Source organism: Rhinolophus sinicus, linkage group LG06 (genome assembly GCF_036562045.2).
Source record: "Rhinolophus sinicus isolate RSC01 linkage group LG06, ASM3656204v1, whole genome shotgun sequence".
NCBI lineage: Eukaryota > Metazoa > Chordata > Mammalia > Chiroptera > Rhinolophidae > Rhinolophus > Rhinolophus sinicus.
Window position 1 is genome coordinate 77139495 of NC_133756.1, and position 72089 is coordinate 77211583.

The 72089-nt window shown below is 39.1% G+C and overlaps 1 long non-coding RNA gene and 1 pseudogene across 1 annotated transcript; one reads left to right on the forward strand and one right to left on the reverse strand.

The window, feature by feature from the left end:
• Positions 1-1612: 1612 nt before the first annotated feature.
• On the reverse strand, positions 1613-2399 carry LOC109458570 (small ribosomal subunit protein uS5; annotated as a pseudogene).
• A 24898-nt stretch (positions 2400-27297) lies between these two features.
• Positions 27298-35836, forward strand: LOC141572416 (uncharacterized). The gene is made up of 3 exons (XR_012497775.1): positions 27298-27353; positions 34070-34156; positions 35687-35836. It is a non-coding gene; the product is annotated as an uncharacterized LOC141572416 (long non-coding RNA).
• The last annotated feature ends 36253 nt before the right edge of the window (positions 35837-72089 follow it).

The window sequence follows — 72089 nt, forward strand, 5'->3', positions numbered from 1 at the left end:
TTCACTTCCTTAATGGTACCTTTTGAAAAGCAAAAGTTATTAACTTTTGCATAGTCCAACTTATCAAAACAATTTTTTTATTGTACTTTTAATGTCATGTTTAAATAATCTTTGTCTAAGTCCAGGTCACAAAGAGTTCCTTCTATGTTGTCTTCTGGAAGTTTTATAGTTTTAATTTTTGCATTTAGGTCAACGATCCATTTGAGTTGGCTTTTGTGCACAGTGTGAGGTAAGGGTTTAATATCATTCTTTTGCATTTGTATATCTGATTGTCCCAACATCATTTGTTGTAAAACAATGAATGCTTTGTCTGGAGATGTAAAGATTTATTTCTTGACTTTATAATCTATTTCATTGATCTATGTGAGTCTTTTACATAATTCCACACTGCTTTGATCACTGTGGCTTTAATCTACATTTTGAAATCAGACAGAGGCTCTGTTTGATGACACACATTCATCCATGCCCCTTGGCCCATGCTGTGGAACTGTGAGGCTAGCTACAGGTTACTTATGCACTTACTTTCTTCAAGCTTAAATCTATTTATTAGAATAAAAAATCTTATATTAAAGTCATATGTGGAAGAAGAAACTTGCCAGGAAAAAATGACAAGGACCTTCCAAAGCCTGTCTCTTAGTCACTTCTGTTGGCATCAATGTTCACCATAGTTCCACTTACAAAGAGTAGCATAGTCCAGACCTGACTCTTGTGTGGTATAATAGTATAAATAAACAGGACCCAAGAGACTCATCCCTCAATTCTCTACTAGCTTAGGGTCTTCTCTGATTACCTACTTGGAACGCTGTGGGTCATCTGCTTGAAATATATACATATTGACTTGATGCAGTGCCTAAATTTCACCATTACAAATTATATCCTGTGCTATTTCCTCATGTAAATATGATCTCCTTCACTAAGTTGCAATCTCTGTACCTCCTACTTTTAATGTTCTATGGAGCAACCATCTCAAACTTGGCATATAGTAGGTATTAAGTAGATTAGTGCCAGCTGATGGGTGAATTCATTCGTAATAGCTATTGCACTCCGATTCTCTTCAGAAAAAAAAAAGTGATAGGTCTGCATTTAGTCCTTAAAACCTTAGCTGCAATACATTTAAAATCAATTTTCTTTACTTCCTTTATCACTTATTTATTACTGAAAAAAACCAAATTAGGTAGCTTAAAATAATAACCATTTATTTACCTACAATTGTGCAATATGGTCCTGACTCAACTGGGCAGTGCTTCTCCTGGTCTCGCCTGGGGTCATTCATGAAGTAGAGTCATCCGAAGTCTTGAGCAGACTGAACAACCCAGGTTAGCCTCACCTTGGTGGAGCCTCTGATGGGACAGATGGAATGGCTTGGGGGCTGGCTGAGCCTCTGTCTCTTTATGTGGTCTCTCCCGCAGCATTGCTAGACTTCACACGATAGCTCAGGACTCCAAGAGAGCAAGATTTCTGAAAGTCTAGGCTCCAGAACTCACACACCATTTCTGCTACATCCTGTTGGTCATAAGAAGTTTATAAAGCCATATGCCAGAGTATGGGAAATAGACTCCACTTCTTTTTTATTTTTAACAGACTCAATTCACTTTATTTTTCTTGTATAAAATTATGTGGTGGTTGCAGTTGGAGCCCGGGTCCTCTGCACAGAAACTGTAGTGTGGGTCTTTACAAGATGGTCAGTGAATTCCTGACAGGGAGACTTGGTAAACATGGTTGCTTTCCAGCAAGTCTTAGAGATGGCATCAAAGTGGCCTTGGCAAAGTTTCCCAGGGTGGCAGTGCTGAGGTGTGGCAGTCCTGGATCCCAGCCCTCAGCAGCAGCTTCCTGGGCACAGGAGCTGAGACAATTGCAGTTCCCCTGGGGGCCGGGATGAGGCGCATCAGCACGGAGCCACCGCGGCCTTGCGAGGGACGGTCTGGGGCTTGCAGATCTCCTTCCCCCCAGTCGTCTCACCATGCAGGGACAATGGAGAGCTTAGCCATGATGATGGCCCCGCGAATGGCAGAGGCTACCTCCTTGGATCACTTAATACCCAAACTCACATGTACACTGCAATCCCCAATGGCGACAAATGCCTTGAACGGGGTCCTCTGGTCAGCGCGGGTCTGCTTTTGCACCGGCACAATCTTCAAAATCTCGCCCTTGAGGGATGAGCCCAGGAAAAAGTCAACGATCTCAGACTCCTGGATGGGCAGGGAGAAGACATGGACCTCCTCCAGGGACTTGGTCTTCATGTCCTTGACCAGGCGGCCCAGCGTGGTGATGGCGATCCACTCCTTGTCCTCGGCCTTGCCTCCGCCAGCTCCGTGGCCACAATCTCCGCCAGGACACCGCCGTGGCCTCCCATTCCAGGCCCCCAGGCCCCTGGACCCCCTCCCACAGCACCTTGTCATCTGCTATTGGTGTTTTCTCAGAGAAGAAGCCAGACTCCTCCTCTTGATGGGAGAGGTGGCATATGCGTTCACAGGTAGGAAGACTTGGGGCCACTCCCTTTGCAGACACTCTACCACACTTCCCGACTTGAGAGACGGGTGGCGTTTGATACGTACCCGCTCTGTAAGATGTTTGGCACAGAGTAAATGCTCAAAAATAATAATTGACTGGTTATATAGGTGATTCCTGAAGGTGAGAATACTACAGAGCAGAAGGGGACATTCACGTTGGAAGTTAAACTTCACAATTTTGTCAAGAGATTAGTCCCAAGTCCCATGATGTTAAGGTCATGACTTTGCCAGTCACAATATAATCTTTCACTGGAGCACAGTCTCAAACCAATGCTTTTAGTCCATCTTATTACAGAAGAAAATTAAACTAAAATCCCATTTCTCCTTTTGTGAAATCTCTGCTCCCTATATGAGGCAGTTTCAGTCCATCCTATTTTATTGGCCATCAAGTTCTGTTGATTCTGCGTAGGATATATCCCTGAACTCTGCCCACTTCTCTCCACCCGCATTGGTCATCCTCTCCTGCCTGGCCTATGGGGGGACTTCCTCACTAACCTTGCAGACTCCAGTATTACTCCTCTTCCACATGACAGCAGAATGATTGTTCTAAAATGCCTGTCCAACATGGCACTCTCATGTCCATAGGATAAATTCCAAACTCCTCAGCAGAGTGTTCAACGCTTTTCATGATCTGGTCCCTGCCTACCTCCTGGCATATCTACCTCTGCTCTCTACTTGCATTCTTTACTCCAGGCATGCTCAATTATAGTTCTTGAAATTCCCTGAGTATGCTTCATTGTTTTAAGTCTCTTTGCCTTTACACACACACTGTCCTCTGGGCCTAGAATGTTTCGCTCTCTAAACCTGTAACATCTATCTGATGAAAATTTCTTCTTAAAGCACACATCAACTTCTTGAAGCTCTATTATACACCACTCAATGCAATTACATGAAAAATTTTAGAAGATTTTTATTAAAATATAACTAATGTGCAATATTATATTAGTTTCAGGTATATACCATAGTTATTCAACATTTATATACCTAAAGAAGTGAGCACCATGATAAGTCCTGCAAACCATCTGTATTATTGACTATATTCCCTATGCTGTACATTACACACCCATGACTTACTTGCTTTTTTAAAAAATTCTTTTTAGTAAGTGTACAGAATCATGCAGTCATCACTACAGTTCAATTTTAAAACATTTCCATCATTCCAAAAATATCCCTTGGGCTCATTCATGCCTTATTTCTTTAAAAATCCTCATTCCTTCGTCCTGTGACAGCACATTCTTTTTTCTTTTCTAATTTATTGGGGTGACAATTGTTAGTGAAATTACATAGATTTCAGGTGTACAATTCTGTATTGCATCATCTATAAATCCCATTGTGTGTTCATCACCCAGAGTCAGTTCTCCTTCTGTCACCATATATTTGATCCCCCTTACCCTCATCTCCCACCCCCCAACCCGCTTACCCTCTGGTAACCACTAAATTATTGTCTGTGTCTATGAGTTTTTGTTTCTCATTTATTTGTCTTGTTCTTTTGCTGTGTTTGGTTTATATACCACATATCAGTAAAATCACATGGTTCTCTGCTTTTTCTGTCTGACTTATTTCGCTCAGCATTACACTCTCAAGATCCATCCATGTTGTCACAAATGTTCCTATATCATCTTTTCTTACTGCCGAATAGTATTCCATTGTGTATATATACCACAACTTCTTGATTCATTCATCTATCAAAGGACATTTTGGTTGTTTCCATGTCTTGGCCACCGTAAACAAAGCTGCAATGAACATTGGAGCACACGTGTCTTTATGGATAAATGTTTTCAGAATTTTTGGGTAGATACCCAGGAGAGGGATTGCTGGGTCATATGGTAATTCTATTTCTAATTTTTTGAGGAACCTCCACACTGCCTTCCATAACGGCTTCACCAGTCTGCATTCCCACCAACAGTGTATGAGGGTTCCTTTTTCTCCACGACCTCTCCAACACTTGTTACTATTTGTCTTGTTGATGATAGCCATTCTGACTGGGGTGAGGTGATATCTCGTTGTGGTGTTCATTTGCATTTCTTTGATGATTAGTGATGTTGAGCATTTTTTCATATGTCTATTTGCCATTTGTATGTCCTCTTTGGAGAAATGTCCTTTTCAGGCCATCTGACCATTTTTCAATTGGTTTGTTTGTTTTTTGTTGTTGAGTTTCATGAGTTCCTTGTATATTTTGGATATCAGCCACTTATCGGAGGCACTGTTTGCAAAAATCTTCTCCCATTCAGTTGGTTGCCTCTTTATTTTGTTGATGGTTTCTTTTGTTGTGCAGAAGCTTTTGAGTTTCATATAGTCCCATTCGTTTATTTTAGCTTTTACTTCCATTGCCTTTGGAGTCAAATTCATAAAATGCTCTTTGAACCCAACGTCCATAACTTTAGTATCTATGTTTTCTTCTATGCAGTTTATTGCGTCAGGTCTTATGCTTAAGTCTTTGATCCATTTTGAATTAACTTTGGTACATGGTGACAAATAGCAGTCCAGTTTCATTCTTTTGCACGTGGTTATCCAATTCTCCCAGCACCATTTATGGAAGAGGCTGTCTTTCCTCCATTGTACGTTTTTAGCTTCTTTGTCAAAAATTATCTGTCCATATTTATGTGGTTTTATTTCTGAGTTCTCAATTCTATTCCATTGGTCTATGTGTCTGTTTTTCTGCCAATACCATGCTGTTTTGATTATTGTAGCCCTGTAGTACAAGCTAAAGTCAGGGAGTGTGATACCTCCAGTATTGTTCTTTTTTCTTAAGATTGCTTTGGCTATTCAGGGTCTTTTGTGGTTTCAAACAAATCTGATGATTTTTTGTTCTATTTCTTTAAAAAATGCCATTGGGATTTTGATGGGGATTGCATTGAATCCGTATATTGCTTTGGGTAATATGGCCATTTTAACTATGTTGATTCTTGCAATCCATGAGCATGGAATGTCTTTCCATTTCTTTGTGTCTTCTTTAATTTCTTTCAAAAATGTCATAGTTTTCACCATATAGGTCCTTCACATCCTTGTTTAAGTTTATTCCTAGGTATTTTATTATTTTTGCTGCAATTGCAAAATGAATTGTTTTCTGTATTTCTTTTTCTGAGATTTCATTGTTAGTATATAGGAAGGCAATAGACTTTTGTACATTGATTTTGTAGCCAGCAACTTTACTGTATTCGTTGATTGTTTCTAATAGCTTTTTGGTGGAGTCTTCAGGGTTTTCTATATATAGCATCATGTCATCTGCAAAGAGTGATAATTTAACTTCTTCATTCCCAATTTAGATGCCTTTTATTTCTTTCTCTTGCCTGATTGCTCTGGCAAGGACTTCCAACACTATGTTGAAAAGCAGAGGTGATAGGGGACAGCCCTGTCGTGTTCCTGAACGTAGAGCAAAGGGCTTCAGTTTTTCACCATTAATTATGAGATTAGCTGAGGGCTTGTCATATATGCCCTTTATTATGTTAAGGTATTTTCCTTCTATACCTATTTTATTAAGTGTTTTAATCATAAATGGATGTTGTATCTTGTCAAATGCTTTTTCTGCATCAATTGATATCATCATATGATTTTTGTCCTTTATTTTGTTTATGTGATGTATCACATTGATGGATTTGTGGATGTTGAACCATCCTTGTGCCCCGGGATGAACCCCACTTGGTCGTGATGAATAATCTTTTTAATGCATTGTTGTATTCAATTTGCTAGAATTTTGTTTAGGATTTTTGCATCTGTATTCATCAGAGATATTGGTCTGTAGTTTTCTTTTTTGTGTTGTCCTTACCAGGTTTTGGTATCAGGGTAATGTTGGCCTCATAAAATGAGTTAGGGAGTACTGTCTCTTCTTCAATTTTTTGGAAGAGTTTGAGCAGGATTGGTATTAGATCCTCTTTGAAGGTTTGGTAGAATTCACTAGTGAAGCCATCTGGTCCCGGACTTTTGCTTTTGGGAAGGTTTTGGATGACTGATTCAATTTCGTTACTGGTGATCGGTCTGTTTAGATTTTCCAGTTCTTCATGGTTCAGCCTTGGAGGCTATATGTTTCTAAGAACTTGTCCATTTCTTCTAGGTTATTGAATTTGGTGGCATATAGTCCTTCATAGTATTCTTGGATGATCCTTTGTATTTCTGTGGTGTCCGTGATAACTTCCCCTTTTTCATTTCTGATTTTGTTAATCAGTGTCTTCTCTCTTTTTATCTTAGTGAGTCTAGCCAAGGGTTTGTCAATTTTGTTAATCTTTTCAAAGAACCAGCTCTTTGTCACATTAATATTTTCTATTGTCTTTTTGTTCTCTATTTCATTTAGTTCTGCTCGATTTTTGTTATTTCCTTTCTTCTGCTGAACTTGGGTTTCACTTGTTCTTCTTTTTCTAGTTCTTTAAGGTGTAACATGAGGTTATTTATTTGGGATTTTTCTTGTTTCTTGAGATAGACCTGTAATGATATAAATGTCCCTCTTAAAACTGCTTTCACTGCATCCGAAAAATTTTGGCAGGATGTATTTTCATTGTCATTTATTTCTATGTATCTTTTGATCTCTCCTCTAATTTCTTCTTTGATCCAGTCATTCTTTAAAAGTATGTTGTTTAATCTCCATGTATTTGTGATTTTCCTGCTTTCTTTTTGTAGTTGATATCCAGTTTCAAAACCTTGTGATCAGAGAATATGCTTAGTAAGATTTCAATCTTCTTAAATTTGCTGAGGCTGATTTTGTGTCCAATATATGGTCTATCCTTGAGAATGTTCCGTGTACACTAGAAAAGAATGTATAGTCTGATGTTTTAGGATGAAGTGCTCTATATATGTCAATTATGTCCATTTCATCTAATGTGTCCTTTAGGGCTGCTATTTCGTTTATTTTCTGTTTGGATGATCTATCCATAGCTGTCAATGATGTATTTAAGTCCCCTAATATAATTGTGTTTTGGTCAATTTCCCCCTTTAGTTCTGTTAGTAGTTGCTTGGTGTATTTCGGTGCTCCCTGATAGGGGGCATAAATATTGATGACTATTATGTCTTCTTGTTGTATAGTGCCCTTTATCATTATGAAATGTCCATCTTTGTCTCTTGTTATCTTTATCACCCTGAATTCTGTTTCATCTGATATCATTATGGCTACACCTGGTTTTCCCTGGGTACCATTTGCTTGGAGTGTTAATTTCCACCCTTTCACTTTGAGTCTATGCTTGTCCTTGTAGCTGAGATGTGTCTCTTGGAGACAGCATATGGTTGGGTTTAGTTTTTTGATCCAATCTGCTACTCTGTGCCTTTTTATTGGTGAGTTCAGTCCATTTACATTTAGGGTGATTATTGATATGTGAGGATTTCCTGTCATTCTATCTTTAGTTTTCTGGTAAGGCTGTGTCTCCATTGTTTCTTTGCCTTTTTGTTGTTGTCTATTATTTCTGTGTGGTGGTATTCTATGATGTTTCCCTCTGTTTCTTCTTTTATTACAGTATATATTTCAGTTCTGGATTTTTTTTGAGTGGTTACCCTTAAGTTTATGTAAAAGAAAGTTTGATATTTAGAGTATTCCATTTTCTTCAGCACGCTTACTTTCTCCATTCCCATATTCCAGTTCAGGCCTTTACTCTCCCACTTTTTATGTTTTGGTTGCCACAAATTGTCCCTGTTGATGGTGGTCGAATAGCCTCCTTTAGTATTTCTTGTAGTGCAGGTCATGTATTAGAAAATTCCCTCAGCTTCTGTATGTCTGGAAAGGTCTTTATTCCTCCTTCATATCTAAAGGATATCTTTGCTGGATATATTATTCTTGGCTCATAATTTCTCTCTTTCAATAGTTTGAATATTTGGTTCCACTCCCTCCTGGCTTGTAGAGTTTCTGCTGAAAAATCTGATGATAATCTAATGGGCTTTCCTTTGTAGGTTACCGTCTTCTTTTCCCTGGCTGCCTTGAGGATTCTTTCTTTGTCGTTGATTTTAGACAGCTTCAATACAATGTGCCTTGGAGAAGGCCTGTTGGGATTGAGGTAATTAGGTGTTCTTATTGCTTCTTGGATTCGAGGATCCAGTTCTGTCCACAAGTTTGGGAAGTTCTCATCGACAATTTGTTTGAATATATTCTCTGTTCCCTTCTCTCTTTCTTCTCCTTCTGGTATGCCCATTATTCTTATATTGCTCTTTCTGATGGAGTCAGAAAGTTCTTGTAGAGTTCTTTCATTTCTTTTAAGTCTCAAGTCTCTTTCTTCTTCCATCTGTGTAATTTCCAGGTGTCTATCTTCGATGTCACTGATTCTTTCCTCCATCTGGTCAACTCTCCTACCTAAGCTGGTTATTTCATTCTTAATTTCTTCTGTTGAGTTCTTAATCTCCAGAAATACTATTTGGTTCGTTTTTAAAATTTCAATCTCTTTCGTAAAATGCTTATGTTGTTCTTTGATTGAGTTTCTGAGTTCTTTAAAGTGCCTTTCTGTGTTTTCTTGCGTCTCATTGAGTTTTTTCAGAACTGCAATCTTGAATTCTCTGTCATTTAAGTCACATATTTCCATATCTTTAAGTTCCTTTTCTGGAGACTTTTCACTTTCTTTCTGAGCTGTCTTGTTGCCTTGGTTATTCATGGCAATTACTGATTTATTATTTCTCTTCCTAGACATCTACAGGAGTTGCTTCTGCAGCAGGTTGATAGGAAGAGGTCTTTCTTTTTTTTTCCCAGTACTTGTTGGTAGAATGTTTTATTTTCTCTCCGACTGCAGCCTTTTTTTTTCTCTCTCTCACAGTAGTACTATGTTTCCTCTGCACTATTCCAGCTTCTCCCACAATGGGGGGATTCCCTGGGAGACGGGCTTCTCCTCTGTTAATAGTTCGCTGGGTCACAGGGCACAGTGTCTGTGTAGGTATGCGGAGAGCTTTTGAAGTTCCAAAGCTCTTCCTGCACCAGATTCAGAGCCATATGTTTCAGCTGTTCTGGTACTCCTGCAGGGATCCGCCCAGATAGGTGGGGTGAGGGGCGGGGTGAGTTGTGAGAGGTGGCCCAGAGCAATGGTGGTGACCACCACCACAGCCAGTCCTGCTTCCACAGCTCCCTCCCCTTTGCCGGAACTACTTAGGCTGCGAATCTGTGTCTGCGGTCCACAGTTCTCAGAACAGCAAATATTCTGTTCTTTTGATCTGACACTGCTACTCTTCTGCTTCTATCGCTGTGCAGGTGGGGGCGGGGCGAGTTCTGGGAGGGTAGGGAGGCTAGTCTCAGTGCCTAAGACTTATGTTCTCTGCTCGGCAGTGAGGGCTTAAATTACCGTTTTCAGCCTTCTTCCCTTAGTCTTTTCTCCGAGGTCTCTGCCGTGAGCATTGTGTTCAGCCGTGTTATATGCCCCTCAGCCGTATGGGCCATAAGTGGAGCCCTAGCCATCCAAGTTCTTTCCTCAACCACAGCTGCGGTAGTTCCGGGATGCAGTGAGCTCGTAGCACTGAGCTAGGTCTGTGTCCTGTGCCCATGTGACTCTGTCTCCGCACTTCTCTCTTCCCTCCTCCCCTGCTCATGCGATTCGCCCACCTTTAGGTGAAGTCAGTAGTGGGCCTCTTCGTCTTGCCTGTCTGCTGTGCAGGGAGTCCTTTGTGGAGTTATTGTTGATCGATTAGTTGTAAATTCCAGGGGAGCTTTACAGAGGCTCACCTCATGCCACTATTTTGATCTGGACTGTCGATTTATTTGCTTTATACCCGGAAATTTGGACCTGTTATTTCCCTTCACCTCCCCCGACCCTTTTAACTTTTACATTACAGTTGATATTCAATATTATTTTAAATTAATTTCAACTGTACAGCATATTGGTTAGAAATTCTTATAATTTAAGAAGTGATCCCCCTGACTAGTCTAGTGCCCACCTGGTACTATGCATAATTATTACCATATTATTGACCATATTCCCTATGCTCTACTTTATATCCCCGTGACTGTTTTGTAACTACCAATTGTACTTTGTAATGCCTTCACCTTTTTTACCCTACCCCCTCCCATCTGTCACCTGATAAATCTACTACCCACCTGACACCATACACTGTTATTACAATATTATTTACTATGTTCTTAATGCTATACCCTACCTACATCCCCATGACTATTTTGTAACAACCAATTTCTATATCTTAGTCCCTTCCCCCTTTTCACCTACTCCCAAACCCCCTCTCATCTGGCAACCATAAAAATGTTCTCTGTATTTATGAATTTGTTTCTGTTTTCCTTGTTTATTTTGTTCTTTAGATTCCACATACAAGCAAAATCACACTGCCTCTGTCTTTCTCTGTCTGATATACTCCACTCAGCACAATACCATCCAGGTCCATCCAGCCACTGCAAGAACCCATTCCCTTCCCTGGCAGAGCAATATGCCATTATATATATGTACCACCTCCTTTTATCCATTCATCCATTGACAGACACTCAGGCTGCCTCCACATTTTGGTCATTGTAAGCAATGCTGCAATGAACATATGGATGCACACATCCCCTCGAAATAGCATTTGGATTTCTTTGGATAAACATCCTGAAGTGGGATTACTGGGTCCTTCTTTGTCTCTTGCTATAGCGTTTGTTTTAAAGTCTATTTTGTCTGGCATAAGTATTGATACCCCAGCTTTTTTTGTTTCCTTTCTCATGAAACATTTTTTTTTCCCCATCCATTTACTTTCAATCTGTCTGTGTCTTTCTATTTGAAGTATGTCTCTGGTAGGCAGCATATGTAAGATTCTTGTTTTCTTATGCATTCAGCCACCTTATATTTTGATTGGAGTATTTAATCCATTTACATTGAAAGTAATAGTTGATAGGTATGAAGTTATTGCCATTTTCTTATACTTTTTGTTTTTATTTTTAGTCTTAATGAAGTCCCTCTAAGATTCCTTGTAATACTGATCTGGTTTTGGTGAACTCCTTTAGCTTTTTCTTGTCTGCAAAGCTCTTTATCTGTTCTTCGATTCTAAATGATAGCTTTGCTGGGTAGAGTAATCTTGGTTGTCAGTCCTTGCTTTTCATCGCTTTGAATATTTCGTGCAAATTCCTTCTGGCCTGCAGAGTTTCTGTTGAGAAATCAGTTGACAGTCTTATGGGAGCTCCTTATAGATAACTAACTGCTTTTGTTTTGCTGCTTTTAAAATTCTTTCTCTGTCTTTAACCTGTGGCATTTTCATTATGATGTGTCTTGGTGTGGGCCTCTTTGGGTTCATCTTGCTTGGGACTCTGCACTTCCTGAGTTTGTATGTCTATTTCCTTCACCAGGTTAGGGAAGTTTTCCATCATTATTTCTTCAAATAGGTTTTCAATCCCTTGCTTTCTCTCTTCTCCTGCTGGTACCCCTATGATGCAAATATTGGTATGCTTGATGTTATCCCAGAGGCCCCTTAAATCTCCTCATTGCTTTGGATTCTTTTTTCATTTTGCTGTACTGATAGGGTGTTTTCTGCTACCTTATCATCTAAATTGCTGATTGCACCATCTGCTTCATCTAATCTACTGTTGATTCTCTCTAACTCATTCTTCATTTCAGTTATTGTAATTCTTGTTTCTGACTGGTTCTTTTTCATGTTTTCTGTCACCATTTTTATGTTTCCTATCTCTTTGCTGACGTTTTCCCTGAGTTCATTGAGCATCGTTATAAACAGTGTTTTGAACTCTGTCTCTAGCCTCTTGCTTGTCTCCATTTTGTTTCATTCTTTTTCTGGAGTTTTGTTCTGTTCTTTTATTTGGGACATATTTTTGTCTCCCCATTTTGGCTGCCTCCCTGTATTTGTTTCCCTGTATTAGGTAGGACTGCTATGCTTCCCCGTCTTAGTAGAGGGGCCTTATGTAGTAGATGTGCTGTGGAGCTCAATGGCACAGTCTTCCTGGTCACATGAGCTGGGTACTCCAGATGTGTTCCTTGTGTATGTTGTGTGTGCCCTCCTGTTGTAGTCAAGCCTTGGTTTCTGTTTGTACATCAATGGGTGGGATTGGTTGTGAGGACTAGTTGTGGCTACAGTAGGGGAGCTGTGGTGCAGGGGCTGATCTTACAGAACAGGGTTTGCTTTAGCAGGTCTCTGATGCCTGCATAGTCTGCCCTTTGGGTGTTTCATCCCTGGAGGTGGCCAGGGATGCTTTGTCTGAATCTGAAGCTGACCACTGGGTATGCCAGTCTCAGGGCCTCTTGGGAGGGGCCCCACTTCAGGCCAAGTTCAGCTGCAGCCTGTGTCCTGCCCAGGGCCACTAGTCATGAGCCACAAACAATCTGAAGATTGCCACCACCCATGCTGGGGTTAGAGGTGCCTCAAGACTCCAAGTCATGAAGTGAGGCCAGCTGCTGCTAGTGCTTGGCTTGGGGCTGCTCAGCCAGAGGTACAGGACATGCTGAAGCCAGATGCTGCTTGTTTGGGTTTTGTGAACCTTTGAGATATTTTAGAAAAGCATGAACAAAGGCAGACTGTTTATATAGAAAAGCCACTGAAAGGATTGTGGGTGTGCCTGAAAGTTGGGTGGGGTGAGGTCTCGGGGAATGAGGGTGGACAAACTGAGTCAGGTTGATGGAGACTGAGATATGGAAGCCACCTTCATCTGCACGCCTGGAGAGGGGAGGGCTCAACAAAGAATGGCTTCCAACAGCTCCTATGTCCGGTAGAAGGCTGCCCTTCAGCCCTCTCTCTGAAGCCAGACAGTTCAGTTCCTTTCTACAAGTTCCTGGCACCTTTCTAGTTGCTTCCCCAGGGCTGGGGCTCAGAGTTAGTGAGTCCGACAGCAGGTAAGTCCTTGAGCAGGCCTTTTAAGAGGAGCACCTGGAACTGCAGCTGCCCTAGTCTCACTCTGCCACAATCTCCATTGGTTTTCACAGCCAGAAGTTATGGGGACTTTTCTCCCTGGCACTGGAACCCTGGGCTGGGAAATCTGTTGTGGGTCTGGGGCCCCTCGCTCCTCTGGGAGGGGGGAGGAATCTCTGCAGCTGAGATATCCCTCCCAAGTTTTAATGATTACAGGTGGGTGAGGGGCCAGTCCATTCCACAGCTCTGCTTTCCCTACCAGTTTCTAGGTAGCTTCTTCTGTATCTTTTCAGTTGTAGTGCCTCAGTTCAGCTAAACTTCAGCTGATTCTCAATGACTGTTCTGTAGTTTGTCATTTTGATGTGGTCATGAGAGAATGTAAGTACAGCATTTACCTACTCCACCATCATGACTGGACCCTACATGAAATGTTTTAAAGGTAACCTTTCAGAGCTGTTTCAGCCTGGAGCAATATTTAATGGTATCACAGAGAGTAGCAGACATGGTTGGTTCCTAATCAAAAGTTGGTCTTCCTTTTCATCCTTACCAAAATACTTTAATTTGACTCAGTTTTCCCATATTCTCTTTGCTTCTAAGGAAGTATGCCCCAGCTGAGGAAAATAATCATTGGTTTAATCATAATTTAGGCTTGTATGCAATTCTGGTCAATGAAAATTGAGTAGAAATCTGCTGAGGAGTTTATAGGAAAGATTTCTTTGCTTGTTAAAAGGAGACACAATAGGAAGAAATGATTGTTTTCTTCCTGTTGGATGTTGTCTTCTCTGCCAATGATAAACTGCAACTTAGTTTATGAAGCTCTGTCATGAAAGTTCAAAGGAAATTGGATCCTTGACATTATCATTTAGTTGCAGAGTTAACCAACTCCAAAGTTGATTTGCAGCTATACCTTTCGACGTGAGAGGATATAAGTGTCCTTGTTATGTGTTTTTAATTTTGATTTCAATTTAGATTTCTTGTTACTTGTTGGCCTAAATTGAGTCATATGCCCTGTCTGAACTATTAACATGACCAAAGATGGGAAAGTATTGATTAATTTATTCTGAAAAAAAAAAAATTATTCTGAGCTCTATGCCCCATCCATGAAGTCTAATGGGGTCAGCTTCACACAAAAATCCTTGGTGACATGAGGGTTAAAAGGAAAATCAAGCATTTTCTAAGAGAATAGTGGTGGAAAGAGTAAGGAAAGAAATCACAGTGTCTTCTATTGGTGGGGTGTGAGGAACTGGTGAGTAGAGATTATCTACTTTACACAAATGCTGATATCTTGTATTTTCATTGTCATTCACTTTAATATATTTTTAATTTCCTTGTTATTTCTACTTTGACCCATGGATTAGTTAGAAGTAGTGTTGGTTAATTTATAACTACTTTGGGATTTTGTAGCGGTCACATTCGTATTGAATTTTAACTTAATTCTCTATATGATTTCAATTCTTTGAAAGTTAATTACCAACTTGTTTTATGGCATATAGTCTATTTTGTTGAATGTTCCATTTGCAATTGAAAAAATGTGCATTCTGCAGTTGTTGGATGTAGTGTTTTATGTAATATATTACAATTAAATGAAGGTGGTTAATAGTATATTATTAAAGTTTTCTATATCCCGATTCTTGTTTTTATTTAACTTGTTGCACAAATTACTAAGAGTGGGGAGTTAAATTGTCCAACATTTTTTCACTTTACTTCTATTATTTTTACTTCAGGTATGTTGAGGATCTATTATTAGATGTTATTAGGATTATTTTTGTCTTGATAAATAAACTCTTATCATTATAAAGTTCTCCTTTCTATTTCTGGTAATACTTCTGGTCTTGATGATTACATTGTATGATATTAATATAAACACACCAGCTTTATTTTTTTTTTAGTTGAGGTATAGTTGACATAACATTATATTAGTTACAGGTATACAACATAATGATTCAATATTTGTATATATTGCAAAATGATCACCATAAGTCAAGTTAACATCTGTCACTATACAATTTTTTTGTGTGTGTGATAGGAACTTTTAAGATCTATTCTCTTAGCAACTACACCACCTTTCTTTTTTTAAATTTGTTTTTTATTGGGGAATATTGGGGAACAGTGTGTTTTTCCAGGGCCCATCAGCTCCAAGTCAAGTCGTTGTCCTTCAATCTAGTTGTGGAGGGCGTAGCTCAGCTCCAAGTCCAATCACCATTTTCAGTCTTTAGTTCAGGAGGCACAGCCCACCATCCCATGTGGGAATTGAACCTGCAACCTTGTTGCTAAGAGCTCGTGCTCTAATCAGCTGAGCCATCCGGCCACCCAACACCATCTTTCTTATGTTTAGTGTTTGTATAGTATATATTCTTTCCATTATTTTACTTTCAACCTGTTGTGTCCTTATGTTAAAAATGTGTCTCTTCTAAAGAGCATATTATTGGGACTTGCTTCTTATCCAGTCTGACAATCTCTGCTTTGTAATTGAAATGTATAGTCAATTTATATTTACTTAATTTATTGATATAGTGGAGGTTAATTCCACCACATTACTATTTGTTTTCTATCTTTACCCTGTGTTCTTTGTTGTTCCTCCTTTTTCTCCTCTTTGAGTTGTGTGTTTTTTAATATTCTATTCTGTCTTCTATATTAGCTTTGTAGCTCTTTGTATTTTGGTTATATATGGATTATGATATGAATCTTTAGCTTTTCACAATCTAGCTTCAAATAATATATATCCCTTAAAGTATAATGTAAGAACCACATAACAGCATAATTTCACTTAATCTCTTTGTGCTATAGTTGTAATATTTTTGCTGTCATATATGTTGTAAGCCACACAATTCACTATTATTATATTTACTTTAAATACTCAATTGCCATTTACAAAATGAAAGAGAAAATATAGTTTTTTATATTTACCCACATATTTATGATTTCAAATTCTTATTCTTTCCTATAGATAAATTTTTTCACCTGGTATCATTTCTCTTCAATTGAATATTCTTCTTTTATAATGTATTTCTTGTAATCTTTTACTGCTGGGAAAATTCAGCTTTTTTAATTGGAAAATATCTTTGTTTTGCCATAATTTTTGAAAAATTTTTCATGGGGCATAGAGTTTTAGAATTCATATTTTTCTTCCAGCACTTTAAAGATGTCATTCCACTTTCTTTTGGATTCCAACATTTCTGATGAGAAGTCAACAGTAACAGGTGGGTATTCTTTTCTGTCTTATGATTTTTCTCCTTATCATTAGTTTTTAACAACTTGATAATGAAGTGCTCAGGTGTGGTTTTGTTTGTATTTACCACACTTGGAATCTGCTCATATTTATCCGAGTGTTGAAGTTTTAAATAAAATTTGGAAAAATGTTGGCCAAGATGTTTCTTTTCTAAATATTTTTTTCAAATATTTTTTTCTGTCTCATTTTCTCTTTCCTCTTCTTCAGGGGCTCCATTTATGTATAGATTAAATTGTTTGATCCTATATCACATGTCATTTTGGCTCTATGCAGTGTTTTTAAAATTATTTTTGCTAGTTCTTTAGTTTGGATAATTTCTATTTAAATTATCTGTCTTCAAGGTGAATGATCTTGAAATATTCTGCATTGTGCAGAATTCTAGGAGATTTATTTATTTATTTATTTATTTATTTATTTATTTATTTATTTCTGTTATTTCTTTAACTCTTCATCTGTATATCCATCTTTTCCTGTGAATTCCTTAGTATATCTATTATTCTCTAACTTTAGGTCATTTGTGAATCAGCTTTGTTGACTATAAGTCATATTTTCCTGCTTTTTTTGTGTGTCTAGTAATTTTGATTGTATTTTGGACACTATGAATGATATGGTATAGAAATTCTAGATTGTGTTATATTCCTCTGAAAATTTAGAGTTTTATATTGGCAAGCAATTAACCCCCTATGTGATTCCCTTCTTTGTGGGATTTCTTCCCACCTTGATTTCTAGTCATTGTTGCAGTCCCAAACTATAACCTCTGACATTTTAGCCCAACACGATTGCTGCTTTTGCTTGAGCTCTATTTTCCATGTAGACTCTGGAGTGCCTAAAGAGAAAAAATTGGGTGAATGTGGATTTCACCCTGTATGTTTATTTTCTTTCAAGACTTGAATCTTCTCCCATTTCTTCCTCTTTTGTTTGCTCTCCAGTGCCTCTAAATAGTTGTTTAGAGCTTATAGCTGATGATGGCATTTGATGATGGTAGTTTATTTGCTATAAACTACTTCTCCACTTCTAGAAGCTGGAAATCTCCAAGGCTGTAAATGCATCATCTTATTTAATCTTTACCATATCTCTGTGGGGATCAGTATTAATTGACAGAAGAAAACATTGAAGCTCAAGGAGATTAAGTAACTAACCAATAGTCACACAGCTAGTCAGCAATGGAAAGGACTATAAATGGAAAATCTGATTCTAAAGACTATACTACAATCATTATGTGCATTCTATCCATGTATGTTTGAAAGCCTCTGTGGATCCAAAGCAAAGCCATTTTTCATGTGGGATGTGAGGGCATACTCATAGAGAGATGTCATCTTTGATAAGGCATAAGTGTTATTCATGAGAATACCCACAGCAGTGTACTGACAAGGTTCTTTTTCATGGCCACAAATAGATTTACAGTGCATAGCCATCAAATCAGGAACATCAAATCAGGAATCAGGAACTTGCATAGATAAGCATGATCATGGTGTTGGTACATACATTTGAGATATCTGTAAACTTCCAGAAAAATAAACTGGAGAATTTAAAGAGAATGTGTTAGGACTATAACATTATGCAGTTACACAGATGGGACACTGATATTAATAGAATATTGATATGAACAGAGAATCATTTTTAATGGACTGGTGAGATCTGGGGACATTTGAGTTTCAAAGCTTTGACAGGATATAAGTGGGAACCCAATAACCATATATAATGTTCCTTGGGAAAATGTGTCCAGGCAACTGCCAAAAATTTGACACAAAATAACCTTAGTATAATAGTAATAGGTAACATTTTATTGGGGTATATTCTGTGCCTGTGATAAATTTATCATATACTGTGATAAATTTCTTTCATCATCACATTTAATTTTTATAGAAACTCTATGTGATAGGTACTATTATTGTGAGACAGAGAGGTAACTGACTTGATCAAGGTCATACAATTAGTAAGTAATCCCATCAATACACTATACTGACTATGGGGTCAAGAAAATGATACACTAGGAGATACGCATGTATATATTTAGCTTTATAGCTACACTATATCAGGAAGATTTTTCTCTCCTAAGAATTTGGAATTGAAACTGGAGTCACTAAACAGGCTTGATTAGGATGTGAAGTGGGAGGTCATAAAATTTTGCGAACAGAGATTCAATCATCTTTTGCCCTATGCATTGAGAAACAGAAATATGGCAGAGAAAAAGAAAGAGGAGATAGGGAGAGAGAGAGAGAGAGAGAGAGAGAGAGAGAGAGAGAGAGAGAGAGAGAGAGAGAGAGAAGGACATGAGATGCCAGAGAGAAAAATGGAGAAATGGAGAAGAGCAGAAGGACTGCCCTGGTTATAAATGCCTTCCATTTTCTGGTTTTCTGGGTTTTGGGCTTCACTATACTTTTTGTCCTTGGGTTCTATGAGGTTCCCTCTATATCCTTGTGGTAACCCTCCCTTCTTAAAATAATTTTATGTTTAATGCGTTACTGTTACATGCAAGACAAAAGAAGAGGGGCATACTTAGGAGGTAATGATTTTAGCATAAAACAGGATGGCTTTGAGGTACCAGATATGGCTGTCCAGTAAGCAGCTCAGGACTAGACCTCAGAGCAGAAGAGCCTAGTCATTCATGTTTAGGAGCCAGCTTCAGGAAGAAAAGGACTTGTCTATCTTGAGCACTTAGTCCTTGACTTGGAACATGGCAGCCTTTCGAGAGTCATACATAAATGAATGAGTGAAGATTCATTTGGTACATAGCAATAGACTTTTGTCTTCATGGCTAAAGATTTTGTATACCTCGGTGATTCTGGTTCTGAGCAGTAGTTCTCTTTTTAGAATCCTGTTAATGGAGCAATAGGAGGTGCAGGAGATTATCATGGGATTGTGGAAAATTCTCTGGAAGTACAATTTTTTTTCTTGCTAATTCTCCTCTCACAATCCCCAACATTAAGTAATTTTCTTCTGATTTTTTTTTTGTCCTTTCTAAAAGTGGAAAGGGAAAAACAGTTGTATTTTAATGTTTCTTTTAAGTGTTTGATAAAAAAACCTCAATGTACTTTCACTCTGGACTATTGGAATATAATTTTTTGAGAGTTAACGTTGGTCAATAAAAACCTCACCTCTGGAATGAAGCTCATTTGAATTATTTTTTAAGCTGTTCGATGAATTTCTAAGAAGCAGCGGTTTTTCAGGTATTTTCTCTTTGAGCCTAAGGGTCTAATATGTCACTTAAAAAACAAATTAGGAGGCATGCACTTCCAATAGATTTAGTTGGGAACAGAGATTTGAGGTTTGTCTAGAAATTTAAGACCCTACAGTTACCATGAATGAAAGGCTGAGGAAGAAGATTAACGAGATCAAATTATGGAAGTGACTGATTTGAAGACTCCCATGGAAGATTGACAAACCTATTGATTGTGCTGGGGATTAAGACGCATAAGTGATTTGGGCCATTTTATTCAGTTTGAAAACCACACAAAACCATAGTTCCTCCATTTTACTGAGGGCTTAGAACCTCCATGTACAAAATAAATTCAAACAGGTATGTTTAATTTCAAATGTTCTCCCCAAAGACCACATCTGTGCCTCCATGGGGTAAAGTGACACAGGGTAAAGTGGAAAATGGGGTTCCTTATGTGATTACTCATATATGTGTACATATATATATATATATATATATATATATATGATTTTCCCCCAGAGAGGAATGGTCAAAACTTATCAATGTGGCCTCAATGATCTTGCTGGGTTTCATAAAAATTGAGATGCAAAATTGAGATGCAAAATTAAACTTAGAAATCCAAAGATTTCAATGTACTCCAGGAAAGAAGAGGTGGGAGAGATAGGGAAAGGACAGAATGTTCGAGGGAGAAGATCTGCTTGAAAATCTCTGAATTTTGTCTGTTTAACTTGGTATTTTACTTTTCTAATTGTCTATTGGAGTCCTTTCTAATGAGGGTTGGACATGTCATTTGTCTCACTGTCAGGTGCTGGTTGTAACTAATACACACACACACACATGACCATGAGCACCACCACCACCACCTCCACCACCACCACCATCACTACCACCACTATCAAAAGCATCACCACCACCATCATCATCACCACCACCACCACCACCATCACCACCACCACCATCACCATCACCACCACCACAGTATCACCACCACTACCACCACATTTTCTCTACCACCACCATCACCACCACCACATTTTCTCCACCACTACCATCACCATCGTCACCACCACATTATCACCTTCACCACCATCACCTTCACCACTACCACATTATCACCACCACTACCATCACCACCACCACCACCACCACCACCACCACCACCACCACCACATCATCACCACGACCATCACCATATTATCATTGTCATCATCACCATCACCACCAACACCTCCACCACCACCATCACCATCACTACTACCACTACCACCACCACCATCACCTCTACCACCACTACTATCACCTCCACCACCACCACCATCATCACCACCACCATCATCACCACCACCGTCACCACCACCACAACCACACCATCCTTAATGCTTAAGGCAGACACCCCAGGCTAAAAGCAAGGACAGAATGTTAGCATATGCAAATCAGTCTACTTTGGACTTGTATTTATGAAGCGTAAAAGGATTAAAATCCTAATTTAATATCCATCTGTTACAAACTTCTTCCAAATCAGGTCTCCTATGTCAGAAATTATGCATTAAAGTCAGATTATTTGGCATTTTAATCCACAGTTCAATCAAGTCCTTCCTTAAGGAATTAACTTTTGTCAAGTCTGTATCTCACTGATGTTTCTTATATTTTTACCTAACTTTATTCTTTGTATTTACTTTGGCTGATGCATTATTGCATAGTTAGAGGAAAGGAAATGGCGCTGTGTTTTTTTAAATTGCTAACACCAAGGGGAGCACTTAATCTTTTGAGCGTTTTAAGGGAAATCCAACTTGAAGACACGTGCAAGCAAACACACGGATTCTTTGTGCTGAAATTTTCAGGGATCATGACTAATGTCCAGTGCAAAGCACATTTAAGGACTAGAAATCACATGTCAGAGTTATTCCAACTTGTTTCACCATTTGAAAATCATCATTTGCTACTATTTTCAGAGATTCTCATGCCATTTGAGAAATGTGTTTCCTTTTTCTTCTTGGTTACTATGATAATGGGGATAATATTTATTTAAGTGCAGAGTTTATCAGTTGACTCTTGATATAGGTATTCTGCCAAGCAATTTTAGATTTAGAAACTCATGTAATTATTCAAGAAAATTGTGAGGTGAGCACTTTGCATAGTGCCTGACACATAGATAGTGCTGAAGAAACATGAGTTATGATTTTAACTACTATAATGCTCTGACCCAGAAGAGTTAAATCACGTACTCCTAGTCTCACAGCTAAGAGTTTATGTCCAGGTCTATGTAATTCTGAAGCTCACTTTTCCATCTCATCAGGAATGTTCTGTGACAGCAGATGACACACTTACATGGTGAGAGAACATTCCATAACTTTGGAAGAAAACCACATTAGCATCAAGGGACTGAACTTGGAATCTTGGATTAGTCAAAGAAAACCACTATCTATCTGGAGCCAACTCTAGGGAAAACAGGTGACTGGTAACTCCCTCCTCAGCAATTCCCTCCCTCCCTTATGCCCCTTCCCCCCCACACACACACACAGACAGACACAGACACATGCACACACTCTCACACCCACATCCCCATCCATTCATCTCCAGGTCTCACCTTTCTCTTCTCCCAGCTGCCCGAGACCTAGTCTCCATGACTCCCACCAACACTAGGATTGGTAGGTAGAAAGTTCTTACTTCCAGTAGGAAGACTCTGGACCAGCTCAGAGAGGATATTGCTGACCTGCAGTGGCAGAGGAGTTGATGCAGCTTTCCATGAAGAGTAAGCTCTCCTCTGAAGTCCTGGAGAAGATGTCACTTCTTCATGACATAGTCCTTGACTCAGAGGTTACTGATATACTTTATAGATTCTTAATTAGCCAATTAGCTTCTAGATTTTTCTTAGAATTTTTATTTTATTTTGAAATAATTATAGACTCAGAGTAAGTTGCAAAAATCATAAAGAGAGTCCTAGTACCCAGTCCTAGTACCTCCCATCTTCTCCAATAGGACTATCTTATGAAATTTTAGTATGATATCAAAGCCAGAAATTGACATTAACTGGACTGCAGACCTTAAGCTGATATCATGTTTTTACCTGTACTCATTTGTGTGTGTGAGTGTGGATACTTCTGTGCATTTTTATCCCAGGTATAGAGTCATGTAACTACTGCCACAAGCAAAATCTGAACTGTCTTACTCCCACAAAGTAGCTCGCTCACCCTACATCTTTGTATCTCCTTCTAGTCACATCTTGCTGCATACCTTCCCCATGCCTTTTCCCTAGAAACCACTATATTTTTCTCCATCTTTTTAATTCTGCCATTTTATAATGTTATATCAATAGAATCATGCAGTATGTAGTGTAATCTCCCAAGATTAGCTGTTTTCACTCAGCCTAAAGCCCGAGACGATCCAAGAAGCTACTGCATGTATCAGTTCGTTTCTTTTATTGTTGAGTAGTATTCCATCATATAGAGATACTACAGTTAAACCATTTACCTGTCAAAGGACATTTGGGTTGTTTCTAGATTTTGGTTATTACAAATAAAGCTGCTATTAACATTTGTGTGCAGATTTTTGTGTGGACATGTTTCCATTTCTCTGGGATAAATGCCGAAGGGGGCAATTGTTGCACCTTATGGTAAGTGTATGTTTTATTTTACAAGAAATTGCTAAATTATTTTCCAGGGTGGCTATGCTATTCTATATTCCCACCAGAAATGTCCGAGAGATCCAGTATCTCTGTCTCCTTGTCAGTATTTTGTATTGTCACTATATATTTTTTTATTTTAGCTGTTCTAATCAGCATACATTGTCATCTAAAATATCTCATTGTGGTTTTAATTTACATTTCCCTAATGACTAATGATGTTAAATAACTTTTCGTGTGCTTATTTGTCATCCATATATCTCCTTTAGGGGAAGTGTCTGTTCAAGTCTTTCCTATTTTCTAATTGAATTGTTTATTTACTGTTCAGTTTTGAGGAGGTCTTCCTTCAGAATTTTTTTTTTTAAATGATCACATCACCACAGTAAATCTAGTTAACATCCATCACCATACATAGCTACATTTTTCTTGTGATAAGAAATTTGAATATCTACTTTCTTAGAAACTTTCAAATGTGCAACACAACATTATTAACTATAGTCACCATGCTATATATTACAGCCCCAGGACTTATTTATTTTTTAGCACTCGATGTTTCTACTGCTTGACCCTTTCACTCATTTCACTCACCACCTCCACCCCCTGCCTCTGCCAACCACCAGCCAGTTCTCTGTATCTATGAGCTTAAAAAAAAAAAATTATATATATATATATATATATATATATATATACACACACATACACATATATACATATATACATATATATACATATATATGTGTGTATATATAATTTGCCAATCTCTGTCTGACTTATTTCACTTATTTTACTTCAGAAATTTAATTAGACCAACACACATGAAAATACTCCTACCTCCTAACTACCCTCACTTCCTATTCACTTTGGACTTTGTTCTTTTTCTAGTTCCTCTAGTTGTGAGGTTAGGCTGTTTGTTGGAGATTTTTTGTGTTTCTTGAGGTAGGCCTGTATTGCTATGAATTTCCCTCTTAGAACTACTTTGGCTGTGTCCCATATATTTGGGGTCATTATGTTTTCATTATCATTTATCTCAAGGTATTTTTTGTTTCTTCCTTAATCTCTGGTTTACTCATTCATTGTTTAGTTGCCTGTTATTTAACCTCCATGGGTTTGTATGTTTTTCAGTTTTCTTCATGTAATTGATATCTAGTTCAAAGAAGATACTTGGTATGATTTTAGTCTTCCTAAATTTATTGAGGCTTGGTTTGTGGCCTAACATGTAATCTGTCCTGGAAAATGTTCCATGTGTGCTTGAAAAGAATATAATTCTGCTGCTCTAGGGTGATATTTCCTAAAAATATCAGTTAAATCGATCTGGCCTAATGTGTTGTTTAAGGCTGCTGTTTCCTTGTTGATTTTTCTATCTGTATATTCTATTCTTTGATGTCAATGGGGTGTTAAAGTCCTCTACAATGACCATACTATACTCAATCTCTCCCTTTATGTCCATCAATATTTGCTTTATATATTTAGGTACTCCTACATTGGGTGCATAAGTGTTTACGAGGGTTATAGCCTCTTATTGGATTGATCCATTTATTATTATGTAATGTTCTCTTTTGTCTCTTTTTAGTCTTTGTTTTAAAGTTGATTTTGTTTGGTGTATGTATTGCTACCCCAGCCTTTTTTTTCATTTCCATTTGTCAAAATATCTTTTTTCATTCCTTTACTTTCAGTCTATGTGTGTCTTTTGATCTTAAGTGGGTCTCTTGTAGGTAACATATGTATGGGTCTTGGTTTCTTATCCATTCAGCCACCCTATGTCTTTTTTTTTTAAGTGTGTTTTTCCAGGACCCATCAGCTCCAAGTCAAGTAATTGTTTCAATCTAGTTGTGGAGGGAACAGCTCACAGTGGCCCATGTGGGGATCGAACCTGCAACCTTATTGTTAAGAGCACCACACTCTAACCAACTGAGCTAATCAGCCATCCCCGCCCTATGTCTTTTGATTGGAACATTTAATCCATTTACTTTGAAAGTAATTATAGGTTTGTACTTATTGCCATTTTATTATTCATATTTTTAAATCTTTTTTCTTTTTCTTAAATAAGTCCTTTTAGCATTTATTGTAATACTGGTTTGGTGGTAATTAACTTGTTTAGCTTTTTGTTGTCTGGGAAGGATTTTGATTTTTGATCCAAACGGTTACTCTGTGCCTTTTAATTGGTGAGTTCAGACCCTTTACATTTACAGTGATTATTGATATATGACGTTTTTCTATAGCCATTTTATCTTTTGTTTTCTGGTAGCTTTGTGTTGCTATTGTTTCTTTTCCCTTGAGTTTCTGTCTGTTATTTTACTTTGGTGGTATTCTATGATTTTTTTTCTCTCTGTTTCCTCTTTTTTAATGTTATACACCTCAGTTTTTTTATTTTTTCTGATTATCATTAGGTTTATGCAAAAAAGTTTTATATATACAATAGTTTTTTTCTTTTGATTTCATCTCATCTCCATTTACCCATGCAAGTTCATTCCTTTATCCCTTCCTCCTTTATGTTTTTGTTGTCACAAATTATCTCTTTTAATGCTGTGAATGCATTTCCAAGTTCCAAGAGCTATTATTTTCTTCTTTTTTTGTTCTTAAATCTTTTTACGTCCTTTATCCTTTATGTTGTGCTTAAGTGTTTAACACCCTATTCTGAACACAGTTTGCAATTTCCTGCTTCTGTCTGTTAGTCATCTTACTCATAGTTCTGTATCATTTTGTATTTTTGTTTCAGGAAAAAGAATTCCCTTTAGTTTTTCCTATAATGCAGGTCTTGTGATGGTAAATTCCCTCAGCTTCTGTATATCTGGAAACAACTTTATTTCTCCTTTATATCTAAAGCATAAGTTTTATGGATATATTATTCTTGGCTGGTGATTTCTCTCTTTCAATAATTTGAATATTTGATTCCACTCCCTCTTAACTTGTAGGTTTTCTGCTGAAAAATCCAATGATAATCTAATGGGATTTCCTTGATAGGTTAATCTTCATTCCTCTTTCCCTCGTCCTTCCTTCCTTCCACATTGACCGAGTCCCTACTCTTTGCCAAGCACGCTGGGGAGCCTGAAGATGAACCAAGAATGGTTTCTACCTTCAACAACATTTACGATGGACTGGAGGAGATTTGAGATCCAGAAAACAACTCTTCCAGTTGCTATGTGTGGTGTGTGCATTAAAGAGGTACAAACAAAATGCCAAGGAAACTTGAGAGGTATAGTTCAGTTTGGGAGTATGAAAAAGTTTCTTCTTGCCTCTGATTCCATTTGAGGCCCCAGCACTGGCTAGCAAATACCAAGGCAAGCTTGTCCTCTCCTAGACAACCACTCAGTTGTAGCCCAGCCCAGGCACGAGAGCACAGGCCACCATCAGTGTTTAAGGCACAAGAATGTTTCTAGAGCTGAGATTTGTTAAGACCCTACATCTGCTAAGCCCCAGCTGTTTCTCTAAGTCTGTTCTACTCCATGAATGAGCCCAAAACAGCTCCAGGACGCATCTAACTGTTGCTGCCCTTAAAGGCAGATGCTAAGGGCTGCTTTCCTGAAGCCTCTTCCTCAGCCCCAACAGGACTGGCTCTCAGCTCTTTAGAGGGGCCTGCCATCCATGCAGACATGTCCCAGGGCCCTGGGGCAGCAGGGCGGTTTGGGGGCACACTGGGCTCACTCACTGTAAATACCGTCTTCCCGTGGGTGGAAGCAATACATGTCCACAGGACAGACAGAAGTGGGTATAACTTAAAGGCTAAGGAAAAAATATTTTAGATGAAAAGATTGTATATTTCACCATGAAGCTTTCCTCAGCTTGTTTGCCACTACACAATAAAGAGTCTGGAGGAAACAGTTCTCTCTGCCCTCGAAGCCTGAGAAGGTCAACTCTCATTAACCTCCCAATTTTATTCTTTGAGAAAATCCAAATTCAGATAATCCAATTAATATGTTTTAAAAATTAGCTGAGGCAAGTGTCCAGGGGAAAGTCTCCCTCTCGCCCCCATCCCATCAGTTCTGATATTATATAAGCACTACTTAAAAATACAATCCACTACCTTTTATTTTGGCAGGTGATTCTGAGGCAGTTGGTAATCTGTTAATTGAAAAAGCAGTTCTTTAAAGCAGTGGTTCTCCACCAGAGGTGAGTTTGTCCCCCAGGTGACACTTGGTAATATCTAGGGACAATTTGGATCGTCACAACTAGAGTTGGAGGTAAAAGTGCTACTAGTATCTACTGGGTGGAAGCCAAAGATGCCTCTTACACATACAATGCACAGGACAGCCTATTTTCTGCTAACAAAAAAAAAAAGTACATATAACCCTTATTATTCATTCAGCAAACAACTACTTGGAGCCTAGTATAATTTTAAGACATTATGCCCTGGGGTTGGAGAGCCCGCCTTGCAGCATCTAGTAGAGGAATGACAGAGATATACAAGAAAATGTAATGTAATATAGGCATGCTAAGTGCCTGAGTGAAAATACAAATCAATAGAGGGAAGGACATGAGTCTGTGAGGGTGGGGTTGGGGGACGGGAGGAACTGATGTCATTTTCCCCAAGAAAACTGCACACTTCATATTCACTCTCAAATATAAAATTTGCTCTCGAATATAAAATTGAGATACCTGCTAGGAAAGATCACTAAAACTCTAAGCACTTTTTAAGCAATCTATCTTTTTGTTTTTATATACACATCTTCAGAGAGAATCAACCAACTGCTTTCTTTGTGACTTTGTGCCTTATTGTTTCCCTACTAATATTTTCTGGTATCAAGGAGATGTTTTCTTTCTTTCTTCTGCCCTTAGTTTATTCTAGCTCTAGCTTTAAAATATTGATAAACATACAGTATAATTCTTTAACTGCCAATTGGTTAAGCAGTACATACTTAGACTCTTTCACCTTTCCTCAGATAGCAACTTAAATTTATTCACAGTTTTGAGGATGCATTCTCCTGAACGTCTGTTAGTCGGGCTCTCTTTTTCAATACTGATTGCCAAATACCTTATAAAAGCAATTGTCTCCATACTCCCTGCTCCGATTTTCCAAGTTGAAGGAAGACCTGGGACAGCACAAAAATGTTTATGAAGAAGTAAAACGATCATAACCGAAAATCCCTTTTCCCCCTCGGAAAAGTTAGTGACCAGATCAAAGGGGGTTTGATAAAACAATAGTACACTAGATTAGATGTGCAAGGCTGAAATTACCTAGTGATCATTTCCATGGAAGAAACCACAAACAAGTATGTATCTTCCAGGTCAGTAATGTGGGTGATAAAACTGTCTGGAACTCTATCACTGACAAATGTGAGCTCATAGCTCAGCTGAAATTGAAACCAGTTTTGAAAGAGATCTACCAGACACCGTAGGCCTACACACAAAATATTCTAGGCAATCCTACAAATCAAATAATGAACACACATTTTTGAGGCTCTACTTTGTGAGTGCCCCTGCACAATACTAGGAGAGGAGGCAATTTGTGTGTTTGCTTGCTTGCTTTTTTTTAAGGCTGGGTTTGAATCTTGACTCTGCCAGTTAATAAAGCCTTTCTGAGTCTATATTTTCCCATCAATGAAATGAGGTAACTCATACCTATCTCTCAAAATCATGATTTATTGTAGCAGTCTGGGTCTGGTCAGGAAAACAGGACCATATCTGTTATTTTAACAGAGAGGATTTAATATAGGGAACTGGTTAAGCAGTTGTTAGAGAAACAAAACAGCAAAAAACAACAGTTAGGAAGCAGCTACCCTAACGGACGGAAGAGCAGAGGGCAGAGGTTGGAGCTATTAGACTCTAGAAGCTTGAAAGAAGAGTCGTACGGAACTGAGATACATACTGCCAGTGAAGGGGTGACAGCTCCTGAGGTACTGTCATCACAGGAGCTTAGGGGCCCACAGAACTGAGCCTCAGCTGATTCCGGGAAGGTGCAAAAGGAGCTGAACACTGGAACCAATTGCGACTGGCAGGTTGATAGGCCATCAGCAGGTGACACTCTCAAGGATCGGCAAGTATGCAAGAAGGAGCAAGTCCCTTCTGCGCAGCCTCAGTCTCCCTCCAGCACCCTCTGGCGGATGGCAAAGGAGAAACGTGATTGCAGAGAAGCCCAGCTTCTCAAAGCAGAGTTTAGAAGGCTGGATTTGGAGTTGAGAGATGATAGCTTAATGCATGGTCCATTCATCCATTCATTTTGTGCATTTATGGAGTGCTTACTATGTGTCCGACTGTGAGGCTCTCTGCTAGACGCTGGGGAGTCTGAAGAATTTAATGGAAAACTCTTATAAAGTGCACAGCTCAGTGACTAGTGCAATATAGACCGAGCTCTACTCTGTCAGGCTCAGCGAGAAGCACAAAGGAGAAGGAAATGGACAACAAAACACCAGCCCCTGCCTTTCAGGAGTTCTGTGTTTAGATTAAGTGTGGCAGGATAAGTCAAAGAACAAAGGACAAAGTCATACAAAAACTATTTCAGACATAACTGTTTTAAGAATTCAGAGAAGCAAACGAATATTTTGGGGACTATCAAGGAAGCCTTCACAAAGAAGATGGGAATGAGTGACACTTAGTATTTAGACAATGGCCCAAAGGGGTGAGACCATTAGAAATGGGAGGAGCCGCATGAGCAAACCAATCAGTGTGGGAACTTGCTGGGTGCTTACATTGCAGCCCTGATCTCAAGGGATGAAGGATGGATTTGTGATATGGAGATGGAGGATGGGGCCAGGTGAACATTTCTTGACTCTATTCCAAGGTGTAAATGAGCCACTGCATCTCTTTGAATAAGTAGAAATTATGTGTAAAAAATATTATATTTGTCCTCCTTATCATAGCTAATGCAATATCTTGCATATAGAGGAATATTTGGTGGTTGTGGGGGCGTATTACATTGAATAAGATGTGATGGGATAGCACGGAATTTTAAATGCAGGTCTTAGTTTTGAAAATCTGCATATATTTGCATCTGTTTTAATTATAATAAATACTTTGTGAAATGTTTGGTGCAATCAATGAACTATTTGAAGTCTAAGTTCAAGGAAATAAAAAATTCAACAACGATAAAAATTTTTTTTTAAATTTTATTTTATTAAATTTTTTGGGGTGACAATTGTTAGTAAAATTACATAGATTTCAGGTGTACAATTCTGTATTACATCATCTATAAATCCCATTGTGTGTTCATCACCCAGAGTCAGTTCTCCTTCCATCACCATATATTCGATCCCCCTTACCCTCATCTCCCACCCCCCCCCCCCCTACCCTCTGGCAACCACTAAACTATTGTCTGTGTCTATGAGTTTCTGTTTCTCATTTGTTTGTCTTGTTCTTTTGTTGTTTTTGGTTTATATACCACATATCAGTGAAATCACATGGTTCTCTGCTTTTTCTGTCTGACTTATTTCGCTCAGCATTACACTCTCAAGATCCATCCATGTTGTCACAAATGTTCCTATATCATCTTTTCTTACTGCGAATAGTATTCCATTGTGTATATATACCACAACTTCTTTATCCATTCATCTATCGAAGGACATTTTGGTTGTTTCCATGTCTTGGCCACCGTAAACAAAGCTGCAATGAACATTGGAGCACACGTGTCTTTATCTCTAAATGTTTTCAGATTTTTGGGTAGATACCCAGGAGAGGGATTGCTGGGTCATATGGCAATTCTATTCGTAATTTTTGAGGAACCTCCACACTGCCTTCCATAACGGCTGCACCAGTCTGCATTCCACCAACAGTGTATAAGGGTTCCTTTATCTCCACAGCCTCTCCAACATTTGTTACTATTTGTCTTGTTGATGATAGCCATTCTGACTGGGGTGAGGTGATATCTCATTGTGGTTTTGATTTGCATTTCTCTGATGATTAGTGATGTTGAGCATTTTTTCATATGGCTATTTGCCATTTGTATGTCCTCTTTGGAGAAATGTCTCTTCAAGTCCTCTGCCCATTTTTCAATTGGGTTGTTTGCTTTTTTGTTGTTGAGTTGCATGAGTTCCTTGTATATTCTGGATACTAGCCCCTTATCGGAGGCACTGTTTGCAAAAATCTTCTCCCATTCAGTTGGTGGCCTCTTTATTTTGTCAATGGTTTCTTTTGCTGTGCAGAAGCTTTTAAGTTTCATATAGTCCCATTCGTTTATTTTAGCTTTTACTTCCATTGCCTTTGGAGTCAAGTTCATAAAATGCTCTTTGAACCCAAGGTCCATAAGTTTAGTACCTATGTTTTCTTCTATGCAGTTTATTGTGTCAGGTCTTATGCTTAAGTCTTTGATCCATTTTGAATTAACTTTGGTACATGGTGACAAATAGCAGTCCAGTTTCATTCTTTTGCACGTGGCTATCCAATTCTCCCAGCACCATTTATTGAAGAGGCTGTCTTTGCTCCATTGTATGTTTTAGCTTCTTTGTCAAAAATTATCTGTCCATATTTATGTGGTTTTATTTCTGGGTTCTCAATTCTATTCCATTGGTCTATGTGTCTGTTTTTCTGCCAATACCATGCTGTTTTGATTATTGTAGCCCTGTAGTACAAGCCAAAGTCAGGAAGTGTGATACCTCCATTATTGTTCTTTTTCTTAAGATTGCTTTGGCTATTCGGGGTCTTTTGTGGTTCCAAACAAATCTGATGATTTTTGTTCTATTTCTTTAAAATATGCCATTGGGATTTTGATGGGGATTGCATTGAATCTGTATATTGCTTTGGGTAATATGGCCATTTTAACTATGTTGATTCTTCCAATCCATGAGCACGGAATGTCTTTCCATTTCTTTGTGTCTTCTTCAATTTCTTTCAAAATGTCTTATAGTTTTCAGCATATAGGTCTTTCACATCCTTGGTTAAGTTTATTCCTAGGTATTTTATTCTTTTGCTGCAATTGCAAAAGGAATTGTTTTTTGTATTTCTTTTTCTGAGATTTCATTGTTAGTATATAGGAAGGCAATGGACTTTTGTGCGTTGATTTTGTAGCCGCAACTTTACTGTATTCGTTGATTGTTTCTAATAGCTTTTTGGTGGAGTCTTTAGGGTTTTCTATATATAGCATCATGTCATCTGCAAAGAGTGATAATTTAACTTCTTCATTCCCAATTTGGATGCCTTTTATTTCTTTCTCTTGCCTGATTGCTCTGGCAAGGACTTCCAACACTATGTTGAAAAGCAGAGGTGATAGGGGACATCCCTGTCGTGTTCCTGAACGTAGAGCAAAGGGCTTCAGTTTTCTCCATTAATTATGAGATTAGCAGAGGGCTTGTCATATATGGCCTTTATTATGTTAAGGTATTTTCCTTCTATACCCATTTTATTAAGTGTTTTAATCATAAATGGATGTTGTATCTTGTCAAATGCTTTTTCTGCATCAATTGATATAATCATATGATTTTTGTCCTTTATTTTGTTTATGTGATGTATCACATTGATGGATTTGCGATGTTGAACCATCCTTGTGCCCCGGGATGAACCCCACTTGGTCGTGATGAATAATCTTTTTAATGCATTGTTGTATTCGATTTGCTAGAATTTTATTTAGGATTTTTGCATCGGTATTCATCAGAGATATTGGTCTGTAGTTTTCTTTTTTGTGCTGTCCTTACCAGGTTTTGGTATCAGGGTAATGTTGGCCTCATAAAATGAGTTAGGGAGTACTGTCTCTTCTTCAATTTTTGGAAGAGTTTGTGCAGAATTGGTATTAGATCCTCTTTGAAGGTTTGGTAGAATTCACTAGTGAAGCCATCTGGTCCCGGACTTTTGCTTTTGGGAAGGTTTTGGATGACTGATTCAATTTCGTTACTTGGTGATCGGTCTGTTTAGATTTTCCAGTTCTTCATGGTTCAGCCTTGGAAGGCTATATGTTTCTAAGAACTTGTCCATTTCTTCTAGGTTGTTGAATTTGGTGGCATATAGTCCTTCATAGTATTCTTGGATGATCCTTTGTATTTCTGTGGTGTCCGTGATAACTTCCCTTTTACGTTTCTGATTTTGTTAATCAGTGTCTTCTCTTTTATCTTAGTAAGTCTAGCCAAGGGTTTGTCAATTTTGTTAATCTTTTCAAAGAACCAGCTCTTTGTCACATTAATTTTTTCTATTGTCTTTTGTTCTCTATTTCATTTAGTTCTGCTCTAATTTTTGTTATTTCCTTTCTTCTGCTGACCTTGGGTTTTACTTGTTCTTCTTTTTCTAGTTCTTTAAGGTGTAACATGAGGTTATTTATTTGGGAGTTTTCTTGTTTCTTGAGATAGGCCTGTAATGAGATAAATTTCCCTCTTAAAACTGCTTTCGCTGCATCCCAAAAATTTTGGTAGGATGTATTTTCATTGTCATTTGTTTCTATGTATCTTTTGATCTCTCCTCTAACTTCTTCTTTGACCCAGTCTTTCTTTAAAAGTATGTTGTTTAATCTCTATGTATTTGTGTTTTTTCCTGTTTTCTTTTTATAGTTGATATCCAATTTCAAAGCCTTGTGATCAGAGAATATGCTTGGCATGATTTCAATCTTCTTAAATTTGTTGAGACTGATTTTATGTCCCAACGATAAAAATTTTAACAAGTGACGAGGCAACTCACACACCAAGGCACTGCTCATTTCATAGACTGAGACCCTGACATCAGAGTGAACTTGACGTTGACCAATGTTGACTTTGCAGAAACTGGGAGGGGCTGTTGAAAGCCTCATGGATCTACACACACACACACACACACACACACACACACACACACACAAAATATATTGGGTGATATGTTTTTGAGTCAATTTTAGTGGTTCATATAGAAAAAAGTAATATAATTGGTGTGAATTTTGAATGTGACTTTGCAGAGCATACAATGTACTCACAGCTAATCTGTGTTTTTCTTCTTGACAGATCCGTTACAAGATTTTGGCTTGTCTGTTGAACAGTGTTCCAAATATTTAAAACCAAATCTCAACATTAGATTTGGAATCATTCTGAGTAAGTAAAGATTATTGACATGAAATAAAACATTGCACGGCCTCTTCACACTCCCAATTACTTGAACTGACTGTAGTGGTTGCCTAAGCCACCGTTCCCCATCACTTTCTGGGATTAACTCTGTTTCCCTCTTCATATTCAGTTCTCTGTCTGGTTGACATCCAGATAGAGTAGAACTCTCATTTAATGCTATGCTCTTGTACTGAAAAGACTCCAGTTACTCATTTGGATGATATGAGCACCTGGAATCAGTACATCCAGCAAAGAAAGAAAATATTTGGAGCCTAAGTATTGACATCTGCTCAGGAGAGAGTTTTTGCTTAGTTATCTCAGCAACAAACAAGTCTACTACCAGCAGCATGACTTGTCTTTGTGATATTTTTTTTCCCAAATAGCTAATACATATTCTTAAACCTTGACGCAGGCAAGACATGTAATATCTTCTTCCTTCACCCCAATCAATGAGCTAGAATGCTTCCTGTTTGTTTATTTTTATGTGGTCATGCCATTACTGTTAGTCATTATATCGCTATAGCTACTAGAGTGTCTCCTTTCTAAAACAGTTTTATCGAAACCAGAACAGACAGATTTAATAAACTTAGTATGTGGAATCTATTCCAGAGAAATGGAGAGAACATTCCCAGAGTCCAAGAACTCTCATGCGTTATTGTATTTGCAAAACCTTGCACAATATCTGGACTCTAGCAGCAGCTCAATAAATGCTTTGAGGAGAGAAACAAAGAAAGAGAAGTGGAGTGGAAGGAGGACTGCCATGTTTCCCCGAAAATAAGACCTAGCTGGAAAATCAGCTCTAATGAGTCTTTTGGAGCAAAAATTAATACAAGACCCGGTATTGTATTGTATTGTATTGTATTGTATTGTATTGTATTGTATTGTATTGTATTGTATTGTATTATATTAACCGGGTCTTATAGTAAAATAAGACCAGGAGTTATATTAATTTTTGCTCCAGAAGATGCATTAGAACTGATGGTCCAGCTAGGTCTTATTTTGGGGGGAAACACAGTAGGTAGAACACAAAAGGGAGGAATAGAAACCAGTTCCAGAAAGCGTCGGAAGCCAGCACTGCCAAGCACCCTGAAGCTTCCCGGGTAACTATGCTACAACAGCTGCCTAGCAACAGTGGGGGGTATGGAGGTCTGTCCAAACCCAGCGCTCTCAGGGAAGGTGTGTAATACTACGTAGCTGAGACGCTGTTGAAGCTAGACCAGCCGCCATCACATTAAGTGGCCGCGGCATCAGGGCAGGGGAGCACAGCAGATAAATTGCCTGGCTCCAAGCAGATAAAATATGTATAAGGACCGTGTCTCATATCCAGAGCTGTCACTGTAATCCCCTGTAGCACTGCCTAAATGCTGTTTTACCAAGAAAAGAAGAAAACTGTTCCCCATACAGCACAGACTTCTAGAAATAAAAAGTCTTTGGGCTCAAACTTTTATAAATTTTGAATGCTTTGATATACAGCAAAACCCACACTAATAGTAAAGCTGATCTTCTTTTTCCCTTTAGGAGAGGACATCAAAGAGTTGTTTCTTGACGTAAATCTCCTCACTAAAGGAGCATCCATTTTGAGTTATTCCTATGCTGTCTGTGAAGAGGATCTACCCAAGTTTTCTTTCTGCGGGAGAAGGAAAGGGGGTAAGCGCTCTGTCTTGTTCACTGTTTGCTAAGGCCCCGGAACGAAAGCTTGCCGCTGAGGTCAGGACACCCCGGCCAGAGTCGGGCTCTATGCCCCACCAGTGGACACACTTCACCTCACTTGTCAGCATAAAAGTGCTGTGTCATATGCTGTTGTATAAAAATCACCCTAAGGCCCATCCACAGGGCCTACCTTACAAGGTGGGTGTGAAAATGAAATGAAACATGCTTACGGGCTACTTTGCAAACAGATCATTGTTAGTGTTAGTGACGCACCTCACACGCACAAAACAAGGCTGGCAACAGAAAGAACCCGTTGCTTCCCCAAATCCATTGAGGTTCAAAGTATTTTCAGGTTTCTCCTCAGCAATCCCTTTCTGGCAAGGTCTCCTCAATACAGCAATGGCTTCTGAAAAAGAAAAAAAAAAAGAAGAAGCTTTCTAAATGTCAACATTTTACTGTGGTCTCTCCCATTTGAGTCATTGACTGATGGGGCATTAGGTGGCTACACTCAAAATACAGAAGCATAAAACCCATTGTATTATCTCCTCTGTCTCCAGTTCACTAATCCCCCACCCCTCCCATATATACCTCAGAAGAGCACAGGAATCCCACTTTCGCCTGTCCCCACCTCTCCTCTCTTCTTGCCCTCAGCCAGCATCTTCACCAAAGCCCTGAGATGCCTCTGTTTATTTACCTAAACCTTGGGTCTGGTTTGTGACTGTCCTTCCCCAGAAGTTGTTCTCTTCTTCCTTCCCACGGCCTTCTTCCTGTTTCGATTGGCCAAGAAGGAGCATGCCCTTAGCATCACACCCTGGAAACACCCACTCCTCTATTCCCTTGTTCAAAGAAGCTAGAGAAAATCACCCAATTGTGCTTTCTCAATAAAGAATCTAGAGGATAGGGGGGTCCCCTTCCCATAGTAAGGGATGCAGACAAAGGAAGTTTGTCTGTAAGACAAGAAAACAGGGAATTTAAGGGAGTGAAGGGGTGGAGCTGGCGGACTTTTCAGTCTTGTGCAGGTGACCCATCTCAGCTCAGCCCTCCCTCCTCACCCTCCTCTCGGCTCCCTGAAGTGTGTAATGCATGCCTTTCTTACAACATTTGCCATGTTGGCCTATAATTGTTTATTCCCACTTGTTTTCCCCGATAGACTATCAGATGGGTAATATCATCTTTGTCTTTTTATTCCAAGGATTTTGAATATACCTGATACATATGAAGTGCTAAATACAGCAAACATACAGAGAAAAAGCTAATGTTAAACATTCATTCCAGGCACTGTTCTAAAAGCTTTATATCCAGTAAGTCATTTGCTTACTACCCCAAGCTTAAGAGTTAGTACTTTTCATACTCTAACCTTATACATGCAGAAACTGAGGCACAGAAAGGTTTAGAGACTTGCACCAAGTCACAGAACTGGTGAGGGACCCATGCCTCAAACCCAGGAAGGCTGACTCCAGGGTCCATAACCTTAACCTACAAAGAATGAAGAAACAAAAGAAGCAGCAACGAAATGGATGTGTGTACATTTTGGCCAGGGGTTTATTTAAAATCATCATTTAAAACTCTTTCTGGCCAGTGATCTGACTTTGTTTCAGTTTGGGACATTTTTTTTCCTAGTTAACCTACCATAGAATTAGTCAGTTTTTCTCTTTGAACTTTCTGGAAATATTTCTGATTAATCTGGTGCATTCCTGTATTTCCTCAGCATGGTGAACTCTTCATTAGTTGGTCTTTATTTAACCTTTTCTACTTGCCCTCAGCCATACTTGTTTCAAACGCTTCACCCCATAATCAGCCATTCTTTTCTCCCTCCCTGTCTCCCTCCCTTCCTTCCTTCTTTCCTCTTTCCCTCGTCCTTCCTTCCTTCCACATTGACCGAGTCCCTACTCTTTGCCAAGCATGCTGGGGAGCCTGAAGATGAACCAAGAATGGTTTCTACCTTCAACAACATTTACGATGGACTGGAGGAGATTTGAGATCCAGAAAACAACTCTTCCAGTTGCTATGTGTGGTGTGTGCATTAAAGAGGTACAAACAAAACGCCAAGGAAACTTGAGAGGTATAGCTCACCCCCAATAGGTTCAACCTATTGGAACACGGGAAGTCTTAGAAATTTAATACAGAATTATTTTCCTGTTTGCTTTAGGCTATTTAAAAGCCTGTTATAGGCGTTTCAGCATCGTTTACATAATTCGTTCATGGCATAATAACGCTGGCTTTCTGCAAGCATTCCTGATTGTATAGAATGTGTTGGAAGAACTCAAGGCTTCTTAAGCTGATAACCTCCAAGAAAGACTGACAACTTCAGAGGCTGTCACCCAGAGCATCTATTGTCCTACCTCCTGTCTTTTGCTTATCCTTCCAAGTTTTCCCCAAAATAAGTATTCTTGGACCCAAATGTGGAAACAGTATGCTTGGAAGTACTATCAACTGCGTAAGAAAGAACCCATGCTGAGCTTCCCTTCTATTCCTACTTCTTTTATTCCCTGGATCAAGTTTCCCTCCCTCCCTCCTGAACGACGAAAATGGCTTCCTAAGCAGTTTTCCTATCTCTTTACTGCTGCCAGGAGAGTCTTCTATCCTTCCCCCTTCCCTCCTCCCCTCTTCCCTCAGATATGCCCACCTTCAGAGGTTTCAATGTGAGGATCTCTCAGACATGTTTGTGTGTGGAGCAGGGAATGCTTTGTTGAATTTTAACTGTCTGATTTGTTGTAACTTCAAAGGGAGTGACCTGCAGGTCCTCTCATACTGCCATGCTGCTGATGTTACTCCCTATTAGAAGATTATTGATCCCAATAAATTAATCATAGTATTTCCATATGACCCAGCAATTCCACTTCTAAGAATTGAATGCAGAGTCTCTAACAGATATTTGCACATGGTCATAGCAGCATCACTCACAATAGAAAAAGGTAGAAACAACCCAAGTGTCCACTGGTGGATGAATGGAAAAACAAAATGTATTTTCATACAATGGAATATTATTCAGCCTTAAAAAGGAAGGAAATTCTGACACATGCTACAACATGGATGAACCCTGAATACATTATACTATGTGAAATAAGCCTGTCACAAAAGGACAAGTATTGTAGATTCCATTTATATCAGGTACCTAGAGTAGTAAAACTCATAGACAGAAAATAGAATGGTGGTTGCCAGGGGCTGGAGGAGTAAAGATGAGAAATTATTGTTCAATGGGCATAGAGTTTCAGTTTGGGAATATGAAAGAGTTCTGGAGAGATGAATGATGGTGATGGTTCTACAACAATGTGAATTAGTTAATGCTTCAAAACTGTATACTTAAACATGGCTAAATGATCACTTTCATATGATGTATATTTTACCACAATAATTTTAAAAGGAAAACCCCTTGAGGGCTGAGACCATGGCCATGATTCTTTGGGATTCCCTGGAGCTAGGCACATGCAGACAATCAATGAATAGATTTTACTGGATTATTTGGGACTAAGTCCTTGCCGTCAGGGAGCTTATAATCTTACTGTAGCTTTCTCTGCTACACAAAGCCACACGTGAAACCAGTCATTCCAAGGCAAGACATAGCAGCTGTCGTGCGGGAGACCCTGCTCGCTGCGCCATTTGTCATGCGGGGCGGCCTGCGGGGTCTCTGCTCCCGCTCCCCATACAAGAACGCAGGATATGGTGAGGCCAAAAAGGAACACCTACGGAGCCATAGGTAGGGGAGTCATACCACTATATTCTCTCTGGCGGCACTATACTCTCACTGGAGGCTGGATCCACACTGTCTGCAAACTGCCATCCACACTTGCCAGCCCAGCCACCATCTTCTTGCTAGCCCCCATTCTTTCCTCCTCTTCTTTCCTCTTGCTCTGCTAGCATAGCCACAGCAGTTATATTAGTGGCCAATGGCTCACTGGTTACAGCTGACGGCCAACTAGCCACAGCTGATGGCCATGCAATCACAGTTGGCCATTTACTACCTGAGCCAACACCTTTCTATGTGAGGCTGAGAGCCTGGAAACTACTTTCTGGGGCTCTGCCCCCACAGCAGCTGTGTGACAGTGTGAAGGAGGCTCTGCATCAAAGCCAAGGCGATTCTAAGGAAGGAAAAATCACTTCTCAAGGTGTAACAGGAGGGCTTCATGGAAGAAAAGTCTTAGACTGAGCCTTAAATGCAACATGGAATATTTTAATGGTTGGAATAGAAAGCGTTTACCTTCAAGGTAGATGGAAGAGCAGAAAGAAAGATAAAGGCCTTGAAGCCCAGGAGTTCTTGGGGGTGGGGGAAGGAGGCCAAACAGAGTGTGCCATTGTGCACTTGGGGGGACTATGTGCAAGTGTGAGCGATGGCGCTGCATAGGAAGGGCTGGCTGAGAGAGGACCTAGAAGGCAAGAATGAGAATTTGATTGTTTGTTTTTAAATTGAGGCAAAATATACATAACATAAAATTTACCATATTAACCATATCTAAATGCACGGCTTAGTGGCACTAAGTACATTCACATTGTTGTACAACCATCACCACCCTCCATCTCCAGAATTCTTTTCTCTTCCCAAACTGAAACTGTGTCCATTAAACAATAACCCCTACACACTTCCTTCTCCCCTCAATTCCTGTCAAGGCATGTTTAGCTTTGAACTAACAACTAAGAATGAGTCCTTTTGGGGGGTGTTGTGAGGCCTGGAATAGGTATGTTAAGGTGTTTGGGTTGCCTGGGGGCAAATTCCTCGAGTTGGTTTAGATAAAGGGCCTTTATGGTGAGGAGACTCAAAGAGCAATGGGCACCCTCAATGCAATCGCAGAATGAAGACATAATGGGGTGCGGATCCCAGATCTGGGTTCACATTGGCCCTGGGAGCTTTAGCAGGCATTCATGGATCCTTCCTCCAATGTTCTCAGTGACAGCTCCACTCAGTTTGTCTAGTCAACTAACAATTACTCTGTTGAGGTTTTGGAATAGTTGGTGCTCAAAGGCTGCAGGGGTTGTGGGGTGGGTGGTTATTGAGGCATAAAACATGGCCCAGGGCAGCTGGTCTGGGCAGGAGGTGTAGACAGAGCAAGTGTGTCTAGAGGGAGGGAAAGGGGATGTAAATGATATTCAGAGAAGATTGTTTTGCCCACCTGGGTTTTAAAAGGACCCAGAGGCCAGGGAAAGCCATGAAAACGATGAGATAATATATGCGTATAGTTTTAAGCTGACCAATTTGTGGTAACTTGTTACATAGCAAGAGATAACTAGTACACTCCTCACCTTCCTCCACTGTCTTCTGCCCCTGCCATTCTGCTGAGCCCACGCCTACCAAGGTGTGCAATGGCCTCCAATGTGTCACTTCTCTTTCCCCATCTCATGCCATCCCTGAGCAGCACTTAACCAGATACTGACTTTTTCCATTTGAAACTCTTTTCCCTTTGACTTCTGTGTCCCACACACCTCTCATTTTCTTTCTAAGACACTACCTACTGTCTCTCTATCTTTCCTGACTCCTTCTCCTCCTCTGCTCAGTCTCAGAATGTTGAAGTTTTAGGGCTTAGTCTTGGGTTGTCTTTTCTTTCTTCTCTCCATTTTCTACTTGGGTGATCTCATCCAGTTCCATAGCTTTCACCCATATGTCTTACATGATTGTATTTAAAACCTTGATCTCCCCGGTGGAGTCCACGGATACATATCCACACTTGGCATTTCTACTGGGTTGTAGCATGTCCAACAGAGAAGTCTTAACTCCATCCCTGCTCCCAGCGCTGTGCCTCCTCTGGTAAATGGCCATGTCATTCACCCAATGCCTGAAGCCAGCACCAGAATCGGGGTTAGTCGGGATCAGTCATCCCAGCTAGGACAGTAATTCCCTTTGTCTGTTGACTCAGAGGCAAGAGGAACCCAAAGGGGTCCAGTGGCAGTCTTCACTTCCAGTTCAGTGGGGTCATTGCTGTGTCTCCGGGTGGAAGCAGCCCTCCCTCTGGAACTAATGCCTCTAGGCTACAGAGCATGAGGTCACAAGAACAGAAATAAAAACTTTTGCTAGTATGTCACTAGGGTGTTGTAATAGTGAGTGGGCACCACTTCCATTTCCACACTGGATTCCTGGACCTGTGAATCTGGCTGTGGGGACACAGCACCATGGAGTGGACACTGATTCGATGTCATGCGGCTTTCTGGAGGACATGGCCACACTGTAACTAAGTTTCCAAAAGGCCATTCCACTGTTCTATAAGTCATCTGCTTCAGAACGGGGAGTATGACGAATTCAGTGAGTCCCATGGGCACTCACACACGGCTGCACTTCTCTTGCTCGGAAGTGAACTCCTTGATCACAAGCAGTGCTATGTGTAAACCAGGTCAGTGGGTGAGGCATTCTGTAAGTCCATGGAGGGTAGTTTTGGCAGCAGTATTGTGCGCAGGAAAGGCAAATCCACATCCAGAGCAAGTGTCTATTTTGTAAGGACAAAACACTGCCCCTTCCATGATAGGCGTGGTCCAGTGTAATTAACTTGCCACCAGGTAGCTAGTGGATCACTTCAGGAATAGTGTCATTTGGGGCTCAGTGTTGTTGGTCTTTGGTGCTGGCAGAGGGGACACTCAGCAGTGGGTCTAGCCAGGTCATCCCTTGAGAGTGGAAGTCCATGCTGCTAGGTCCATGCATCACCTCCATCCCTGCCACTACTGCCACTTCATGCAGGAGCCCATCGGGCAGTGACGGGTGGCTGGGGACATGGGCTGAATGACATCTGTAGAACTGGTCATCCTATCTACCTGATTATTAACACCCTCTTGTGCTTTGGTGAGCCTTCACATGGCACACAGATATTTTCATGGTTTTGTCTATTCAGAGAGGTCCCTCCACATATCTCTTCCCCAAATATCTTTGTCATCAATTTTCCAATCATGTTCCTTCCAAGTTCCTTCCATTCCTCCTTTTTAAATCACTCCCAAGTGCCAATCCACCAAGTCTATTTTTTCTATTTCCAAAAAAAGTGTCCAAAATTAATCCACTTCTCTTTATATCCCCTGCACCACCCTCACCTAATTCAGCCCATCATATTTTCTCTGTTCTATTGCAGTAATATTCTAATTCATCAAACAGCTTCCAATTTTTACTAATATAATTCTTTCTCTACACACCTTCCAAAGACTGCTCATTAAGCTTATAGGAAAAAAAATCCAAATTCCTTACCCCAAGATGCAAGGCCTTACCTACTTTCACCTCATATTCTATCACACTCGCCCTTGCCCACTCTACATACCCTTTTACCATTTTTCAAACTTTTCAAAGTTTCTCCTCACATTAAGGCCATTGTGCATGGGAATGACACCATAATCTCTCTGCCTCATTCTCCTTATCAATCAAATGAGGTTTTATTATCTTTATGAACTTTCTGCAGCTACTGTTTATCTTCTTGGTTATGTATTTTCATCTTAATGCTCATTTTGATCATTTCAATGCAGGAAAAAATAATGTTGAAGATGTGATAGAGTAGGTTGGTATCAATAGGAATTTTACCCAGCAAATAAGAACTGATGAAAATTTAGGGTGGTAACGAAGACCACTCTGCATCAAGGGAAGTACAGCCCTCTAGAGAAAAAAGGGCTGTCCTGAAACCATTTTCCCATTTCCTGGGGTGTGCAGGACACAGAGAAACCAAGGAACATACTTTTAACTATAAATTTCTTTGGTTGTTCTTGGACGGCCATTCACAATCAAGATCACTTTCACACTGTACATGCCGTCTCTGCCCCTCTCCCACCCAAGATTCTTATGAACCCCTAGCCTTTCCTCAGAGGTCTAGTGTATAAAAGAGAAAACTTTCCCAGAGTCTCACAGGTGCTTTTCAGAATTACTGTTCCAGATGTTTTTGGAAACCAACATTTTTGTTAAAATTCAGTAATGGAAATCTTTGGGATCAGAGGAGTAAAACTTATTTCTACTTGGGAAGTTTAGAGCTTGCAAATTTGAAGACGTTCAAAGGAGAAGGCAAGGAAAGTAATGACTAGGATGCAGCATAGATGGCTGGAGTGTCAGAGTTCAAGAGGGCACAACATTAAGTATCTGAGGGCATCCTGGGGTAGAATGCTAAAACCCTGAAACAAGGGAAATATGCACACAGCCAGATGAAATCTCTGCCATATTTGTTACAATGAACAGGAATTGGTCTTGTGCTTTGGGGACATTGGTGTTGTGTAACCTCTAATAATTAATTTCCAAAAGACAACTTAGCATTGTTCTCTGTGGCAAAGATGTATACAAAGTAAATACCCATCAGCAGAGGAATGGTTCAACCAATTGTGATACAGCCACACTGTAGAGTATTATGCAGCTACTAAAAAGAATGAACGATGGCTCTGCCAATTAACCTGGAGGGATTTCAATGGGGAGTGTTATGGTGAGAAAATAAGGCTTGGAGAAGTGTGGCTACTATGATCTCATACGTATAAAACAAACAATGAAAAGCCTCTCTATATGTCTATGTATGACAGTTTGAAGCTACGGATGGTTACACAAGCATGCGTGAAGTACTGAAGGACATGTGCTAGGTTGTCACCTGCAGTGAGGGCCACAGAGAAAGACAGGCGAAGAGACAAATACAAAAGCTAAAGGAGGCTGTACCAACAATAAAACTTGATATACATAATATAATCCCATTTATGTAAAGTTCTATGTCATTCTATCATTTACAGAAAAAATTAGGTAACAAAACTTGATCTCTTATGGGTAGGAGATATATTAAGTCAAACATATTTAGTCAAAAAAACATGTTGAAAATTAATGTGTACACAGTGCTCCCCCTTATCTGTGGGGGATCTGTTCCAAGACCCCTAGTGGATGCCTGAAACCATGGATAGTACCAAACCCTTTATCCACTATGATTTTCCTATACATACATACCTTTTCACTTAAGGTAAGCACTTTATGGCTTCCCTTTGGCATATACTAATTGCCAGCATCACTACTCTTGTGCTTTGGGGACATTATTAAGTCAAATAAGGGTGACTTCAACACAAATAGTGCGATGCCTGACAGTAAATCTGATAAGCAAGATGGCCACTAAGTGACTAACTGGCAGGGAGCATGTATACCCATCCAGTATGGAGATGCTGGACAGGGGATGAGTCATGTCCCAAGTGGGATGGAGGCGACAGCACAAGATTTCATCATCTTACTCAGAATGACATGCAATTTAAAACTTATGAATTGTTTGTTTCTGGAATTTTGCATTTTTAGACCATGATTGACTGCGAATAGCAAACTGGAAGGTGAAAGCATGGATAAGGGGGACTACTATACAATGAATCTAGTTCCACAAAAAGAAACACAATATATTTAAACAGATATTTATTTTATTTATGTCTGTTTATAGGAAAGGAGAAACTATGAACATACATTTGTCAGGTTTTTAAGGAGAATGCCTTAGTTTTTCCTTAATACACTTTTGTTCTTTGAAACATATCAGAGCTTTTTGAGGCACATAGAAAAATTCTGTTCACTTTCTGACCATCCTGCCCTGAAAGAAGTCATGGCACAATGTCCTAAAGTTTAAAGATAAAACATCTATCAGAAATTAACTAAGGATGGTGACAGATGATCACTTTTTTGGATGAAAACCCCTCTCTTTTTTTTTTTTTTTTTATTGGGGAAGGGGAACAGGACTTTATTGGGGAACAGTGTGTACTTCCAGGCCTTTTTTCTTTCCAAGTCAAGTTGTTGTCCTTTCAGTCTTAGTTGTGGAGGTCGCAGCTCAGCTCCAGGTCCATTTGCCAGTTGCTAGTTGCAGGGGGTGCAGCCCACCATCCCTTGCGGGACTTGAGGAATTGAACTGACAAGCTTGTGGTTGAGAGCCCACTGGCCCATGTGGGAATCGAACCGGCAGCCTTCGGGATTAGGAGCATGGAACTCCAACTGCCTGATCTACCGGGCCGGCCCCGAAAACCCCTCTCTTGCCAAGACTGTTACAGTTCACAAGTGATGGTGAAGTTCACAGTACAGGCAGTAATCTCTAATAAACTAAGCTTCAGGATAAAAAAAATTAGAATGTTGGTCTCAGCCATTTAAACTTGCCTTAGTGAACTTGTTGAGACCTATTCTCCATTTATTAACCATCAGATCGAATAGGAGCTTGTGCATACCTCAGCCCTACCTGCTGACATCATCAAGGCCGTTCCTGGCATCAGCTAGTGTTTCCTACACAGCTGGGAAGCCAGAGTTCTGGGAGGGCTTACATTTCTGTGGAGTTAGGATTATGGCTGGCATTTGGGACATTTTTACCCTGGTTGTTGTGCGGGGTATAGAGGGTCTTTCTCAAAATCTCTGCTCTCCCAAATCTCTCTCTCTTTTAGCTACACCATTTACTCCTCTTGATGACACTCAATGTGTAACTAAATTTTTAAAATTCTATTGTGCATTAAGCATGCAATGCCAAAAACTGGAAACCTGTGTCTGGTCTTTACTACACGACCTACATAAGGAAACGCACGCAGGAAGCTGACTTACTTTAGCCTTCTAGGCTTTTCATTCCCTTCACTGGACAATCTGAATTTGGTGGTTGGGGCATTAAAGGTAAAGAGACACAAAGGAAAGCCTTCCTGGTGTGGCAGGCTGGCTAGCTGTCCACCCACAACTCGCACTTCTCCTGCCACAGTGGGGAGTTGCTGGAAAGCTGGCACCAGGCACAAGGCAAAACTCCCAACTGCCCTTGGAGCTAGGTGGGGCTGTGCCATTGGCTTTGGCCAGTGGCTTTGACCAAGACAACTTCTTACTGTAATGTGATTCCGAGTGGGCTGAATTGTGTCCCCCGCCAAATCCACATGTTGTAGTCCTAACCCCCAGTACCTCAGAGTGCGACTGCATTTGGGGATAGGGTCTTTACAGAGGTGATTAAGGTTAATGAGGTAGTGAGGGTGGCCCCTAATCCAATGTAGCTTGTGTTCTTATAAGAAGAGGAAATTAGGATGTAGGCACAAAGGGAAGACCATTGTGAGGACCCAGAGAGAAGACAGCTAACTATCTACAAGCCAAGGAGAGAGGCCTCAGAAGACACCAACCCTGCTGACACTTTGAGCATGGACTTCCAGCTTCCAGAATTGAGGAAGTAAATTTTTGTTGTTTAAGCCCCCCAGTCTGAGTACTTAGTTTTGGCTGCCCTAGCAAGTGAATATGAATGTGTGTGCTTCCTCTACTTTCTTTCTTCCTACTTTCGCTGGGGCAGGGTGGGGGTGGGGGTACCTAATGCAAACTTGGAAACATTGTTGAGGATGGTAGATCCTCTATCAGCCTGGTCTCTGAATACCTCTGTGGATTGGAGTCCACTATTGGCAACAACCAGGAATATCCATCTGAGATTTTCAGTAAATGAGAAATAAACGTGCATCATGTGAAGCCATGGAGATGTTGACACTTATCTATTACAACAGCTGGAGTTTCCCTCTATGAATGGAGAAGAAACCAAAGCAGATAAAGGGAGATAGATGGTCACACCTGGAAAAAGAACAGTAGTAATGCCAGTGTGAAGGTGTTCTACTTAACACAGAGCAGTCTGGGATAGCCTGGAAAAGACAGATTAAAGTATCCAAAATACCTCATTAATTACCATATAGTCCCAGGGGTGGGAGGAAGCTCATGCTAAAGCCACATGATGTCACAAGAAAGATACCAGAATCTGGGACCAGAAACCTTGGGCGAATGATTCTCATTTAGAAAAACTATGGGTATCATGTTGATAATCAACAGCTGTGGTAGAAAATACAGATTTTTTTTATGTTGGCTTCCACCAGGGGTGTCCAAACTGTGACCCGCGGGCTAACTGCGGCCCGCAATCCATTTTTAATTGGCCCGCAGCAAATTCCAAAAATATATTTAGTTTACTTAAATAAACCAGGTGAGGCAATATGTACTTCACCTCGAGTGAGTGGCCTGGCTGTTTGTGTATTTTACCACATATGGCCCTTGGTGAAAACCGTTGAAAAAAGTTTGGACACCCCTGGGTTCCACTGTTAGGACTTTTCATGTTCAGTGTATTGTGTGCAGTGTTTTCTAAATTATTTAAGAAGTCACCAAAACACTGGAATAATTAAGAGGTGGGTGGCCTATGTTGACGAGTGAACAATAGAATTTATCTGTGGTTCCTTCTGTCAGAATGAATTCCAACTTCACGAAGTTCATTCAGAGCTAAAACTGAAAACTGTTCTTGGCTGTAAATGAGTTAATGGAATGCTGTCCGAACCTGGGAACTCACTGGTACAGTGTGGCAGGCTGGGAGGGGAGCCCAGGTCTGTAGCCATCGGCAGGCACCAAGCTGCCCCTCTGCCTCTCTAGGACTCTTCTGTTGCACCACAGCTAACTTGAAGCCCCTCAAGATATCAAAGACGCAGTGTTGCCTGCCCATTCTTTTGGATCTCTTCTCCTTCCAAGTTCATAAGGGTATTGTGCTTCCTGGCCCCTTGAAGTTAGGTGTGGCTTATGCTAGTCAGTGAAATCTGAGCAGACATGCTCAGACTGGACACCCCTTCTTTTTTTTTTTTTGATATATTTTTTTTTAAATTTATTGGGGTGACAATTGTTAGTAAAATTACATAGATTTCAGGTGTACAATTCTGTATTACATCATCTATAAATCACATTGTGTGTTCATCACCCAGAGTCAGTTCTCCTTCATCACCATATATTCGATCTCCCTCACCCTCATCTCCCACCCCCACCCCCCACCCCCCCCCACCCTCTGGCAACCACTAAACTATTATCTATGTCTATAAGTTTCTGTTTCTCATTTGTTTGTCTTGTTCTTTTGTTGTTTTTGGTTTATATACCACATATCAGTGAAATCACATGGTTCTCTGCTTTTTCTGTCTGACTTATTTCGCTCAGCATTACTCTCTCAAGATCCATCCATGTTGTCACAAATGTTCCTATATCATCTTTTCTTACCGCCGAATAGTATTCCATTGTGTATATATACCACAACTGCTTTATCCATTCATCTATCGAAGGACATTTTGGTTGTTTCCATGTCTTGGCCACCGTAAACAAAGCTGCAATGAACATTGGAGCACACGTGTCTTTATCTCTAAATGTTTTCAGATTTTTTGGGTAGATACCCAGGAGAGGGATTGCTGGGTCATATGGTAATTCTATTCGTAATTTTTGAGGAACCTCCACACTGCCTTCCATAACGGCTGCACCAGTCTGCATTCCCACCAACAGTGTATGAGGGTTCCTTTTTCTCCACAGCCTCTCCAACATTTGTTACTATTTGTCTTGTTGATGATAGCCATTCTGACTGGGGTGAGGTGATATCTCATTGTGGTTTTGATTTGCATTTCTCTGATGATTAGTGATGTTGAGCATTTTTCATATGTCTATTTGCCATTTGTATGTCCTCTTTGGAGAAATGTCTCTTCAAGTCCTCTGCCCATTTTTCAATTGGGTTGTTTGTTTTTTGTTGTTGAGTTGCATGAGTTCCTTGTATATTCTGGATACTAGCCCTTATCGGAGGCACTGTTTGCAAAAATCTTCTCCCATTCAGTTGGTGGCCTCTTTATTTTGTCAATGGTTTCTTTTGCTGTGCAGAAGCTTTTAAGTTTCATATAGTCCCATTCGTTTATTTTAGCTTTTACTTCCATTGCCTTTGGAGTCAAGTTCATAAAATGCTCTTTGAACCCAAGGTCCATAAGTTTAGTACCTATGTTTTCTTCTATGCAGTTTATTGTGTCAGGTCTTATGCTTAAGTCTTTGATCCATTTTGAATTAACTTTGGTACATGGTGACAAATAGCAGTCCAGTTTCATTCTTTTGCACGTGGCTATCCAATTCTCCCAGCACCATTTATTGAAGAGGCTGTCTTTGCTCCATTGTATGTTTTAGCTTCTTTGTCAAAAATTATCTGTCCATATTTATGTGGTTTTATTTCTGGGTTCTCAATTCTATTCCATTGGTCTATGTGTCTGTTTTTCTGCCAATACCATGCTGTTTTGATTATTGTAGCCCTGTAGTACAAGCCAAAGTCAGGAAGTGTGATACCTCCATTATTGTTCTTTTTCTTAAGATTGCTTTGGCTATTTGGGGTCTTTTGTGGTTCCAAACAAATCTGATGATTTTTGTTCTATTTCTTTAAAATATGCCATTGGGATTTTGATGGGGATTGCATTGAATCTGTATATTGCTTTGGGTAATATGGCCATTTTAACTATGTTGATTCTTCCAATCCATGAGCACGGAATGTCTTTCCATTTCTTTGTGTCTTCTTCAATTTCTTTCAAAAATGTCTTATAGTTTTCAGCATATAGGTCTTTCACATCCTTGGTTAAGTTTATTCCTAGGTATTTTATTCTTTTTGCTGCAATTGCAAAAGGAATTGTTTTTTGTATTTCTTTTTCTGAGATTTCATTGTTAGTATATAGGAAGGCAATGGACTTTCGTGCGTTGATTTTGTAGCCAGCAACTTTACTGTATTCGTTGATTGTTTCTAATAGCTTTTTGGTGGAGTCTTTAGGGTTTTCTATATATAGCATCATGTCATCTGCAAAGAGTGATAATTTAACTTCTTCATTCCCAATTTGGATGCCTTTTATTTCTTTCTCTTGCCTGATTGCTCTGGCAAGGACTTCCAACACTATGTTGAAAAGCAGAGGTGATAGGGGACATCCCTGTCGTGTTCCTGAACGTAGAGCAAAAGGCTTCAGAACGTAGAGCAAAGGGCCTCATTTCTCCATTAATTATGAGATAGGCAGAGGGCTTGTCATATATGGCCTTTATAATGTTAAGGTATTTTCCTTCTATACCTATTTTATTAAGTGTTTTAATCATAAATGGATGTTGTATCTTGTCAAATGCTTTTTCTGCATCAATTAATATAATCATATGATTTTTGTCCTTTATTTTGTTTATGTGATGTATCACATTGATGGATTTTCGTATGTTGAACCATCCTTGTGCCCCGGGGATGAACCCCACTTGGTCGTGATGAATAATCTTTTTAATGCATTGTTGTATTCGATTTGCTAGAATTTTATTTAGGATTTTTGCATCGGTATTCATCAGAGATATTGGTCTGTAGTTTTCTTTTTTGTGCTGTCCTTACCAGGTTTTGGTATCAGGGTAATGTTGGCCTCATAAAATGAGTTAGGGAGTACTGTCTCTTCTTCAATTTTTTGGAAGAGTTTGTGCAGAATTGGTATTAGATCCTCTTTGAAGGTTTGGTAGAATTCACTAGTGAAGCCATCTGGTCCCGGACTTTTGCTTTTGGGAAGGTTTTGGATGACTGATTCAATTTCGTTACTGGTGATCGGTCTGTTTAGATTTTCCAGTTCTTCATGGTTCAGCCTTGGAAGGCTATATGTTTCTAAGAACTTGTCCATTTCTTCTAGGTTGTTGAATTTGGTGGCATATAGTCCTTCATAGTATTCTTGGATGATCCTTTGTATTTCTGTGGTGTCCGTGATAACTTCCCCTTTTACGTTTCTGATTTTGTTAATCAGTGTCTTCTCTCTTTTTATCTTAGTAAGTCTAGCCAAGGGTTTGTCAATTTTGTTAATCTTTTCAAAGAACCAGCTCTTTGTCATATTAATTTTTTCTATTGTCTTTTTGTTCTCTATTTCATTTAGTTCTGCTCTCATTTTTATTATTTCCTTTCTTCTGCTGACCTTGGGTTTTACTTGTTCTTCTTTTTCTAGTTCTTTAAGGTGTAACATGAGGTTATTTATTTGGGAGTTTTCTTGTTTCTTGAGATAGGCCTGTAATGAGATAAATTTCCCTCTTAAAACTGCTTTCGCTGCATCCCAAAATTTTGGTAGGATGTATTTTCATTGTCATTTGTTTCTATGTATCTTTTGATCTCTCCTCTAATTTCTTCTTTGACCCAGTCCTTCTTTAAAAGTATGTTGTTTAATCTCCATGTATTTGTGTTTTTCCCGCTTTCTTTTTACAGTTGATATCCAATTTCAAAGCCTTGTGATCAGAGAATATGCATGGTATGATTTCAATCTTCTTAAATTTGTTGAGACTGATTTTATGTCCCAATATATGGTCTATCCTTGAGAATGTTCCGTGTACACTAGAAAAGAATGTATAGTCTGATGTTTTAGGATGAAGTGCTCTATAAATGTCAATGATGTCCATTTTATCTAATGTGTCATTTAGGGCTACTATTTCGTTATTTATTTTCTGTTTGGATGATCTATCCATAGCAGTCAATGATGTATTTAAGTCCCCTAGTATAATTGTGGACACCCCTTCTGAGTAGAGGCATTTGGGGGCCAGTGCCTGCCCGTCTTCCTGTCTCTTCCCCTGGTCATGTGATGATGTAATATAATGTGATGATGGTGTACATGAAGCAAGCTGGAATACTGAGCTGCCCCAGGGAAGCTGTTGTCTGAGGAGGTGTCCTAGACCTGAAATGGATTTTGCAAGAGCTCAGCTTCTGTTCAGTCACAGAGATTTTGGGGTTCTTCTGTTCCTGCATAAATTTGTCCATCCTGACCAAAGGATATGATAGCCCTGCAAAATCTCTTAATGCTTACTGAGGCAGGGGCTGCTACTTTATTTGTTCCTCTATATCCATTCTCCTCTTCTTTCTCAGATTCATAGAAAATTTTTAGTTGGGCATATCGATGCATAAAATAAAGGTGACACTTCCCAACCTCCTCATAACTAAGACATGGCTGGGTAACTGAGTCCTGGCTGTGGTGTCCTTTGTGTCCTAGATAATCATGATTACTGTCTTTCTTCTTCGTCCTTGCTTTATCTGAGCAAAAAGCAACTGATCAGAGGACACTGGGTTGTCTCCACCTGTGCCCTGCCTTCTGTCAGAACAGAAAGGAACTCTCACTTTCAAGATTCAGTTATAAAAAGACTGTGTGTTCCATCTTGGGTGACCTCTCCTGCTCTCTCCCTCACTTGCACAGAGAGAAGCCAGCTGCCATATTGTGAGCTGCCCTCTGGAGAAGCCTATATGGCAAGACACTGAGGGCAGCCTCTAGCCAACAGCCAGTGAGGAACTAGGGCCCTCAGCCTAACATCCCACAAGGAACTCAGTCTTGCCCACAGTCATGCAAGTGGGCTGGGAAGATGATCCTCCCCCAACTCATAGCTTCAGAGGAGACTGCAGCCCCAGCTGACAGCTCACCAGCAACTTCACCAGGGGCCTTGAGCTAGAAGCACCCAGCTGAGCCATATGAAGATCCCTGACCTGTAGGAATGGTGAAATAATACATATTGGCTGTTTTAAATGGCTAAGTTTTAGGGGCAATTTGGGGACCATTAATACACTGTCCAAAAGGGTGTGCACGGAAACGGCATGTTCAGTCTCTGACTCATGCCTTGCAGGGGAGCGGCCTGGCCTCCCTACCACTCCCCCATCTGCCTCGTGACTGCAATGTTGTGGAATGCCACTGGACCATGCACAGAACAGGCAAACCTGAAATGTGACACCTGAAAACTTCATGGAGCTCAACTGTCATGTTAGATCATAGTTTTATATAAGACAGAAACAGTCTTTCTTATTTAAGCCATTGCAATTTGGGGTTTTTTGTAAGGAAGCTGAACCTATATCATGACTAAGATGTTTACTTGAATTCTGTAGGATGCAAAAGCTCTAGGAAGCAAAATAAATGGGACCAAGCTTCTTTATAGAAGCTGAGAACACGCATATCATTAAACATTTAAGAGATTTTAAATCAGATATACAACAGCCATTTTTCCTTCCTTCAAAATTGTAGATTATAGAAACCAGCCTCTTGAAAATAAAGCAAAAGCTAGACTTGTTAACGGCAGGAAGAGGAACCTGGAAATGGAGCTGATCACTTTTCATCAATTGATCACTAAGAGAGAGAGTTCGGCAGCTTGGTAGGCAGGCTGATGACTTGCATTCTTATTCACAAGAATTCTTTTGTACATCAGGCTAAACAGCTCTTTTAGTGTTTGCATGGGATTACGTTTATTTTAAAAACTAAGAAAGTGGCATTTTCAATGCGTCACATATTTGTAGCTGCGGATGAGTGGCTGCAATCCACAGTGGCAATGTGGATTCCTTCTGGAATGCCTCTATAACCGGTGAGCTCTCCCTTGGGTGAAAAAAGAACTGAAAGAATTTTCATTCACTGTAAAGAGTTATGGGCTGCATAGAGAGATGGAGTCTTAACTGTAACTGGGACTATTTGCTTTCTAATCCTCAAATTTAATGCTGTAAATTTTACAAAGAGCTAAAAGAAGACAGCTGTAAAGAACATCATTGTCATGGTTCAGTCTCAAGCCTGTACAGTTTGGGACTAAATCAGAGCTCTGCCCCAAAGTGTCCTGTTTTCATTTCTGATTTTATCCCTGACTTTGTGCATGCTGAATGTGAAAACAGACTGAATACAAATATCTGGGGGGAAAGTCAACTCATCAGACACAAATAAAGATTATAATAAAGCGAAAGATCTCTTTTCTTGGATCGGAAAACAAGGTTATAAAGGATATTTTTTCCTAAATTATTTTATTTAATTCAATATCATTTAGGTAAACATCTAAACAGAACTTGGGGATAACTTGGACAGTATTATTCTAAAATTAATCTAACAATAAATATTTGTAAATACTGAGAATATTTTGAAAAGAATAATAAAGAAACACTTGTCTTCTATGAATGAAATACATTCTTACCATAATAAAACAGTGATAGTAATAAAAACAGTGTGGTCCTGGCCCAGGAATAGACAGGTAGATTAATGGACTGAAGCAGAGGATCCAGAAATAGATTCACATAAATATGAAAACGCAGTACATAAGAAAGTTACCATGTCAACTCAAAAACAAGAAAACAAACAACCTAATAAAAAATTTGGCACAAGATTTGAAAATGCTCTTCACCAAAGATATACAAATGACTAATAAACACATGAAATAGATTCTCAACATCATTAGCCATTAGGGAAATATAAATTAAAATCACAATGAGATTACCATTACACACCTATTAGAACGGATAAAAAGAAACTGAAAATACCAAGTGCTGACGAGAATGCAGAGCAACTGGTACTCTCGTACATTGCTGGTGGGAGTGAAAAATGGTAGAGCTACTTTGAAAACAACAACAACAACGAGGCAGTCTCTTATAAAGCTAAGAAACACTTACCAATGATCCAGTAATCTCACTACTATGTATTTACCTAAGAGAAATGAAAACACATGCTCTTACAAAAACTTGTAGGCAAATGTTCCCAATAACTGTCTTAGTCCATTCAGCCTGCTATGACAGAGTCCCATAGACTGGGTGGCTTAAACAACAGACATTAGTCTCTCACAGTTCTGGAGGTTGGGAAGTCAAGATCAAGGTGCTGGCAGATTCAGTGTCTGGTGATAACCCCCTTCCTCATAGACAGCCATTTTATTGCTGTGTCCTTTCATGGTGGAAGGTTGAGGGAGCTCTCTAGGGCCTCTTTCATAAGATCAGTAATCATCCCACTTATGAGGGCTCCACCTTCACGATCTAACCACCTCCCAAAGACTCTACCTCCTAATAAATAACATCACACTGGGGTTAGATTTTCAACATATGAATTTTGGAGGGAAGCAAACATTCAGTCCATAATAACAACTTTATTATAACCTCAAAAAACAAAATATTCCACATGTTCTTCAACTGACAATTTTACTTCTTCACTCCCAATTTGGATGCCTTTATTCTTTTTTTTTAAATTAAAGTTTATTGGGGTGACAATTGTTAGTAAAGTTACATAGATTTTAGGTGTACAATTCTGTATTACATCATCTATAAATCCCATGTGTGTTCACCACCCAGAATCAGTTCTCCATCACCATATATTTGATCCCCTTTACCCTCATCTAACAACTCCTTCCTCCCTTACCCTCTGGTAACCACTAAACTATTGTCTGTGTCTATGAGTTTTTGTTTCTCATTTGTTTGTCTTGTTCTTTTGTTGTTTTTGGTTTATATACCACATATCAGTGAAATCATATGGTTCTCTGCTTTTTCTGTCTAACTTAATTTCGCTTAGCATTATATTCTCAAGATCCATCCATGTTGTCACAAATGGTCCTATTTCATCTTTTCTTACCGCTGAATAGTATTCCATTGTGCATATATACCACAGCTTCTTTATCCATTCATCTATCGAAGGACATTTTGGTTGTTTCCATGTCTTGGCCACCGTAAACAAAGCTGCAATGAACATTGGAGCACACGTGTCTTTATGGATAAATGTTTTCAGATTTTTTGGGTAGATACCCAGGAGAGGAATTGCTGGGTCATATGGTAATTCTATTCGTAATTTTTTGAGGAAACTCCACACTGCCTTCCATAATGGCTGCACCAGTCTGCATTCCCACCAACAGTGTATGAGGGTTCCTTTTTCTCCACAGCCTCTCCAACACTTGTTACTATTTGTCTTTTTGATGATAGCCATTCTGACTGGGGTGAGGTGATATCTCATTGTGGTTTTGATTTGCATTTCTCTGATGATTAGTGATGTTGAGCATTTTTTCATATGTCTATTTGCCATTTGTATGTCTTCTTTGGAGAAATGTCTCTTCAGGTCCTCTGCCCATTTTTCAATTGGGTTGTTTGTTTTTTTGTTTGTCAGTTGCATGAGTTCCTTGTATATTTTGGATATTAGCCCCTTAACGGAGGCACTGTTTGCAAAAATCTTTTCCCATTCAGTTGGTTGCCTCTTTATTTTGTCGATGGTTTCTTTTGCTGTGCAGAAGATGTTAAATTTGATATAGTCCCATTTGTTTATTTTAGCTTTTACTTCCCTTGCCTTTAGAGTCAAATTCATAAAATGCTCTTTGAACCCAAGGTCCATAAGTTTAATACCTATGTTTTCTTCTATGCAGTTTATTGTTTCAGGTTTTATGCTTAAGTCTTTGATCCATTTTGAATTAATTTTGGTACATGGTGACAAATAGCAGTCCAGGGATGTCTTTATTCTTTCTCTTGCCTGACTGCTCTGGCGAGGACTTCCAGTACTATGCTGAATAACAGTGGTGAGTGGGAGCATCCCTGTCTTGTTCCTGATCATAGAGGGAAAACTTTCAGTTTATCACCATTGAGTATGATAGTAGCTAAGGATTTGTCATATATGTTTTTTATTATGTTGAGGTAATCTCCTTCTAATACCCATTTTATTGAGTGTTTTAATCATAAATGGATAATAACAGTCTCTTTTTTCTAAAGAGCAGAATTCTTTTTTCATTTGTTAACGTCCTATTTATTAATTTGCTCTTTTATGGATTGTGCTTTGGTGTTGTGTCTTAGAAATCTTTGACTAATAAACGTCAAATTCAGAGCATAAACCTGTATCTTGGCTCCAAAGACCATGTGCTTTCCATTAATCCACGTAATGCCCACTTATTTGTCAGTAGATATTGACTGATTCTCCACAAGGAACCAGGCACCATCTCAGGCACTGGGGAGACAGCAGTGACTAAGAGAAACAGAGGTCTCTGCCTTGGTGTGGCATATTGTTTCCAATAGGAGAGAACAACACTAAAGTAAAAACATAGCACAGAATACCTGCTATGGAAAAGGATCAGGCAGAGAAGAGGTGGGTAGTAGGTGGTCAAGGAAAGCTCTGCAAGGGCCTGGAGTTATTGAGGACATGAGCTGGGCACACATGAGGACAAGTGTACCCCAGCTGGAGGTTTGCCAAGACATGTGGCAGAATAGCACAGATGCGGCTGGGGAGCAGATGGAGAGAGAACAATGTGGGGAAGGTCAGAGAGGTGATATGGGGAGAGCTGAGGGGCAGTGGTCAGGAGCATCTCATATCGAACTTTATAGGTAAAACAAGGGCTCTGGGTTTTCCTGCGTGGGAGAAGAAGCCATGGAGGATTTGAACAGGGAGGTGATACGATCTGGCTGCCATGTTGAGACTACATTGTAAAGAAGTTGGGAGGCCAGGAGGAGAGTTTTGATGATTATCCAAGCATGAGATCATGGTGACTTGGCTAGGATGGTGATGGTGGAAAGCAGCTAGATTCAGATATGTTTTGAACATAAAGTCAAAAGAGTTTTCTGATGGATTAGATGAGGGATGTGAGAGAAAGAGAGACATTGAAGTGAACTCAGGCCTCGGCCTGGGCAGGTGGGAGTGTGGAGCTGCTGCACTCTGAGTGGGAGGCTGAGGGAGAAGTGGGATTTGTGGGGGAGACTAGGAGTTTGGTTTGGGGCATTCTACATTTTGGATTGGCTATTAGACGGAACAATAGTGGTGCAGGGAGGCAGTTGGTGTTTAGGAGAGAGGTCAAGTTTGGGTATCAATAGATACCCAAATATTGATTGTATTTAAAGATATGGGTGAAATGGGGGAGAGGCCTGATCCCGGATGTTCTCCAATAATTGTTGGTCAGGAAGACGAAAGAGCAAATGAGACACTGATGGAGGTTTGAGTGATGTGCAGACTCCAGGAGAGGGTGGAGTCCTGGAGGCCAGTGAGGAAAGGTTTTCTAGAAAGGAGTGCTGATTTTCTGTGTCAGGTGCTGCTGAGAAGGCACTGGGACCTCAGTGGATGGTGGAGGAAAGGAGCCGCCAGAGTGGGTTCAAAAGAGGAAGTGGGGACAGAGATTATAAACAGCTCTTCTGAAAATTGTGCTGTAGAGATGAGTGGAGAACTGGGACAGGTGATAAAAAAAATGAGTTGATAGAAATGCCTTTTTTATTTGTTTTTAAATGGGAGAAATGACAGCTTGTTGGCATGTTGATGAGAATGATCCCACAGAGAGGGAGGACTTATGATCTTGCAAGAAGCCCTGTTGTGGGACACCCTGAGCTTTTGCTGTATTAGCCACTGAAAAGGCAGAAATCAGAAGATTCTTTCCAATCTGTACAACTTCCCTAGACCCAAGAAGCCATGGAAAGAGAACCTGAGTACAAAGCCGGTTAGATTTTGAGAAACACTGAAGTAATTCAAAGGCACAAGTTACCCTCTAGTAGTTCAGATAATTTTGCCCCTGTCCACCTGGAAACCCCACATCTAAGGTCCCATAAAACCAGGCCTTTACAGGATACCAGTTCCACCTGGGCTATTTCTTGCAGTTTAAGGAGAAAACTATTGTGGGTGTATATTCAGATTATGGACTGAATCTTCCACATCTTGTTCCTAAGGGCAGGAACCAGGTCTGTGTGTTCATTTTCATTTGTATCTTTAACAGCTCCCAGTGTGGCTGGCACATAGTAGGAGAGCAACAATCTTTGTTGAATGATGGCCAAGACTTACTTTCAAAATCTCCTTTCCCCAATACAAATCCAAACCACAAAGAGATACCACCTCACAACTGCAAGAATGGCTATTATCAAAAAGATAAAAGAACAAGTATTGGAAGGATGTGGAGAAAAAGGAACCCTGGTGCACTGTTGGTGGGGATGTGAATTGGTACAGCTATTCTGGAAAACTTCAAAACGTGAAAAATAGAATCATTTTACAATCCAGCAATCCCACTTTTGGGTATATATCCAAAGGATATGAAATCATTACCTTGAAGAGACATCTGCACTCACTCTCATGTTCATTGCAGCATTACTTACAACAAGCAGCTAAGGTATGAAAACAACCTAAGTGTCTATGGATGGATGAATAGATAATAACAATAAAATATATTTATATATCTCACATTTTTATTATCCGTTCATCCCTTCATAACAATTATATATATAACAATTATATATATAAATGTTATGTTGTACACCTTAAATGTATACAATTTTTATTAAAAAAATAGTTTTCCCATTTAAGCCTTGATTTGGACAAACACATGCAAGATATCCCACACTTCCACAGTATATTTTTACACAGATTATTTAAAATAAAGCACAGAACAGCAACAAGAACAACAGCACGGGGACACACCAGAGATTACTGGAAGCCTCCTAATACAATTTAAAATTAGGTTTCTCACACCATGGAAGGTAGGTTTCTCTCTGGGTGGTGAGCACACAATGTGATATACAGATGATGTATTACAGAATTGTACACTTGAAACATATGTAATTTTACTAACCACTGTCACCCCAATAAATTTAATTTTTAGTAAAGAAAGTAAAAAAATTTTTTAAATTAGAAAATGAGAGAACTCAAATTTGACTTGTAAGGATGATGAGGATGGAGGAGTACTTTTCTTTGTAGAATGTTTGATCTTGCTGACTGTTGTACAGTTTACTTTTGTGTTTCGCAGGATTGTTAGCAGGATTGAATGTTTTTTGGAGTATACTTTAATGGGAGTATTCAATGTGAAACTAATGCTAGTGATCAGATCCTCATCTGAAATTCAAATTCCAAAAAAGACTTTTTAGTCTTAAGAGCAAAGAGTAGACAAAATGAGGTTCAGATTTTTTTCTTAAATATTTGCCTTTAAATAATGGAATAGTTCTCTCTGGACCACCACTAATAATAGTGGACATTAAAAGTACAGAGTTGGACTGCTTGGGTCAATATAAAAAGTTCCTGGCAGAAGCTTTTAGAAAATGTTCACTTTAGAGAAACTTTGCACCATATAAGCTTTTTCCATGAGATGGCGATGTTGTGCTACAAAAGAAAACCCTTTTCCCTGTTGCTCTGAAAAACCCGAGAACAATTTAAAAAAGAGATTCCAGTTATAAGATGAATAATTGCTGGGGCTCTGTGGACAGCACTTAACAGTGCTGTATTACATACTTTAAAATTGCTAAGAGTAGATCTTAAATGTTCTCAGCACAAAAAAGAAACTATATGAGGTAACGGAGGTATTAACTAACACTACTGTGGTAGGTAGTTTCCCTATAAGATAGATAGATAGATAGATAGATAGATAGATAGACAGACAGACAGACAGACAGACAGACAGACAGACAGACAGACAGACAGATAGATAGATAGATAGATAGATGATAGATAGATGATAGATGACAGATAGATAGATAGATAGATAGATAGATAGATAGATAGATAGATAGATAACCACCTCACACCTGCAAGGATGGCTATTATCAAAAAGATAAAAGAACAAGTGTTGGCAAAGATGTAGAGAAAAAGGAATCCTGGTGCACTGTTGGTGGGGATGTGAATTGGTACAGCTATTCTGGAAAATTTCAAAACATGAAAAGTAAAATCATTTTACAATCCAGCAATCCCACTTTTGGGTATATATCCAAAGGATATGAAATCATTACCTTGAAGAGACATCTGCACTCACTCTCATGTTCATTGCAGCATTACTTACAACAAGCAGCTAAGGTATGAAAACAACCTAAGTGTCTATGGATGGATGAATAGATAATAACAATAAAATATATTTATATATCTCACATTTTTATTATCCATTCATCCCTTCATAACAATTATATATATAACAATTATATATATAAATGTTATGTTGTACACCTTAAATATATACAATTTTTATTTTAAAAAGTTTCCCCATTTAAGCCTTGATTTGGACAAACACATGCAAGATATCCCACACTTCCACAGTATATTTTTACACAGATTATTTAAAATAAAGCACAGAACAGCAACAAGAACAACAGCACGGGGACACACCAGAGATTACTGGAAGCCTCCTAATACAATTTAAAATTAGGTTTCTCACACCATGGAAGGTAGGTTTCTTTCTGGGTGGTGAGCACACAATGTGATATACAGATGATGTATTACAGAATTGTACACTTGAAACATATGTAATTTTACTAACCACTGTCACCCCAATAAATTTAAGTTTTAGGAAAGAAAATTAAAATGTTTTTAAATTAGAAAATAAGAGAACTCAAATTTGACTTGTAAGGATGATGAGGATGGAGGAGTACTTTTCTTTGCAGAATGTTTGATCTTGCTGACCGTGGTACAGTTTACCTTTGCTTTTTCCTATAAGCAGCATTAAATGTTTCTGTGGAGAATACTTTAGTGGGAGTGTACCTTGTATATTTTGTATACCTTAAACTTACACAATGTTATCGTGTTTCCCTGAAAATAAGACCTAGCCAGACAATCAGCTCTAATGCATCTTTTAGAGCAAAAATTAATATAAGATCTGGTATTATTATATTATACTATATTATATTATATTATATTATATTATATTATATTATATTATATTATATTATATTATACCCGGTCTTATATTATATTAAAATAAGACCAGGTCTTATAAAATTTTTGCTCCAAAAGACTCATTAGAGCTGATGGTCCAGCTAGGTCTTATTTTCAGGAAAACACGGTATATGTCAATTATATCTCAATAAAGTTAGAAAAAAAGAGAGATCATTCTCCCCATCCCACGCCATCCTTATTATTCCATAAAACCAGGAGACTGCTTCCCTCATTTTCTGACCTCATGTTTTTTGTGGGTTTTTTTTAAATTAAAGTTTATTGGGGTGACAATTGTTAGTAAAGTTACATAGATTTCAGGTGTACAATTCTGTATTACATCATCTATAAATCACATTGTGTGTTCATCACCCAGAGTCAGTTCTCCTTCCATCACCATATATTTGATCCCCTTTACCCTCATCTAACAACCCCCTCCTCCCTTACCCTCTGGTAACCACTAAACTATTTTCTGTGTCTATGAGTTTTTGTTTCTCATTTGTTTGTTTGTGTTGTTCTTTTGTTGTTTTGGTTTATATACCACATATCAGTGAAATCATATGGTTCTCTGGTTTTTCTGTGTGACTTATTTCGTTTAGCATTATAATCTCAAGATCCATCCATGTTGTCACAAATGTTCCTATATCATCTTTTCTTACTGCCGAATAATATTCCATTGTGTATATATACCACAGCTTCTCGATCCATTCATCTATCGAAGGACATTTTGGTTGTTTCCATGTCTTGGCCACCGTAAATAAAGCTGCAATGAACATTGGAGCACACGTGTCTTTATGGATAAATGTTTTCAGATTTTTTGGGTAGATACCCAGGAGAGGGATTGCTGGGTCATATGGTAATTCTATTCGTAATTTTTTGAGGAACCTCCACACTGCCTTCCATAGCGGCTGCACCAGTCTGCATTCCCACCAACAGTGTATAAGGGTTTCTTTTTCTCCACAGCCTCTCCAACACTTGTTACTATTTGGCTTGTTGACGATAGCCATTCTAACTGGGGTGAGGTGATATCTCATTGTGTTTTTTATTTGCATTTGTCTGATGATTAGTGATGTTCAGCATTTTTTCATATGTCTATTTGCCATTTGTATGTCCTCTTTGGAGAAATGTCTTTTCAGGTCCTCTGTCCATTTTTCAGTTGGGTTGTTTGTTTTTTTGTTGTTGAGTTTCATGAGTTCCTTGTATATTTTGGATATTAGCCCCTTATCGGAGGCACTGTTTGCAAAAATCTTCTTCCATTCAGTTGGTTGCCTCTTTATTTTGTCGATGGTTTCTTTTGCTGTGCAGAAGATGTTAAATTTGATATAGTCCCATTCATTTATTTTAGCTTTTACTTCCCTTGCCTTTAGAGTCAAATTCATAAAATGCTCTTTGAACCCAAGGTCCATAAGTTTAATACCTATGTTTTCTTCTATGGAGTTTATTGTGTCAGGTCTTATGCTTAAGTCTTTGATCCATTTTGAATTAATTTTGGTACATGGTGACAGATAGCGGTCTAGTTTCATTCTTTTTCACGTGGCTATCCAATTCTGCCAGCACTATTTTGAAGAGGCTGTCTTTCCTCCATTGTATGTTTTTAGCTTCTTTGTCAAAAATTATCTGTCCATATTTATGTGGTTTTATTTCTGAGTTCTCAATTCTATTCCATTTGACCTCATGTTTTGAGCAGGCAGATGGCTTTCCTCCAATGTTTCGTATAATACACGTTTTCTTGAATCCTTAGTTGTTTGCAAAGTGTGTGTTCCTACCATTTTATCTGCTGCTGTTTTGTTCCTGAGGTTAATCTTGGCTATCTGTCCTGATGAAAACCATTCTGGAGTGATGGACCGGGAATAAAGGCTTTTAGTGTGGCCTCTAGAGCTGCCGACTTGTACTGCACCTCCGTGTCCACCTGGCCGAACGACCTCAGCTGAACGCAGAGAGAGTTATTCTCATGGCCAAGGTAGACGCCAAGGAGAACTGGTCCTTTCATGGCAGGATCCTTAGAAAGGGGCATTCCTGCTCTTGCACCACATACCATTTTTTTTTATTGTGGTAAAATACAAGATCTGACAATTAAGTTCACGAACTTGTTGCAACGATGTTGCTAATGTTTTCTGATATCAGAGGAATTATTCATTATGAATTTGTACCAACTGGGCAAACAGTGAACCAAGTTTACTATGTGGAAGTGCTGAAAAGGCTGCATGGAAAAGTTAGATGAAAACGACCTGAACTTTTTGCTAACAATTCATGGCTCTTGCATCACAACAATGCACCAGCTCACACAGCACTGTCTGTAAGGGAGTTTTCAGCCAGTAAACAAATAACTGTATTGGAACACCCTCCCTACTCACCTGATCTGGCCCCCAAGGACCTCTTTCTTTAACTGAAGATAAAAGGAAACATAGAAAGGAAGACATTTGGATGGCATTCAGGACATCAAGGGTAATATGACGACAGCTCTGATGGCCATTCCAGAAAAAGAGTTCCAAAATTGCTTTGAAGGGTGGACTAGGCGCTGGCATCAGTGCATAGCCTCCCAAAGGGAGTACTTCGAAGGTGACCATAGTGATATTTAGCAATGAGGTATGTAGCACTTTTTCTAGGATGAGTTCGCAAACTTAATTGTCAGACCTCGTGCACTTAACATAAAATTTACCATATTTTAACCATTCTCAAGTATACAATGCTATGGCATTTAGTGCATTCAAATTATGCTATCATCATCTTTTTCTGTCTCCAGAGCTTTTTTGTCTTCCCAAACGGAAACTCTGTACTCATTAAATGCTAACTCCTTATATCCCATTACCCCAGCCCCTAGCAACCACCATTCTACTTTCTGTTTCTATGAATTTGATGATTGTAGGAACCTCATATAAGTAGAATCATAAAATACATGGTTTTTGCTGACTGGCTTATTTCACTTGGCATAATGTTTTCAAGAATCATCCATGTTGTAATAAGTGTCAGAATTTCCTTCCTTTTAAGGCTAAATAATATTCTATTGTATGTATATACCACATTTTGTTTATCTATCATCTGTTGATGAATACTTGGGATGTTTCCACCCTTTGGCTGTTGTGAATAATGTTGCTATGAACATGGGTGTACAAATATCTTTTTGAGATCCTGTTTTCAATTCTTTGCGGGTATATACTGTGGACCCTGAGAAAGAAGACACTTACCAAGAAGAGCTTCTGGTGGCTAACTGGGCTCAAATTTAAAAAACAGAGTTTAGCAGCCATTTCTAAACAGGGACATCTCACGCAAACTGCACTTTAGGGAGAAGCCCACATGGAACTGCCTGCCTGCCACATTGAACTGCCTGTCTGCACTGTCCTGCCATCTAAGCCAACCTTTATAAAGGAGTTCCTGGTATCATATTTCAACCAATTGAACTGAGATTTTCCTGTCCAAACACAGCTGTGCAGTGAGATTCGCCATTAGCATCTTCACCGACCAATCAGAGTGACTCAATTCCAACCAATCAGGACAGTACTTTTTGAAAAACACTGTGAGAATTTGAAGTCCACACTTCATGAGGACAGACCAATCAGGGACTGGGGTGGGGACTCCTCTATATGTAAGTAAGCTCCCCACTGCCTCAGGGAGCACAGTTTTGCATTATACTGAAGACAAAAGACTGGATTTCCCTGGGTGGAGCTGAAACACAGAAGTCTCACTGGACCAGAGCAAAATGGTATGGAACAGAGCAGGTGGAGCAGAGCAGGTGGAGCAGACTGGAGTACAGCAGAGCTGCGTCACCCCAGGGCCACCTCACAGCCATGCTGTTCCCCAGCAGTGCTGTTTCATAATTGATCCATAACACTAGAGCTTTTCCACAGCCGTGCTGTTCTCACAACCATACTGTATCACAATCGAGCTATTTGCACTGAATAAAGTTTCCTTCTTCACACCCCAAGTTGAGGATTCACGGTGGTGTTGAATTGGTACCAACAACCATTAGTTGACAATACCCAAAAGTGGAATGCTGAATCATGTGGTAATTCTATTTCTAATATTTTGAGTAATCACCATGCAGTTTTCCACAGAAGATGCACCGTTTTACATTCGTATGAGTAACATACAAGGGTTCCTGTTTCTTCACATCCTCACTAGCACTTGTTCAGATCATTCCTTTAAGCACTGCTGGCCATACACACCTAACTTAACATGGAAAAATTAGTTTCTCAAGAGTTCCTTACTCAGAACTATTGATGGATTTTTCTCTTTTATAAAAATTGTGATATAACTGACATATAACATTATACTAATTTCAGGTGTACAACAAAATGATTCAATATTTACATATATTGCAAAATGATCACCACAACAAGTCTAGTTAACATCCATCAACACAATTACTTTTTCTTTTCTTGTAATGATGTGCATTTGTTGTGGTGATGTGTATTTCTTAATAGGATGCCTGCCTTATATTTTCCAGACACTTGGTAGATTATTTCTTTTAATCAATTCTTCTTTCATCGTCCTCTTTACAAGATTCTTTTTTTAAAAAAAACTGAAACTGCACTAACTTTTTTTTTGTCAGGAAAACGTTGTAGACTTGTCAAGATTTATTGTTGAAAGCAGGTGAGGTGCACAAAGAGGCTTCAAAGTGTCGCTTTATTGATTCTCTAGCTAAATGGCGAGGTGAGTATCATAGCTCTAATCTTTCCAACGAGGAGAGGGAAGTCCAGAGAGGACAAGGCACATGGTCTCACAGCTAGAGGCAGCACAGCAGGGTTTGAACTCCGGCTGGCTGACTCCAAGTCTCCAAAGCAGTGTTCATGAATCGACCATCAAGATGCAGACAGTTACCCCAAACCTCCATTTCTTAAGTTTTAGTAAGTACCAAATCTGAATCATGGAAGATTCATATAGATAGCAGTTTGTCTATATTATCAAAAAAGCCAGGCTTTGAATTTTTACTTTAATTTTGTGATTTTCCCCATTACAAGAATCCTATAGGGGAGAAATAGCATTTCTTACTGAAATAATGCTTTTTGCTGGAGTCAAGTTAGTTGAGTTAGCCAGCTGTTCACTTTAAGATTGATGAAGCCCTCTCACATGGGGACTGCATGTCTCCAACCTGTGTTCCTTGCTGGGCCCACCTTCCTGTGGCTCTGCTCAAGGCACAGCCACTTACTCTCAGGGGACTGTCAACTGGTATCTGATCCTTTATATATGAGCAACCAGAGATGGCATCAAGGGATGCATTATTTAAAAATAAGGTGGGTGCCAGCTTAAAACTCTGCTTGTTTTGTCCATAAGAATAAAGAGCTATGTCCTGAGAATTACAGCACACTTCTTAAAAGTCCTAAGTTAAAACATGTAATTTTAAAAAACATTGCTTATCAGGGCAACATAAATAAAAGATATTTCAGTGAATTATATGTGACCATGCAGAGGTCATTGGGAACTTTCTATTCTGATAAATAGTCCTGGCCTCCAGTTTCTTCATTTCTCACTCCTGAAATGCTGTGTGTTCATGGTAAGACTGTGAGCTCTGGTAAAGACATGATGAGGAAGGCAAGACCAACGGGAGTGTGAGTTCTTTCTACACTTGGTAAATGAGACATGAAGGAGAAAGAATATTTTCACTTAAGCAGGTAATGTCTGAGCTGCTTTTTTTCCAAAGTTTTCTTCAGAGACTTTTTCTAAATGCTTGAAGAGCTTTGGAATTCTGTTCCTTCCACTCACCAACTTTGAAACTTTAGATTTGCCAGAACTCTCTGGGCTCTAAGCCAAAACAGGTGACATGAAGATTACATAAAAGAATGTGTACAAAGCCTTTGATGATAAGATGTACTTAATATTCTACCTAGAGGGCGGGTAATATTATTATCCTGAGAGAGTGGGGATAGCAGTAAAGTGTGATTGTTCATGGTCACCAGGCAGAGCTGAACTTGGGAATAGGGTCAATAATTCCTTAATCCCAAAGTATATTACTCAGGTGGAAAGGAAATGGATAGATTCTCTTATCTCCTTAAGCTTTGCATTTTCCGAAGGGGTCCTCCCTGGAGAGTTGCCAGGGGTTGTCTCTTTTTATTTTTTTAATTTTATTTTATTAAATTTATTGGGGTGACAATTGTTAGTAAAATTACATAGATTTCAGGTGTACAATTCTGTATTACATCATCTATAAATCCCATTGTGTGTTCATCACCCAGAGTCTCTTGGGGACAAGCAGAGAGGCCTGAGGCATTCTCCCTACTGTCCCGTGAGCAGCAAACCCATTTTTGGGTAGGTTCCATGCAAATAATGACAGTTTTATGGGTTGAGATTGACACGAGCGAGGGCCTTTTGTTTTTGGTCAAGTGGTCAAAGAAAGACACTTCATTGCAGTAATCTCTGGCAGATGTTTGTAGCAACAGGTATGAGTGATTCGAGCCAATTTTTCCACATTTAAAAGGTAGAGACTAATGAAACAACTAAATCAGAGCTAGCCACATACGTCAGATAAATATGCTCTAAAAAGTGAATGAAGTTGGCTAATACAAACACAAGGGAGTGATCTTAGTCCTATATTAAAAGACTCTATTTTGCTTTAATTGTGTAGTAGAGCTAGTGTTCTGGCCCAGAAGAGAAAAGATGATCTTATATATACAGCCTTTTGAAGAAATATAGCCCTAAAAACGATAACAATAACTCATAAACAATGAAAACTATGTGGGTTTTTTGTTTGTTTTTGCTTGTTTGTTTGTTTGTTTATAAAAAGTAGACATTCAAGCAGGAAATGAGGATGAGGGAATCAGATGGGTTAGCAGATGTCAGCTCTGTTTAGTTTTAAGGATTCAGCTGGTCTTCCCTGAAAACTCAGGGTTCATGCCACGGGATCTCTAACAATGCAATACACTTGTGTGTCCAGTACAAATGACAAATACGTTTGTTCACATACAATAATCCTACAGAGAAGGGAAGACACCCAGAAAATGGACATCCCTTCAACTCAGATTTGTCTTTATCAAAGTTTCTTTTGTTTTTCCTCTTTATCATTAATGGTGATAATGTAGGTAACAGGGCTTTTGAAGACTGTAAACATACAAATATTGTGTGTATTCATCCTATGTGATTCTACTGTCCCTGTTTTCCTCCTTGCCTTCCAAACTGATAGATCCAGTTCCAGCGATTACCCACAGAAATGCCTTCCCTGTGCATACACCCTTATTCACGATCTCTGGAGCAAGAGACACCACAGAAACACACACACACACAAATGAAAATCATATGATCATATCAATAGATGCAGAAAAAGCATTTGACAAAATCTAGCATCCATTTATGATAAAAACTCTTAGCAAAGTGGGAGTAGAGGAATCATATCTCAACATAATAAAGGCCATATATGCTAAACCCACAGCTAACATCACACTCAATGGCGGAAAGCTTAAGATCAGGAACAAGACAAGGTTGCCAACTCTCACCACTTTTATTCAACATAGTTCTAGAAGTTCTAGCCACAGCAATCAGACAAGAAAAAGAAATAAAAGGCATTCAAATAGGAAAATAGGAAGTAAAATTGTCATTATATGCAGATGACATGATACTATATGTAGAGAATCCCAAAGACCTCACCAAAAAAAAAAAAAAAAAAAAATTAGAACTGGTCAATGAATTTAGAAAAGTAGCAGGATACAAAATTATTATTCAGAAATTGGTTTCATTTATATACACCAATAAGAAACTATCAGAAGGAGAAATTAAGAAAACAACTCCATTTACAATTGCTTCAAAAGCAATAAAATACTTAAGAATAAATTTAATCAAGGAATTAAAACTCTTGTGCTCAGAAAATTATAAGACATTGAAGACAGAATTTAAAGAAGATATAAACAAATGGAAACATATGCCATGTGCATGGATGGAAAGAATTAATATAGTTAAAATGTCCATACTATCTAAGACAATATATAGTTTCAATGCAATCCCCATCAAAATACTAATGACATTTTTCACAGAACTATAACACATAATCCTAAAATTTATATGAAATCAGAAAGACCCCAAACAGCCATGGCAATCTTGAGAAATAAGAACAAAGTGGAAAGCATCATGCTCCATGACATCAAATCATACTACAAGGCTACAGTAATCAAAAAAGCATGGTATTGGTATAAAAACAGACACGTAGATCAATGGAACAGAATGGAGAGCCCAGAAATAAATCCATGCCTATTGGTCATTTAATCTATGATAATGGAAGCAAGAATATACATTGGGGTTAGACAGCCTTCTAATAAATGATGCTGGGAAAACTGGACAGATACAGGCAAAAAAAATGAAGCTGTACCACCTTCTTATGCCATATACAAGAATAAATTCAAAATGGATTAAAGACTTAAATGTAAGACCTGAAACCATAAAACTCCTAGAAGAAAATATCGGAAGTAAATTTGCATACATTACCCTTAGTAATATTTTTACTGATATATCCCCTGGGGCAAGGGAAGCAAAAGAAAAAATAAACATGTGGGATTACATCAAACTAAAAATTTTTTTTCACAGCAAAGGAAATCATCAATAAAACAAAAAGACATCCTACTGAAAGGGAGAAGATATTTGCCAATGATAGATACATCTGATAAAGGATTAATAGCCAAAATTTATTTAAAAAAAAAAACACACCAAAAACTCATACAACTCAATACCAAAGAAACAAACAACCCAATTAAAAAATGGTCAGAAGACATGAAGAGACATTTCTCTAAAGAGGACATGCAGATGGCCAACAGACATATGAAAAAATGCTCAACCTCACTAATCATTAGAGAAATGCAAATAAAAACCACAATGAGACACCACCTCACTCTGATCAGAATGGCCATCATCAATAAATCAACAAACAACAAGTGCTGGAGAGGATGTGGAGAAAAGGGAACATTCATGAACTGTTGGTGGGATTGCAGATTGGTGCAGCCACTATGGAAAAGTGTATGGAGGTTCCTCAAAATATTGAAAATAAAACTACCTTATGACCAGCAATTTTACTCCAGGGTATCTATCCAAAGAAATCCAAACCACTAATTCGAAAAAATATGTGCTCACCTATGCTTATTGCAATGTTATTCATAAAAGCCAAGATATGGAAATAACTGTAATGCCTATCGATAGTCAACTGAATAAAGAAACTGTGATACATTTATACAGTGGAGTATTACTCGAACATAAAGAATAATGAAATATTACCATTTGCAATGACATGAATGGACCTAGAGAATATTATGCTAAGTGAAATATATGTCAGATGGAGAAAGAGAAATATCATATGATCTCACTTGTATGTGGAATCTAAAGAGCGGAATAAATGAAGAAAGAAAACAGAAATAGACTCAGAGATATAGGGGGAAAAAACTCATGGTTGCTAGATGGGAGGGGAGTGGGGATGGCGGAGAAGGTAAAGGGATTAGAAAGTACAAATTAGTAGTCACAATGTAACCACGGAGATATGAAATACAGTTTGGGGAAGATAATCAATAATGTTGTAAAGATTATGCAAAGTGCCAGATGAACACTGGCTTATTAGGGAGAACACTTCATAGATTGTCTAAATGCCTGACCGCTGTGCTATACACCTGAAGCTGAAGTTGAATAATACTGAATGTCAACTGTAATTATATATATATATATATATATATATATATATATATATATATATAGTCATGGGAGGTGGAGTACAGTCAGTGGAACTGTAATAGCTATATTCAGTGTCAAAGGGGTAGTAGATTGGAGGAGGTTATCACTTTGTGAGGCATGTAAATGTCTAAGTATTACATTGTTTTCTACACCTGAAACTAGAACAAACAAACAACAAGAACAAACAACGAAGAAGCACCAGCTGAATGGGAGAAGATATTTGCAAACAATGCTTTCAATAAGTGGCTAATATCCAAAATATATAAGGAACTCATACAACTCAACAACAAAAAGACAAACAATCCAATTAAAACATGAGCAGAGGACAGGAACAAAAACTTCACCCAGGAAGACATACAAATGGCCAATAGATATGTGAAAAAAATGTTGAACTGCACTAGCTATTAGGGAAATGCAAAGTAAAACCACAATGAGATATCACCTCACCCCAGTTAGAATGGCTATCATCAACAAGACAAATAATAAGTGTTGGAGAGGCTGTGGAGTAAAAGGAACCCTCATACACTGCTGGTGGGGATGTAAATTGGTACAACTGCTATGGAAAACAACTGCTATGGAGTTTCCTCAAAAAATTAAGAATAGAATTACCATATAA